Genomic DNA, 72089 nt, shown 5'->3' on the forward strand with positions numbered 1-72089 from the left:
GGTTCCGGGGGTTACTGTTGTCTCCCCCGATGCTGACGATCGTCGGCATCGAGGTTTGAAGGTGGGATCTGGGGGCAGTGCTGCCGTCCGGCATCATGATGCCCGACGGAGCACTGATCCCCAGTATACGGTACTTACCCGCTCCCGGTCCAGTGGCGTTCCTCCTGTCTGTATTGATGGGGGCGCGGCTGGACGGGTCCGGAGGCGGAGTTCTGGGAGAACTGTGATGATGCGTCCAAGGGGCGGAGCTTGTAAGGGCGCCAAGTTTAAAAACCCAGGAACTGCTTCATTCTGTACCCTGTTGTGGTCTGAGTATCCAGAGCTGCTGCTGCTGCTGCTGTTATTATTGCTTTCGTTTTTGACCCTTGCCTGCCTGACGATTCTTTTACCTGACGATTCTGTACCTTATCCTGCTTATCCTGGTTACCAGTTTTTTGGCTCGTCTGATTACCCGCTTTGTTACCGACCTGGCTCGTCTGATTACCCGCTTTGTTACCCACCTGGCTCGTCTGATTACCCGCTTTGTTACCAACCTGGCTCGTCTGATTACCCGCTCTGTTATCGACCTGGCTCGTCTGATTACCTGCTCTGTTACCGTTCCTGCCATCCTGTGCACGTTACCGGAATTAACCCCGGCTCAGCTCCTATTGCCTCCCAGCTCCGGCTGTCGGGGCTTTTGCACCTTGCACACCAACTCGAACCTTAATTTATCCACCTGCATCAGGCCTCCTCACTGTTGGAATCATCCCAGCCTCCACTCCCTGTCTCTAAGGGTCTCCCTTGGTGAGGGGTTTTGGAGCAGAAGTACTTCTGCGGTGAGTGCCTTGGTGTTCGTGGTCGTGACACACAGTATAACCCCAAAAGAGTGACATGGTGTGACATCAGGTGTCCATAGCGACACGCTCTTAATTGTCGGCAAGTATCTCTGCTGTTCCTAGCTGCCGTACAGTTCCATGAATTTGCAGCTAGGTCCCGGTCAGGCGCAGGGTACAGGGAATGGTGATCTAGCGGATTGGTATATACTCTTTGTCAGGTGGGCATTGCTGGCCATAAAACTGTGATGGAGACATTTACTCAGACTGAGTAGCTCTGCCATAGAGATCTTCCTTGCCGCTGAAAGCTTAATTGCTCATGGGTTTAACCCTTCATGACCCCCAAGCACTAGCCAAGACTTAGTGTAGGGGTAAAACAGAACTTAGTTTATTGAAGACAGCACAGATATTTATACACACATACATGATAGGATTAGGTGTTTAATCCCATCAACTACCAGACAGCCCGGCGCCTCCATGCAGTTCTATAGCCAGCAATGCCCACCCGACAAAGAGTCATTATTTCAGGGTGATCCCAAGGGAGAAGCGTCAATCCTGGAGTACCAATGGAGAGCTCAGAGTCTGAAGATATTATGATCCAAAAAGCAACACGATCCGATGTCAGGACCCTGAACGATAGCGTCAGAAACTTCCCTGGAAATAGTCTGTGCGGAAGCCTGGCCAGCGTTCCATAGCTACGGCTGGGTAAACCCTGGTCCTGAAGATTGGTAATCAAACCAGAGTTCCCTCTCTGTAACCACCACAAGCTTAATGCAACCTCAAAAGATCAACATGGTGGGACAAAGTGTGTCTGTAGCGATGCTGCAATGGTTGGCGGGCATCGCTGCGGTTCTTAGACGCCACATAGTTCCATGAATTTGCGGCTAGGTCCTGGTCAGGCGCATCGAGTGTTTCCTGGCCTGTAGAGCCAACCATAGCCGGCTAGTTTATGGGAATCTGGTTCCGGCAGACCAGATGGGGTTTCCCGGTCATCCCGTTGGAAGAAGTTTCTGATGCTATCGTTCAGGGTCCCGATGTCGCTTTGAGCACAGGATTACTTAGACATAAAGGGCTGGGCAGGCAGGTAAGGCGTTTCTCCAAAAAACTACCAGTGCCCCATCCCAAACTCAAACATGAGTCCTCAGCCTTAAAGGGTTACCATGACTATGCAGTATATCTGTAACTTTTTCCTCACAAGCAGCAAACCACTGACTACAAAAAAGCACCTAACCATGTGACATAGCTACCATAGTTATATAGGCTGAAAAAATACATGTGCCCATAAAATTCTGTAAATTGCAACAAACTAGGGAAAAAAATCCTTCTTGACCCCACAATGGCAGTCAGATTTCACCTTGGATCAAAAAGCCCTAATTTCCCCTAATTTAAAAATGATATCCTTGAAAATTATTCAGGGATATAATTGCTGTTTAAATGTCTGTACAGACGCTGATAAAACTACCTCGGCATGCAGATAATTCCACATCCTTAGTGTCCTTAGACTAACTTTTCTTTCTTCCAGTCTAAATACGTGACCACGTGTCCCATGCATAGTCCTGTTTACGAATAGGTTTCCAGACAATGGTTTGTATTGGCCCTGAATATATTTATATAATGCTATTCTATCCCCTCTGAGGTGCTGTTTTTTTAAATTAGTTAAACTTTCTTCTTAACTAAAGTGTTCCATTCCTTTCACTAATTTTGTAGCCCCCTCTGCACCTTTTCCAGTGCTATAATATCCTTCTTCTTTAGAATAGGTGCCCCAAATTGCACAGCATATTCAAGGTCCGGTCTTACCATTGATTTATAAATTATATTTTTATCATGCCCCTTTTTTATACATGACAATACCTTACTGGCCTGAGCAACTGCTAACTGACATTGCACATTGTTTCCTAGTGTGTTGTCTATAACAATTCCCAAATCATTCTCATTTGTTGGGTGTAAGTTGCTTGTGCACTTCTTACCCAGAAGTACATAACTTTGCATTTATCTACATTTAATTTCATCTGCCATTTGTTTTCCCACTGGGGGAGTCTATCTAAATCCCTCTGCAGTCATTTCCTGCTCACATTGTATTACTTTACAGAGTTTAGTGTCATCTGCAAACACAGAAACGTGACTTTCAATGTCTATTAAAAGATCATTTATAAATATGATGAATAAAATTGGTCACCGAGGGACACCACTTACCACTTTTGTCCAGCTTGAAAATGTACCATTTATGACAACTCTATCACTAAGCCAATGTTCTACGCAAGAACACGAATTTGCATCTAGACCAATTTCTTTCAGTTTGAAACTGTGTGGAACCGTGTCAAATACCTTGGCAAAATCCAAGTAGATTACATCCACTGCAACACCTTTATCTACACTTCTACTAACTTCTTCATAGAATGCAATTACGTTAGTTTGACATGACCTATGCTTCATAAAACCATGCTGATTTTTGCTAATAACACTGTTCTTCCCAACGAATTTCTGAATATTATCTCTTAATAACCCTTCAAATACTTTCCCAGCCACAGAAGTTAAGCTCACAGATCTATAGTTTCCAGACAAAGAGTTTGAATTTTTTTTTAATATAGGAACCACATCTGCCTTCCTCCAATCCTCTGGTACAATTCCTGAAAGAAAAGAATCCCAGAAGATTAAAAATAAAGGTTCACTTATTTTTTAACTCCTTAAGTACTCATGGGTGGATACCCTCAGGCCCCGGAGCTTTGTTGTCATTAACTTTATTTAGTTGCTGCAGCATCTTGTCCTGATCACAATTTGTTTGCAAGTTTTTTGCAGTAGTTATTTGCATATCCATTGCCATAGGTTCCTCCTTAATGTACTGAGGAAATATAGTTATTGTTTCTGCTTTTCCCTGGTCCTCGTTAACTAACACACCTATCTCTGTTTTTTTTTTTATTTATGTATTTAAAGATTTTTGGGGGGTTGGTTTTTCTCTCTTTGGCTATAACTTTCTCATTTTCTAGTTTAGCCTATCTGATCACCTTTTTGTTTGCATTATTGGCTCCCTTATATCTTATATAGGATGCCTCTGATTTTTCTGATTTAAATGCTTTAAAAGCCATTTTCTTATTTTTAATTTCTTGGTTTACTTCCCCACGAAGCCACATTGGTTTTAATCTGCTTCTTTTGTATTTATTACCCAATGGTACATACTGAGAAGTGTATCTTTCTAATATTTGTTTTAAGATATTCAATATTTCAAGTTTATGCCAGTTAATATGTTGTAAAGCTGCCCTTATCTTACTGAAATTGGTCTTTTTAAAATTATATGTTTTAGTATTCCCCATGTGAAATTTATTTGAGTCTTTTTCAAAAGACACCATATTGTGATCACTATTACCCAAGTGCTCCCCCAATTGAACGTTCGACAAAAGATCAACATTGTTTATTATAACGAGATCCAGACAAGAATTCTTTCTAGTTTGTGCTTGTACCGTTTATGACATAAAGGTGTCATTTAACAGGTTCAAAAACCTGAATCCCCTTGCAGAACATGGTTTCTTGGCTAGAGCATGGTTTCTTGGCTAGAAACTCACTCAGAACCTTGGGCCTCACTTCTGTCCCAATTTATGTCCAGGTAATTAAAATCAGTAGGAAGCTGATAGGGTGCAGGAAGTGGACTCTGCCATCACTGTAGTCTGCGTATGTCTCTGCAACTTCCCCTGCTGCAAGAGAGGGCCTTATGCACCAAGTGGGTCCTTACATCATCCACAAGGAATAATGTATTCATAATCTACACCCCTTATATCGGCTACTACTGTCTTTACACACTTGATGAAGTTTTTGAGAAACAATAGTAGATCTTGTAATCTGTATAAATTTTACTTAATGCTCTAAATAGCTTTCTATCGACAGAGGTGGCCCAAGCAATGGCTTCAAAGGGCCATTTCAACATTGTATTTACTTTGTTGCCTAGAGTACTTACAAGTACAAATGAGATTTATAAGACATCTGTATATGCTGCACAACTTTGTTGTAGTGAAGGTGGAAAGTTGGAAGTTGACTAGAATGATGGCAACAAAATGTGAACTGGATGCTTCAGTGAGGTGCTAACTGCCATTGGATAAAGACACAGCCGCATCTTCAGATCTCCATTATATTTTGCTCATAACGGTGCTATTTCTGAATATGTTTGAATGTCACCTATAAAACTAGAGGTCTTGCTGACCCAGAGTGCTGTAAATGGCGGCTTCTCTACAAAATCTATGATTTTTACACCAGTGAGGCCCAAGGTTCTGAGTGAGTTTCTAGCCAAGAAACCATGCTCAGACTTGGCAGTACATTGGAGACTAGACTTGTACATTTGTGTTCATACAAACTTTATTTTTAGCGAAAATTGTATGTTTCGTGCATTTGTTCAAATCAAGGGCGATCTCCAGACTAAGCTAACGGACACGAATTACATATGAAATGAAAATTTGTTTGGATTTGTTAGATTCGTTGCCACATGTACCTGCCATTACAAGCCATTTTGGCTTGTATAATGCTTGTATGTTATACCTCTATTGACTTAAAGTTATAACGCATTCTTTTAATGAATAATAATAAAATGAATCTCATATTTAGGACTTCCTATAACACATTGTAAGAGCTTATGTAAACCTCATAGCGGTGTTGTGGAAAATGAAACCTGGCTCTCATGATACATATTTGTCAGGTCGGTGAGCTGACATTTTGTAACCACTAAATATGGATACCTGTGCAGGTCGACATTAGGTAAGACAGCTGAGCTAAGACAGCTCAAGTTCGCTTCATCAGCTTTAATTGGTTGTAGTGTATAACAACCCTTACGAAAAAATTACTGCAGTTTTTCTGAAGTAATACTGCAGTTTTTTGGACATGAAAAAACTGCAATACTGCACTTTTACTGCAGTATTACTGCACATTTACTGCAGTATTAGGCTAGGTTTCCATTTGGTTTTTTTTTTGCTAAAAACGCCTATAAAAACGCCAAAAGCGCCACCTGGCGTTTTTTTAGTGGAAAAACGCAGCAGCCAGATGTTAGCTGTTCTTCAATAGGAAATCGCAAAATGCCATTTCCACTTGGCGTTTTCCTGTCTGGCGTTTTTTCAGTCCTCTTTGGCGTTTTTCTGCTTTTTTGGGCTCTGTGGCAGTTTTTCAAAATCGCAGCATGTTGACACTCTGGCGTTTTTTGCAAGAAATCTTGGCTTTTTTTCTCCAATAGAAGTCTATGGGAGAGAAAAAACGCCATGAAAAAGCCATGTGGGTTTATTGCCTTGGCGTTTTTTATGGCGTTTTTTCCACAGTTACAATGCAGAGGATGGACCCAGTATCTGTGTGTCCTACGAGAAATAGGCTGAAAACAAACAGTTTCACACAAAACAAAGTCCTGGACTGGTTCATATTGAATTTTACACCATTTGGAACAAACATGCCGTTACAAACAAACATACGCGACGCATCAACTGGATTCTGCCTGCCAAAAGCAACAGCAAACAATTTGCACCATCATTTGGGGCCAATCTTCCCAGAGGAGCAGACATTCGAAATAAAGCATGCCTTACAAACCACAGAAAAGAGACAAAAGGGTCTACCAAGTAAATGACATCAGGAGAGGGCAGATACTCGCCATTTATCCTAATCCCTTTTAGCTGGGTGAAACTTCTAACTTGTAAAGGCTGGAAAAACTGCCTAAGGTCAAAAAAAGCAATTTCCACAGAAAGGCTAAAACGCCAGAAAAAACTGCAGAAAAACGCCAAAACGCAGGTAAATGCAGTGGCAGTTTTCTTGGCAGTTTTCCTGGCGTTTTTCATCAAGAAAAAAACGCCGGACAAAAACCCAAGTGGAAACCTAGCCTTACTGCATTTGTACTTCACTGTACTGCAGTTATTTTTGTACGGAAGTACAAATGCAATAAAGCTGCAGTACATTGAAGTACAACTGTACGTTTGCAGTATAAAAAAAAAAGTGCACTAAATGTGCAGTAATACTGCAGTACAACTGCAGTTCAGTGAAGTACAAATGCAGTAAAACTGCAGTAAATGTGCAGTACTACTGCAGTAAAAGCGCAGTATTGCAGTTTTTTCATGTCCAAAAAACTGCAGTATTACTTCAGAAAAACTGCAGTAATTTTTTGTAAGGGAAGTGCTAAATAATGGAACAATGTTCAATTGTTTGAAATGGAGACTGCACCACTCTTACCGCTTTGCTTCAAACCTGTTCTTTATAAACCCTATTGTTATCTGCAAGGGATGTTAATTGATGTCAGTACTACAGTATTAGCGTTAATTGGATGCAAGTATAAAGACTCTTTAGATTATGTTGCAATATTCCGAGACTTGATAAATAAATAATATATATGATTTTAATTCTCATATTCCTCCCCTTGCTTTCAGACCCTCACCATTTTTGTGCCATGGATTTCAACCTGCTGACTAATTCTGAGGCTCGTAGTCCAACCCTGTCTCTCTCTGACTCTGCAACACCCCAACATGACCACAGCTGCAAAGGGCAAGAACACAGCGGTGGGTGAACATTAGGGCAGTGTTACTGATCCTTGCACAGATTGCTGGATGTAATTACAGTAGTCATGTAATACATGTTCCCTTTTCTTTGTGTGGGAGTTCAAGTGAAGCTTTCCTGTCCCCCCTACTTTGTTACCAAGATTCATTTCAACAGGTTATCTCCCTTATTATTTTCATGCAGTTTAGAATATCTAATAATAATATTCCCCGCATCGGTGCGGGGAACTCTGACCTCTGACAGTCGGGGAAGGTCTGCGCGATGGACGCAGACAACCCCCGCTGCTAGCCACACCTCCTTCCGGCTACGCGGATCGCGTAGACGTCAACCTGCTGCCCCGGTATACAGCAGGAAATTGGAAGCACCAGTAAGTAAGTGTGTGTGTGTGTGTGTGTGTGTGTGTGTGTGTGTGTGTGTGTGTGTGTGTGTGTGTGTGTGTGTGTGTGTGTGTGTGTGTGTGTGTGTGTGTGTGTGTGTGTGTGTGTGTGTGTGTGTGTGTGTGTGTGTGTGGGGTGGAGTGTTAAATGGGGGGGGAGACAGAAGGATCCAGGTCCCCTGCAGCGTTGCGGGGGATCTGGATCTTAGTCTCATAGTCAGACCTCTATTTGAGGTGTGATTATAAGACGACCCCGATTAGAAGACGAGGGGTATTTTTCAGAGCATTTGCTCTGAAAAAAACCTCGTCTTATAATCAAGCAAATACGGTAATACTGCAGTTTTTTGGACATGAAAAAACGTCAATACTGCACTTTTACTGCAGTATTACTGCACATTTACTGCAGTTTTACTGTATTTGTACTTCACTGTACTGCAGTTTTACTGCAGTTACTTTTGTACGGAAGTATAAATGCAAAAAAAGTTGCAGAAGTACAACTGTAGGTTTGCAATATAAAAAAAAGTGCAGTAAATGTGCAGTAATACTGCAGTAAAAGTGCAGTATTGCAGTTTTTTCATGTCCAAAAAACTGCAGTATTACTTCAGAAAAACTGCAGTACAGTGAAGTACAAATGCAGTAAATGTGCAGTAAACGTGCAGTAAAAAATAGTTTTTTCATGTCCAAAAAATTGCAGTATTACTTTAGAAAAACTGCAGTAATTTTTTCGTAAGGGAAAGATTTGAATGATTCATATGATTCATATGATTCAATGATTCAAATGATTCGAATCTGACAGGGATCTGGATCTTACAGGGATTCGAATCTTACAGGGATTCGAATCATTCAGAGAATATAACTGATACCATACTTTTATAAATGTAAACTTAAAAGGGGTAGGATAAAAGCGCTAAAAGCAACAACAACCAAAAAAGGTCCTTTTTAAAACAAAGTTATTGTAGATGATGTAGCAGCAGAACCACTTGCCAAGGTTTCCTCTTCTTGGCTTAGACAGGTAGAGTAGTTCACAAGGGGGTTAGTGGCTGTGCTCTCACGGATATATATGAAATATATAAAAGAAAGAAAAATACAATAGTGCAATATGTCTCAAAGCTTATTTTTGTTTGAAATGAAGGCCACAAAGGGCTACTCACATTTGGTGGGGGCTTCTTCAGTTAGCCCCAAAGTATACGCTTGGGCGATATAATCCTCGCCTTAAAGATTTAAATTATTAATTGTGTATTATTTTATATTAACCCTTTGTTGGTTTTTATTGTTTTTTATTACCAAAAGTTTAAAATAAATAAGTTTTTTTTAAAACTTTTTTATCTTGCTCCTGGACCTTTTTTAATTTATAAGACAAAATACCTTGTCAACCACCACTATATCCTTGGTGGGGATTTTACCACCTATGCGCTGAGGAGTAAACAATTCTATCATTGCTCACCAAAAAGGAACTGTGGACACTCCAGACTGCTTCAAAGGCTGAGGCTAAAGATATTCCAAGGCAAGGACTATACCACCTAAATGCACATCTTGAGGCTAACTGAAGAAGCCCATATTACATAGTGCTGCCAAAGAAATCTTTAAAGCGTATACTTTGGGGCTAACTGAAGAAGCCCCCACCAAATGTGAGTAGCCCTTTGTGGCCTTCATTTCAAACAAAAATAAGCTTTGAGACATATTGCGCTACTGTATTTTTCTCTTTTATATATTTCATATACTTTTATAAATATATACATTAATAATCTTCACTGCCCCCAGGATTTAGATTCCCCTTAGTTTGCCCCCCTTTACCTCTAACTCCACCTTCAGTTAACTTTATTAAATTAATTAAATTAACCCTCAGTCATCAGCATTAAATTAACCCTTAACACCCCATGAACCACAACTGCCCCTAAATTAACCCTAAACACCCCATCAACCATAACTGCCCCTAAATTAACCCTAAACACCCCATTAACCATAACGGCCCCTGAAATTAACCCTAAACACCCCATCAACCATAACTGCCCATAAAATTAACCCTAAAGACCCCATCAACCATAACTGCCCCTAAATTAACCCTAAATACCCCATTAACCATAACAGCCCCTGAAATTAACCCTAAAGACCCCATTAACCACAACTGCCCCTAAATTAACCCTAAAGACCCCATCAACCATAACTGCCTCTAAATGAATTGCATGTACTCCAGATAAATTACCTAATAAATTGGTATGGTTAATGGGGTGTTTAGGGTTAATTTAGGGGCAGTTAAGCTTAATGGGGTCTTTAGGGTTAATTTTAGGGGCAGTTATGGTTGATGGGGTGTTAAGGGTTAATTTAATGCTGAGGGTTAATTTAATTAATTTAATAAAGTTAACTTAAGGTGCAGTTAGAGGTAAAGGAGGAGTCTAAATCCTGGGGGCAGTGATTATTAATGTATTTATTTATAAAAGTATGGTGATATTCTCTGAATGATCTGGATCCCTGTAAGATCCGAATCTTTTGAACGATTCTTTGCCTTCAGTGACATCACTAGAGTAGGCAGGCGGGAGGGTTCATTGACTAATCAAAGGGGCGGGGCCAATCGTTAGTGTGCCTGCACGGAGGGACTGGGAAACAGTAACTCCTGTGAGTCACACTGAGTAATCCGAAGATTCGGATCTCCCATCACTAGTGAAAAACCCCTCCTGTAGACGTCGGCACATATGACGCGTTTCGCTTCCAGGCTTCATCCGATACGTGTAGCTGACGTTCTCTCGAGTTCCTTATAATGGGGTCTGGGTGACGGGGTTCATTATACATTGTCCATATGTGCATTAATTACGATGTATTTAAATGTCTTTAAGTTTATATCGTTATTATTAAGTCCCAATAAATAAATATATAAAAGTACATTTCCGATGTCCGTTAATAGAGACATGATTAAATAAATATATAAATCCTTTAATACAAAATCATGATCATAGTTAAAACCTAAATGGAAAAAATATACATAAGAAATTTCCTGAATAGTTAATAATCTTCAGGTAATGTCAGGTTCCTCAGTAAAGACCCCCAACGAAGCGACTCACCTGAGTACCCACCAATGGGAGGCACCAGCTCCCACGCCGCTGCCGTTCTCACTGCTGCGCCGTCTGTGTATCTTTGTGGATTACTGAATGGAGAAGGTGGGGAACGTGCATCAATGACATTACGCACGGAGGCGGGGCGACCCCTGGTGGTAGCTTTAAAAACCAGCACTGAGTATCACTCAGTGCTCAGTTATTGTGGTTAACAGAGCTCTATTGTGTTGCTGCATATCCCTATTGATTCCTGTTGCTGAACCTTGGCTTTTGTATACCGTTTATGCTTATTTCTCTGATCCTGACCCCTTGGCTTTTGTATACCGTTCATGCTGATTTCTCCGTTCTTGAACCCTTGGCTATTAAATACCGTTTACGCTGTTTTCTCCAATCCTGAGTTTTGGCTATTTATTTCTGGACTTGCTGTGTTACCATCTGCCCTCACCGCTGTGAGGTATCCTGCATACCGGGTTCCACACCCCGAATCCAGACAGGTAAGTAGACAGTTATTATTTAATTTTTTATAAATAAATATCTGTATATACAATTATAAAAAACCAAAGAAAAAAATGTTTCCTCCCCTGTATATGTTGCGATTTGTTATAGACATAATGAATTTTATATTTATTTTCATAATTGTATATACAGATATTTATTTATGGAAATTTAATTATAAGTGTATACTTACCTGAAGATTATTAACTATTCAGGAAATTTCTTATGTATATTTATTCCATTTTGATTTTAAATATGATCATGATTTTGTATTAAAGGATTTATATATTTATTTAATCATGTCTCTAACAAACTCGGAAATTTACTTTTATATATTTATTCATTGGGACTTAAAAACAAAATAAACTTAAAGACAATTAAATATCTTGTAACGTCACCCAGACCCCTTTATAAGGAACTCGAGAGAACGTCAGCTACACATATCAGATGAAGCCTTGAAGCGAAACGCGTCATACGTGTTGACGTCTACAGGAGGAAGGAGGGGTTTTTCACTACCCCGAACACACAGCCGTAAATCCAACGGCAGCAGAACGTGGGATGCCGCAAATTTCAATTTAGAAGACTGCGGCACGACTGATTCTTATCCTCACTTTTAGCTATTGGATTTAATTTGGGATTGTTGGAAGAAGTCAAATTAAACATATTTTCTACACCCTCCAACCTTCATTATTATCCGTTGACCTCGAAGGGTTAATTTCGGAAAGGCTAAAGTGTCCTGGTTCTGAGATATGCACATACATATGGGCTTGGGTAAGCCCCACCGAATGTAAAAGTCCATCTTTTTCTTATTTTATATAATTTTGTTATTACATATTACACTATTTTTTCCTTTTTCTTGTGCTTCTCATGTGAGATCCAGATATATCTTTCTGAAGTTTTGCAAAACGTTGCTCCACATACTACAATTATAGATGGTATCTATTTACTTTGTATGTTGACACTGATTGGGTGTGAAAAAGAGCAGTCACATGGTGTTTATTGTATGTTTTGTTTATAGTGAAACAGTGGGGTTTTGTTTCATTGGTTGACTTGCAGCACAGAATTGGTTTTATTATCATTTATTTATCACTTTTTTATTTTTTTATATATAGTATATATAGTTTAGAATATCTACTTTGTTAAACTTTCCACTTTAAAACTATCTTCATGTGGTCATGAGGCCCAGTGTGACACAACTTTTCAATTTAACTGCATATTTATTGCTTCCTCCTTGTCCTAGTTGGACTGTGCTATCTATAACAGAGGTGCCAAATGTCAGAGGCTCACCTCTGACATTCTCTCACCATACCCTGACACACTCGCTTGGTAACACCACACACTAACAAACACATATGCTGACACCAGATGCTAATATACATTTGTGCTAACACCATGCACTAACTTACACATACTCTAACACCATGTTCTGACATATCTACACGAACAGGGGCGTAAGTTGGAACCACAGGGCCCCTAACTTCAACAGCTGGTCTGTGTCATCATTGCCCCCAAACAACTTGTCTGTGACTTCTTTGCCCCTTGCACTCTTCCAACATACACTCTGGCACATATATGTAAACACACTTACACAAATTACACACACTTACTCATACTCACTAACACTCACATATGCATTCATTTTTTGTAACACACACTCCATCTTACCCCACTTACACATACATGCTTACACACACAATTACAGCGGGCCCCTGTGAGCGGCACAGATAAATCTGCAGTTCAGGTAAGGGGGTGGAGGAGGGTGTATAAATGAGTATGTGTGAATGAGTATATCTGAATGAGTATCTGTGGACAAGGGAATGAATGAGTATCTGTGAATGACTGAATTAATATTAATGAATGAATATGTGTGTGAAAGCATGGATATGTAAGTGGGGGGGCATGTCACAGGGAGGCTGTTTGAGGCAATAATGGCAAAGGGAGGCTGTCCTGTGCTTCCAGTCTATGTGCTGGCTCCGTGGCATTAATTCACAAGAGGGGGGGTGCTGGTATAAATATACAATGTGGATCTGAATGGGGGCAATACACAAGGGTGTGAGGGGCAATGGCATTACATAAATCCGTACTAAAGGGAGGGCTATCAGGTGGCATAAATTCATAACGTGGGGCTGTCTGATGGGTATAAAATGGGGAGCTAACCCCTTAATGAAAATTGATAGTCCAGGCACATCACCCAAAAACGAAGGGTTAATGACAATATCTACGTTCGCTTTCTGCACACAAACGGTGTTACTGTAATGCCTGGACGTCAAGGCATTCAGCAACATGGCGATAGGCATCAGGGCCGTGTCTGGCCCCTCCCCGGGGCATCAGCGTTGGACACCCGTTTTAAAAGTGTTTAGGAGGCGATCAACTTCGATGTTGTTGCTGAAATGCTTCGATCACGAAACACTCACCCCAGGACGCGATGTGACCGCTCCGGTGACTGCAAGTGATTTCGCTTACGCAAGATGGCGGCCGCCTGTAAAAAAAAAAAGTTGGAAAAGTTCGCCAGAGGGTCTCCAGATCACGTGATCACGTCACTCTTTGGGCCAGATGTTCCTGGACCCCGAGCGCCCCCTCGGCACCCCCAAGATTGCCGCTGCTCCTTCTGGATCACCCCGAGAATGATGACCAAAGTATAAGGACATTACGGGGCTCGGTGGCCTAAGGGTGGCGCTGGACTGTCTGGGCAGGGCGGGAAGATGTGTCCTGATTTATGACCTTTTTATCATCTAACCTGTATATAAGCCTGTGTGTTTCCCAATAAAGTGTGTTACTTCCCTGGACATTAGTCTTGTCTAATGCTTCAGGGGTTTGCTGGATCACTCACTGTCCTTCTCAGGACAGTAACTGCACCTACGGTGCTATTTCATCAAAGCATCCAAGCCAGATTGCTGGTTCCCTCCCTGCTAGTATAGTCTAGCGCTGGAAGTGGTTAACCCTTGTGGTTCCGGGAGGAAGCAACAAAGAATCAACGGGTGTACCCAGCCGGGATACCCGAGGCCCGTCACATAGCCCAAACAGCTAGGCAAACCCATTCATGTGAGCTATCGCTGTACTCAGGAGATGTTGCTGAACACATATTGGGTTTTTGTTTTTTTTGACAGTGACATATACCAGGACCTGTTAATTCATACTTGAAGTAACGTGTGTGAAAAAAAATGACTACCACAAAGTTTGACAAAGACTGGTGGTAGAATTAGTGCATGGAAAGAGCCACCATTTGAAATACCCTCGGGTGTCTAGTTTTCAAAAATATATGGTTTTATTGGGCACACTGAAATGTACCAAATACACCAAATGCCAAAGTTCAACATTGAAAAATGCGCATGCCCCAAGTGTGGCCCTTTTGCCCCAAAACAGCCAGGCAAACCCATTCATATGGGGTATTGCTGTACTCAGGAGATGTTGCTGAACACATATTGGGGTTTTTTTGACAGTGACATATACCAGGACCTGATAATTCATACCTGAAGTAAAACGTGTGTGGAAAAAAAAATGCACAAAAATTACTACCACAAAGACTGGTAGCTCTTTAGTACTAGCATTTAAAATACCCTTGGGTGTATAGTTTTCAAAAATATATGATTTGATGGCGTAAATTGCATTGGCCGGCTTCAAAGATACCCGAAATGGCACATGGGAGTTTTGAAATAGCAAAACGCTACCTGTACTTATTGCCCCATAACATGCAGAAAAAAGCAAAAACAACATAAAAACATTGGGTATTTCTAAACTCACGACGAATAGTAGAATCTATTTAGCAGGTTTTTTCATTACCTTTTATAGATGAGTAAAAGATTTTTCAATTAAAAGTTAGAAAAAGTAATTTTTTCTAAACGTTTCACCATATTTTATACTTTTTTAACCCCTTCGTGACAATTGCCGGTCCGGGCACGTCACTGAAAATCGTGACGATTATGACAATTGACGTGCCAGGACCGGCACGTCTTTAAACGGGTGAAAAAATCGATCCGTGATCGATTTTTTCACTCAAACGGTGTTGCTCTAATGCCTCGACATCGAGGCATTGAGCAACACCAAAAAAAACATTCCCGCCCCCGCCCCGATCGCTCCTAGGAGCACAAAAAAAACATGTTTGAAAGACTGCACGTCTTTCAAACATGGCGGCGCCCGCCGACGAAAAACGGGTTTAGGAAGCGATCGCGAGTCGCTTCCTTTGCTTAGCTGGTGTTGCTAAGATGCCTCAGTATCGAGGCATCTTTGCAACACCTGTTTAGCAAAGGAAGCGACTCGCGATCGCTTCCTAAATGCTCAACTTACCTTCCCGGTGCCGGTGTCTTCGAAACACACGCAGTGTTTCAAGATGGCGGCGCCCATCAAGCCGGGGGCGGAGCCTGCTGACATCATCGAGGGGGTGTTGCTGGATGTCATGGACATCCAGTGAATAACACCCCTAGTGGTCAGATCACTCATAAGAGTGATCATGATTTGATAAATCAAAGGCAATGTTTTCTAAACATTGCCTTTGATCAGTATTGGATCTGCCCCCCTCCTTCACTTGCTTCTAGTGAGGGAGAGAGACAGATCGGTGTGTTGTCTGGTATTTCAGGTATTCCCTAATAAAAATATATATATATTGATCCAAAGGCTCTTATAAGAGCCACCCATATAATATTAACCCCTTCATTGCCATTGATCACTGCATAAACAGTGATCTTGCATAGTGGCAATTGTTTTTGGGGTTTTTTTTTTTTACATGTTTTTTTACTTTTTTTTACTTTTTTTTTTATTTTTTATTATAGCCATTAACCCTTTCCTTCCCCACTATTTTTGCTGCAATTCTTACCATGCAGCGGTATACGGCTGAGGAGGCGTATGCCTTTTTGGCCACAGATTCTGAGGCCACTGATACAGCGTCAGATTTTGACGTTGGTCAGTTCACAGATACATCTAGTGATGTATCTGTGGCTGTTAGAACGCCTGCCACACATAGTCGTGGCAGTGCACCAGAGGCATGGGTAGCGCCTAATAGGTACAAGCCAGCTATCCCTCCTTTTTCTGGAATTCCTGGCATCAATATTGATGTTACAGGATTCACTCCACTGCAATTTGTGCAGGTTTTTTTGGGAGACGATGTCTTGGGAGACATTGTCACACAAACAAACATTTATGCCCAGCAGCACCGTGCTGCTAGCCCTAATTCTTTTTGGGCAAAACAGCCATGGACTCCCATTGACGTGCCAGAATTTCTTAAATTCTGGGCACTCACAATGTTAATGGGCATTATAAAAAAGCCCTCCATCCGCTCCTACTGGAGCACCAGCCCCATCTTTAGTACCCCCATTTTTGCCCAAACTATAACTAGGCAAAGGTATGAAATGATTCTTCGTTTCATGCATTTTAGCGACAACAGCCTGTGCCCCCCTAAGGAGGACCCCCAGTTTGATAGGCTGTACAAAATCCGCCCCCTGATTACCCATCTCGCTGCCAGGTTTCCAGAGGTTTATACACCTGGAAAGAATATCTGCGTGGATGAATCCCTAATGAAATATAAAGGAAGGTTGGGATTCAAGCAGTATATTCCTTCCAAGCGCTCCAGGTATGGAGTGAAGGTGTATAAGCTCTGCGAGAGCGAGACAGGATATACTCATGCCTTCCGGGTATACGAGGGTAAGGATAGCTACCTTGACCCTCCAGGTTGCCCAGATCATCTGGGCACCAGTGCCAAGATTGTTTGGGACCTAATATTCCCCCTTATGAACAAAGGCTACCACTTGTATGTAGATAACTTCTATACAAGCGTCCCTTTGTTCAAGCTGCTGTATTGTTTCGATACGGTAGCTTGCGGTACTATAAAAAAGAACCGCTTGGGTTTCCCACAACGCCTGGTACGAACCCGGCTAGGAAAGGGGGAGACCTCAGCTCTACGCCAAGAGGAGCTTTTGGCATTGAAGTTCAAGGACAGAAAAGAGGTGTGCATGCTGAGCACCATCCACGATGAAAAAAACGTGGAGGTTTCTGTCCGTGGCAGAGCTGGGGTCACTAGAAAGCCAGTGTGCATCAGGGCCTATAACAAGCACATGGGTGGAGTTGATCTGTCAGATCAACTCCTACAGCCCTACCTCATTATGAGGAAGACAAAGGCCTGGTACAAGAAGGTTGCAATTTATCTAATGCAAATTGCAACCTATAACGCTTTTTTGCTGCACAAAAAAGCAGACACTGGGCTGAAGCTGTCTTTTGTGCAGTTTCAGCTCGAAGTAATTTCAGGTATCTTGTACCGTGATGCACCTGGTCCCCAAGTAGTGATGGGAACCAACAGAATTGGGGCTACCCATTTTATTTTTAAAATCCCCCCAGAGCAAAGAAGCAGAATCCCCAAAAGAGATGCAGGGTATGCTACAGCAGGGGGCAAAGAAAGGACACCACATTTTACTGTCCAGATTGCCCTGGAAAACCTGCACTCTGTGTCGGTGACTGCTTCAAGCTGTATCACACAGTTTCCCATTTTTAATTTTTTTTTTGTTCCTGCTCCATTTTTGTATTTTTTTTTAATTTTTTGTTACATTTACTGTTTTTTAGCTTTTATTTGCTCCACCATTTTTAAGCGTTTTTATTTGCACTGTCAAGTGACCTCTGTGTCCATTCCGTGGCATGAGGGACCACTTAAGGTGCTAGATCAAATCCCTTCTTGGAGATAGGCCAGGCTTTCTTGTAACCTGTCCCTACTGATAGTTGGGTACAAGCATTTTTCTTTACCCAGATGTAAAATTCCTACTGAATTTGAATTGCTCATGTTCCAAATGTGCCCCCAAACAATCTGACAAACCCATGCATGTGGGGTATCAATGTACTCAGGAGATGTTGCTGGACACATATCTGGGTGTTGTGTGACAGCAACATATACCAGGAGCTGTAATTTCACACCTGAAGTACAAAGTATGTGAAAAAAACACCAAAAACAATTACTATCCCAAACTTTGACAAGGGTTGGTGGTAGGATTAGTGCATGGAAAGGGTTAAACTATCAGCATCTAAAATACCCTGGGGTGTCTAGTTTTCAAAAATATATGGTTTGGTGGGGTAAATTTAATTTGCTGGCTTCAAAGATGCCCCAAATACCACATAGAGACAGAATTACCAGATTCAGAGAAAAATGGCTTTGAAATAGCAAAACGCTACTTGTACTTATTGCCCCATAACGTGTAGAAGAAAGCAAAAAAACATAAAAACATTGGGTATTTCTAAACTCGGGACAAATAGTAGAATCTATTTAGCAGGTTTTTTCAGTAGTTTTTTATGATGAATAAAAGATTTTTCAAATAAAAGTGAGAAAATGTGTTTTTTTTTCAATTTTCCGTCATATTTTATTATTTTTATTATAGGAAATTACATCATATGAAAAAAATTTTGGTGTCTGAAGAAAGCCCTTCTTGTCCTAAAAAAAACAATATATAACTTTACACTAAAATTACAGCTAAACACAAACACCGCAGAAACGATAAAACAGCCATTGTCACGAAGGGTACAAAAAGTAAAATCAGCCTTTGTCACGAAGGGGTTAATAGTAATGATACAATCAAAACAATGTCATCTAAAGAAAGCCCTTCTTGTCCTGAAAAAAAAACCAATACATAACTTGTGTGGGTTCAGTAAACGGGAAAGAAGAAAATTACAGCTAAACACAAGCAGCGCAGAAATGTTAAAACGGGTACAAAAAATAAAATCAGCCTTTGTCCTGAAGGGGTTAAGTTAATAATTTTGTATAACCCGTGAATATCCAAATTGCCCTTGGCAGAAAAAGGTTCCCTACCCTTGCTCCTGATGGTGGCACCCATTCGAAATAAGAGCGTTCCCAGACCCTATTAAGAACTCTGAGCTCCGCCTGTGAGTTGTCTACAGGTACTGCAGCACACCTTGCAGGTCGATGGTTCAACAATCACCATGTAATCAATAAAATTAACTAAATATAAAAACTGAAAAATAGTTAAAAAAATAAAATTAAAATTAAAAAAATGAAAGACACCAGTGATGTCACAACAGGAATAGGACATGGGAGAGAATGGCCAGATGAAAAACTGAAATGCTCATGTCCCAAATGTGACATTTTAGCCCCCAAATGACTCAACAAACCTATGCATGGATGGCATCACTGTACTCAGTAGTGATGAATAGAGTTTATTAACCCCTTCAGTCCCAGGGGTTTTTGGTACCTCAAAGCCTGGAGCAATTTTGCCATTTTTGCCGTATGTCGGTTCAGCGATTATTCTCCTTTCCTGCGAATAGTGTACCTGTGTAAACTATATATTGTTTTTTCAAAGAGAGATAGAGCTTTCCTTTGATACCATAGTTAGATGATTAGCTGAAAATGTAAGATGAGAAATTTAGTAACAACTAGCAAAAATTAGAAAACAAACCTTTTTTTTATCTATTTTCTGCTCTGAATCCTCACAAAATTAGGTAAAGTGATGGAAAATCCCCTCCAAGTTTATCAATTCAGGTGTCCTGATTTCAGAAATACCAAATTTTTTATAGAATTTCCATACTTTCTCAGCACTTATAGGTACCATACTATAAGGTGTACATTATTCGTAGCATTTATACATTAGGTATGATGGGATTGAAACTCTAATTTTAAACAAATAAACCAAAAATACCCACAAAAGTATATATTTCTGTAAAGCAGACAGCTCCGACTATCGCATCAGGGGTATTTGGGCACTCTTCACGCAGCTATTTGGCCACCAATCACTGTCACAGGTGGCCGCATAAATTATTTCTTGCACTTTTTTCTCCAACACTTCTGTGTAGCTTAGAGCCAAAATTGTTTCGTGCATCTCCATATCCATCCCTTATATATAGTACCCTATAGGGTAGTATTTTTTATACTTATGGCTTAATGGGTTTGGAGGTTGTGAATGGGGACAGGACGGTTATACTTCTTAGATGGTTGCGACTAGTTCCTATCCGGTAGAAGGACCATGTCCTTTACAGGTATAGGAAATAGCTTGCTCAGTGTGTGTGAGCTATTTTCTATCCAGCAAAATTACCTTTTGCCCCCTAGTGGTCAGGTCCTGTACAGGGATAGGAACTATCCATCTCATGTAAAGAGAGCTAGTTTCTATCCCTGTAAAGGACCTTTTGCTCCATCGTGGCCAGGTCCTGTTAACGGATAGGAACTAGATGGTTCATGGTGAGAAATGTAGTTACCATCCAGCTTAAGGACCCTTATCACTCCAGCTCACACAGGTCCCTTACAGGAATAGGAAGTAGACGGTTCATAGTGAGAAATCTAGTTTCCATCCACCTAAAGGACTTTTATACCATCAAGTAACAATGGTCCTTTACAAGGATAACAATCCCTAGTTCTTATACTGCAAAGGCACTCATATCTCCAGCTCACGCAGGTCCCTTACAGGGATAGGAACTAGACGGTTCATAGTGAGAAATCTAGTTTCCATCCAGCTAAAGGACTTTTATACCTTCAGCTAACAATGGTCCTTTACAAGGATACAATATCTAGTTCTTATACTGCAAAGGGACTCATATCTCCAGCTCACACAGGTCCCTTACAGAGATAGGAACTAGACGGTTCATAGTGAGAAATCTAGTTTCCATCCACCTAAAGGACTTTTATACCATCAAGTAACAATGGTCCTTTACAAGGATAACAATCCCTAGTTCTCATACTGCAAAGGGACTCATATCTCTAGCTCACGCAGGTCCCTTACAGGGATAGGAACTAGAAGCTTCATAGTGAAAAATCTAGTTTCTATCCAGCTAAAGGACTTTCATACCTCCAGATCACACAGGTCCCTTACAGGAATAGGAACTAGACAGTTCATAGTGAGAAATCTTGTTTCCATGGTCTTGGCATGGTCAAAAAGGCAAGAAACAAAAAGGCAGAAACATTGTCTATTAGATTTTATTTAATCTAACGCGGTTTCATAACATACCCATAGATATTCCTAATAATAATTGTTGTGTTAGTGGGTACCGACGTGTCCTTTTTATGACTCCAATTGTCTTCCATCTGTCCTGGATTCACACCTTAACCCTGTGTGGTCCCTAATCACCTGAGCAGGAGAAAGACACAACCAATGGAGCCTTTCTTGGATATTCTCCCTTGTGTATGGCAGTCCGACACACACAGCTGAGCTGTTCCCACTACCTTTGCACTTGTCCGCTGCACAATACTCCGTGGGCAACAGCTTATGCCTGGCTCCTATTCCAAAAAGCTGCCACCATGAGGACGTAATCTATTAATCTACCCATGTCACTAAAAAGTTAATGTTTTGTGAGTGGTTGAGATAGACTGTAGAAGAAGAAAACAGTATAAACATCTAGTTAAAGAAAAAAAAACAAAAAAAACCCCAAAAAACTGATTTTTATTGCAATTCCAGATATCTTACATGCGTTATGTTCATTTAATTATTCGTGAACATATATTATTATTATTACTATTATTTTGAAACTTATACAGCTGTTGCTTTATTTTATCACATTCTCATATACATTGTGAAGGTCTCAATTACAGACATGGCATTTAGTCTATAACAAATGAGTCTATTCACTAAAAAATGATGTGCAGGAGAGTTGAGCGGAGGCGCAAGAGACGCACTTACTGGAACAGAGAGCGACAAAGCGAGACACACTCACTGGCACAGAGAGAGACAGCGAGACACACTCACTGGCACAGAGAGAGAGAGAGAGACTCACTGGCACAGAGAGAGAGAGAGACTCACTGGCACAGAGAGAGAGAGACACTCACTGGCACAGAGACACACACACTGACACAGAGAGAGAGACACACACACACGCTGACACAGAGACACACACGCTGACACAGAGAGACACACACGCTGACACGCTGCACTCACTGACACAGAGAGAGAGACACACACTGGCACAGAGAGAGAGACACACACATTCACTGGCACAGAGGCAGACAGAGACATTCACTGGCACAGAGAGAGAGTGACACTCACTGACACAGAGAGAGAGACACACAACCACTGGCACAGAGAGAGACACAATCACTGGCACAGAGAGAGACACACAATCACTGCCACAGAGAGAGACACAAACACTGGCACAGAGACAGAGACACAATCACTGGCACAGAGAGAGACACAATCACTGGCACAGAGAGAGACACACAATCACTGGCACAGAGAGAGACACACAAACACTGGCACAGAGAGAGACACAAACACTGGCACAGAGACAGAGACACAATCACTGGCACAGAGAGAGACACAATCACTGGCACAGAGAGAGACACACAATCACTGGCACAGAGAGAGACACACAATCACTGGCAGAGAGAGACACACAATCACTGGCACAGAGAGACACACTCATTGGCACAGAGACAGAGACACAATCACAGGCACAGAGACAGAGACACAATCACAGGCACAGAGACAGAGACACAACCACTGGCACAGAGAGAGACACAATCACTGGCACAGACAGAGAGACACAACCACTGGCACAGAGACAGAGAGAGAAAGAGAGAGAGGCTCACTGTGAATTATTTCACAGATTCAAGTTTTCTTTTGCCTCCATAATATTCTGTATTTTCAGGAGTTCTGTTAAAGCTTCATCCTCACATCCCATGTTACTGAAAAAGAAACAGCAGCCCAGCACAGCCCATTTGCACGTCCCGCGTTGCTGCTTCTTCTTTTTCCTGTAGTTCTTTGTACCATGTGACCAAACAGTCACATGGCCTGCTGACATCACCAGAGTCCTTCTATTGGGTAGGAACTAGCCGCTACCCTTCTTAGATGTGTTAGGGCAATGGGATGTAAGGGTTTTTTCTTTTTTATTATTATTATTATTTTTATATATTTTTTTATTTTTTGCATTTATTTTTTTTTTAAATGCGCTGTTATCAGTGCAGTATGGTTAGAGGTCCTCTTAGGAACATTTTGAACATGTTATTAATGCCAGTGATGTCAGAATTTTGACTTTGTTTTTTTACTATTATTATTATTTATTGTATTATTTTAGTGATTTTTTTTCTTTTCATTTATTTTTATCACTAAATATTATTTTTTTGCTGATTAGTTTTTCAGCATGGGAGAAGAGTGAGAAACATGGCGATCCCCCTGCACTAGTGATGTCCGGATCATGAACGAATCGTTCATTTGATCCGGTTCTTTTTAGTGATCCGGATGAATCGGTTCACTAGACTGAACGATTCATTTGTAGCGGTTCAGTCTGTGAATCATGCAGCTGTAACCTGATCCTAGAGCTGCGAGTCATCTGCAGAGCACTCAGACACAGACTCTGGGGTCAGGTTACAGCTCATTAATTCACACAGGAACGATGACTCATAGAGTCAGAGAGTCGTTCAAAGAGTCGAATGATCCGAAGAGTCGAATGATCCGAAGAGTCGAATGATTCGAATCTTACAGGGATCCGGATCTTACAAGGATCCGAATCTTACAGAGATTCGAATCATTCAGAGAATATTACTGATACCATACTTTTATAAATAAATACATTAATAATGTTCACACTGTCCCCAGGATTTAGATTCCCCTGAGTTTGCCCCCCTTTACCTATAACTGCACCTACAGTTAACTTTATTAAATTAATTAAATTAACCCTCAGTCAACAGCATAAAATTAACCCTTATACCCCATCAACCATAACTGCCCCTGAAATTAACCGTAAAGATCCCATTAACCATAACGGCCCCTGAAATTAACCCTAAAGACCCCATTAACCATAACGGCCCCTGAAATTAACCCTAAATACTCCATTAACCATAACTGCCCCTAAATTAATTGCATGTACTCCAGATAAATTACCTAATAAATTGGTATGGTTGATGGGGTCTTTAGTGTTAATTTAGGGGAAGTTATGCTTAATGGGGTGTTTAGGGATAATTTAGGGGCAGTTATGCTTAATGGGGTCTTTAGTGTTAATTTAGGGGCAGTTATGCTTAATGAGGTGTTTAGGGTTAATTTGGGGGCAGTTATGCTTAATGGGGTCTTTAGTGTTAATTTAGGGGCATTTATGCTTAATGAGGTGTTTAGGGTTAATTTGGGCCAGTTATGCTTAATGGGGTGTTTAGGGTTAATTTGGGGGCAGTTATGCTTAATGGGGTGTTTGGGGTTAATTTGGGGGCAGTTATGGTTAATGGGGTGTTAGGGGTTAATTTTAGGGGCAGTCATGGTTGATGGGGTGTTAAGGGTTAATTTTGGGGGCAGTCATGGTTGATGGGGTGTTTAGGGTTAATTTAATGGTGAGGGTTAATTTAATTAATTTAATAAAGTTAGCTTAAGGTGCAGTTGCAGGTAAAGGGGAATGTAAATCCTGGGGGCAGTGATTATTAATGTAAGATTCGGATCCCTGTAAGATCCGAATCTTTGAACGACTCTCTGCCTTTATTGACATCACTGGAGGCAGGGGGGAGGATTCATAATGAAAGGGGCGGGGCCAATCGTTAGTGTGCCTGCACGGAGTTACTGGAAAACAGTAACTCCGTGCAGGCACACTGAGTGATCCGAAGATCCGGATTCACTTTAATGATCCGAACTTCCATCACTACCCTGCACCTATCACACTGTGATCTCTATGCAAGTCCCCACAGACTTGTGATCTGTGTCTCATCGGAGCGATCAGATATCCCAACAGGGTCTGGACAGACCCTGCAGGGGATATCCTGTCCTCCTAAGACCTTTCCGGGTGGCGTCAGCAGTGATGCGACCCTGAAGGAAATGCCTAATCGCGCAATCGGGCATTTAAAAATGTAACAGTTTTCCTGCGTTCGCGCCGCAACCTGTTACATGAGATCGGGCAGCAGAAAGCCAACAATGCTGGCTTCTGCTGACAGGGGGGAGTCCAGGCTGTGTCCCTGCTGCTGCAAGAAGGTCAGGACGTACCTGTAGGTCCATGGGGGTTTCTTTAGATGTGTTTTATGGACGTACTGGTATGTCTATATGGGACTAAAGGGGATAGTTCAACATTTACACTACCAGCAAAACCCCTAGTTTTTGGACAACACAAACATAGAAAATGACGCAGATAATGAGAATTGGGCCCATCCTTTCTGCCCAAAATAATCATTACATTGATTGATGAATATTGGTGACAAAAATTAAAAATTTGACTGTGCTTTTGCACAGAGTTTGAGTTGTTGAAAATACTGTTCCTGAGTAGAGTGTTTTAAGACAGTTGCATATTTATGCTACCAGCAAAACAATTATTTTCACTGAAATACTGGTGACAAAATTAGGCATTGAGTTCTAGGATTATACAGATTTTTTCCCTTACAAAGAATTTGGAAATGCAGAACTGGCAGCAGGCATGTATTAAAAATAATCAGGTGACCCCTGGTATACCAGCCCCAAGTATGTTGAAGCCTTCTTGCTCAGAGTCAGAACAAACATGAGCCGCATGCAGCAGCAGTTCCAAACTGAAAACAACTATGAGTGCCTTCACAATTACCACTGGTGTTACCACTACTTCAAGCAATGCCAGCACTCCTCAAAGCAAATATGGCAACCATCACTAATACTATCATGATGAAAGAAGGACACTATTACCCCTGCTGCCTAGCCAGGTGGGAAACGCTGTAGTAAAACATGGGAGATAGTCACACTGCAAGGTGCATGTTGTATCATAAAGTAGTAACCCAGATTAAGATGTTAGGACATTGTGACAGAGCTCCACCGTAGAAATAGTTCTTGCAGTTAATGCTCAGTTGCTGAAGGGTTAACCCTCTGTAAACATTCCCCCAAGCACTAGTCGAGACTTAGTGTACTGGTAAAACAGAACTCACGTTATTGAAAACAATACAAGTATTTATTTACAACCACAATCAGATAAGGAGTATAATCTTGTAAATTTCCAGACTGCCCGGCGCCTCCATACAGTTCTTTTTTTTTTTTGTTTTGTTATTATGTATAAATACATACAAAATTACATAAATACATAAATAAGACATACATAGTGTACAATACATAAAACTTAGTACATTATGTTTATAAAAGTTTCCTTATTTTAGCTATATGCTCCTTATAACCTGATTCCTATTATGATTTTAATCAATATGGAATTTAACTTACCGTATTTTCCGGCGTATAAGACGACTTTTTAACCCATGAAAATCTTCTCAAAAGTCGGGGGTCGTCTTATACGCCGGGTACTGAAATTTACCGAGCCGGAGAATCACGATTCCTCACGAAGCCACGTATCTCTAGGGGAGGAGCGAGCGGGGAAGCCGCCTCCCCTGGGCCGGTCTTCAGGGCCCCGCCGAGTTAGGTGCAAGATCGTGATCTCCCCAACTAGCCCTGATCAGTGGGCGCCCGATGAGCAGGTCTGGTTGGGGAGATCACAACCTCCCTCTAACTAGCCCAACATTAGGGAGCTCGAGGTCTGGCACTTCAGACCCTGGCTTCCGTGCTCCCTAAGCTACGCGCCGGCTATTGATGCCGAGCACGGGGATGACATAATATTGCCGACGCTTAGTGATGAGGGAGCAGTAAAGCAGAGGTCTGAAATGACAGACCTCACGCTCCCAAAACTGGATGGAAGATAGAAGATGAAAAAGGTAAGAGATGGGGAGAAAGGGGTGTAAGTGCAGTGTATGTGTATATATGTGTATAAGGTCAGTGTAGGTATTTGTGTGTTTGTAAGCTGGTGTGTGTGTGTGTAAAGGCAGTGGTGTGTGGTGAGGGCAGTGTATAAATGTGTATGTATGGACAGGCGTATGTTAGTATGTGTAGATATATATATATATATGTGTGTGTGTGTGTGTGTGTGTGTACTTTATTAAACTTAGAAAGCCCCATATGAAAGATAAATATTTGAGGTGATCAAGTTTACATTTCAGTATATCATTAATAACTTTATTAATAAAAGAGTGGCTATTATTTTCCCTACCTCGTCACACTCCCACCACATGTGGTAAATAGTACTTTCTTCCTTTTCACATCTCCAGCAGTGACTAGATACATTTTTGTTGTATTTTGAAATCTGGTGTTCTGTACCATCTATGTGTAATTTTATAGTGTAGTTCATGCAAACCCAGACAATGTGAATACCGTATTTGCTCGATTATAAGACGAGGTTGTTTTCAGAGCAAATGCTCTGAAAAATACCCCTCGTCTTCTAATCGGGGTCGTCTTCTAATCAGACTTCAAATAGAGGTCTGATTATGAGACTAAGATCCAGATCCCCCGCACCGCTGCAGGGGAACTGGATCCTCCTGTCTCCCCCCCCCCCCCCACACACACACACACTTACCGGTGCTTCCTGCTGTATTGCCGGGGCAGCGGGTTGAGGTCTACGCGATCCGCGTAGACAACGTCCGCTGCAGCCGGAAGGAGGTGTGGCTAGCAGCGGGGGTTGTCTGCGTCCGTCGCGAATACCTTCCCCGACTGTCAGAGATCAGAGTTCCCCGCACCGGTGCACCATAATATGCATTTTAACCCCCTAAATGCCAGAATGGGATATAGGGGTATAAGGCATTTCTGGAGGCAGAGTGGCACATAGGGGGTCAAAAGGCATACCATGGGGCACAGTGGCATATAGAGGGTTAAAAGGCATATCATGGGCCACAGTGCCATATTGGTGTGGCAAGCCTGGGGGCAGATGTGCGTAACTTGGGGACAGGTATGAAAATACAAGGAAATAAAAACAAAAAAATATTTTTCTCAATCATAGCTTTTATTTAAAAAAAATAGTTTACATGAATTAACATTTACTGGTAAAACTTTTTTCCTTTAGGGTCGTCTTATATTCAGGCTTTTTCTTTTTTTCCTAAATTAATATTCAGATTTTGGGGGGTCGTCTTATAATTAGGGTTGTCTTATAATCGAGCAAATACGGTAATTCTTCATTTCATTCTATGCCTGTAACCATTCTTCCTTTGGATAGCTTACTCCAGTATCTTTTTCCCATTGTTCTTTATTCGGTAGAGGTTCTTCTATTATCAAACTATCTTTCAATACTTTTATTTTATGGATTAATCTTGATTTATAGTGTTTATTAAGAAATTCCTCCACTCTTTGGGATCTCATAACTCCCACCAATTGTAAGAAGTGTTTTATTCTTATAAAATTATATATTTCAGAACTAGGTAAGTCCCATTTCTCTTTTAGAAGAGACCAAATTAAAAATGTTCCTGTATCATGCAGGTCTGATATATATATTATATTTGAAAATCTCCATTTACATAATCTAAATCTTTTATATAGTTAGTCAATAGTAGAGGGTACACTTTTATCAGGGTCAATAATGCAATTAAAATCCCCTCCCATATAAAGTATACCTTTTTTTAACTGTTGTACTCTATTATAAAGTTTTTTCGTATATCTGGAAGGATTAATATTAGGTGCATAGATGTTAACTAATGTATATATTATATCGTTAATTTTACAGATCAAGATTTGTGATCTGCCCTGAAGATCATCTTCGTGTAAAATAAATTCAAATTTTACTTTATTGGAGATTATAATTGCAACCCCTCTTTTTTTAGTAGTCCCATCTAGATTTGAATAAAATATTCCTGGGAAAGTTCTATATTTCCATATTCTGTGTGGATTTATTATCCAGTGAGTTTCTTGAATTAAAGCAATATCCACTTTTTTTGGAGAAGCATATCTTTCAAATAATTTCTTTTCTGCTGAGTATTTAGCCCTTTCACATTCATTGACACTAATTTTAAGGAAGTACCCATATTTGTATATTCCCTGAGATCCCTAACGATACCATTTTCTTATTTTAAAAAACATTCATTCTACATAAAAAAAACCCACACATATAGCGATTCTAAGATTCTCTTGATTCGTATTGATTAATTATTAATATCATAACGGTTCTGTCTATACATTAGGGTTATGCTCAAATGTGCACAGTTATCAATCTGTCCCAAGGTAGTTAGTATTTACTCTTATATAGTATCAAAGTTCAGCATGTAAATATTCACAGTTATGTATAAATATACAATTTCCACAACGAGATGGAATCAACCGAGATCCTAATTTAACTACTCAGCTCAGATCTCAATATGTTACACCTGATTTTCTTTAACAAAAAAAAAGAAGTAATCAATAGTTATCATAGTTGTCAATTTATCCAAAGGTAAGTAGTATTTACTCTTATATAGTATCATGTTTCAGCCCATAAATTCCCACTCCTAAGGGAGTGGTGGGGATCTCGGAGTATCAATGGAGAGCTCAAGGACCCAGGATGTTATGATTCAAAAAGTGACTTGAAAGGTCCCCAGGAATAGTCTGCAAAATAATCAGGCTCAGGTTCCAGAGCTGTGACTGGGAGTTCCCAGTCCTGAAGATGTGTATTAAAATCAGGTTTCCCTTTTCAGCTCCTGCTCCAGAACCACCTCTGATTGTGCCTTATCAAGCGCAATATAGCTGCAAAATAGCGGCGTGATAGGGTAATGGGTGTCCACATCCAAAGTTCGCCAGCCATTGCCCAGTCAGGCGCCAGGCAGGTAACAAGGGGTTTCTGTAACCTCAAGGGTTAAACATAGTCTGGCAACAATCCCACTTGGGAAAAGTTACTGATTATACTCATAAGACTGAAATGGAAAAAACACAGAAACGGAACATAATGTAAATAACAAACTAACAGAGCAGATGGGACATCTCACCTATTCTGGTATGAACCAACACCTACATACAGAGTGGAACTGGCAGCATTGGTGCCAATAGCAAACACACAACAGCCACCAACAGCAGCAGAAGCTGCGGTTCTGTCATTCAATTGTGACAGAACCGTTCGTCACTGGGGCTTTTGCAGGGGACTGACGGATAGCCTGCTGACAATGGGCCCTGACATTAGAAGGGGTTCTGTTCTTGGGGAAGTGGGTACAGGGACCCCCTTTCTATTGATATTCCCCTGTTACGTGTTTTACCACATTTTCCACTCAGAGACTCAGAACTGTAAATGCCACCTGGACATCTTGGTGTAAGAAGTAGGCTGATTATGTGTGTTGTGAAGAAATGTGTATTAATGTGCTAGGTGTTGGTTATTTCCTGCCATTCACTGTCTTTTGTAATATCAGGATATATGTGTATTTGATTAACTTGTACCCCCTACTGCTGTGTATATAATTACCAAATCCTGTTAGCCCCTGTTAGCTCTGTGTCCTAGCCATTGTCTATTTCAATTCAATTATATGTCTATCATCATTCTATGTCTACATCCCCAATTAATGTAATTATTTATGTCTCATGTTATTCTGTCCTTTACCGGATATTGTGTTGCAGCATGTAGTCTAATTACTTCCTTCCTGACATGGTATTTAGATCCTATGATATCTGTCTTGCCCCTTTTCTTACTTGTATATATAATTCTGTATTTGGTTCAAATAAAGCAGTTCCTGTTTTACCTCAATACGAGTTCTTTCTCCTGTAAACCTCTGTGCTGTCCTTTTCAGGACAGTAAAACACTATATTTCTATGTTACAGTGCCACTGAGGTTCCTGAGAGGCTGCATTTCCTGCAGTCGTCAACGCTATTTCCACCTGATGATCCAAGTGTTGTATTCCTGGTGACTATGGGCAGAAGGAAGCAATATCTGGCAGGTGCACCCTGTCGGGGTACAGGTCATTCCCGTCACAGGCATGTCAAAGCAGCAGTCAAATAGACTGACACAACTGCCTGGTCAGGTTATCATTCTCGGGGTGTTTACTTCACCCTGATTGAGGAGGAGCACTTCAGTCTCCTGCAAGAGGCCCTCGATCCCCACTACTGCCTCCCCTGTCTTGTGTCTCATTAGAGGATGAGCTGTCCAAGGCAGCTAAACAAACCACCCACTTCCCCTCTGACATGTGGAGCGCCACTACTGCACAGCATGTCTTTCTTTAAATGACGGCACACTGATGGCTGCCCAAATACCATAAAAGCCCATTCATAGTCTGCGCTTAGGGGTGCAGCCTATAATCAGGGTTTAGCGCAGGGATGCACAATTCGTACCGCCCAACACCCGGGACATGCCATTTCGGCTGTTTAACCTTGCTACGAGCGAGCAGTAGGTTTAGGATACAGATCCCCGCAGTGCTGCAGGGGACCAGGATCCTTCTCTCTGGCAGCCGGTGAATGCTGGCGGCACTTCTGCCGGGGCTTCTATAACGGAGCACCGGCATGACATGACCTTCCAGTGCTCCAACATAGAAGCCCCAGCACCGTCCCGGCCAGCAACAGCCGAGGTTGATGTTCACCGGCTGCCAGAGATGAGCATCCCGCAGCGCTGCAAGGGACCTGTATCCTTCTCTCTGGCAGCTGGTGAACGTCTGTGCAATACGCACAGACAAACTCTGCTTTTGCCAGAACTGCTGCCGGGGTTTCTATGATGGAGCGCTGGCATAGAAGCCCCGGCGGAAGTGGTGAGCGGCAGCAGAGGTTGTCTATGCGCATTGTGCAGATGTCCACCAGCTGCCCCTGCTAGACACTAGGGAGTCTGGGGATGCATTGGCAAGTTGGGGGGGAGAGCAGAGTGGCATATCTGGGGGAGCCGAGTGACATATCTGGGGGGGCAGAGTGGCATGTATTCCTGTTTATTAAAATATTAGACCATTCCGTTTTTCTTTAAAAATATTTTTTTTCTTTAAAATAGCACCAAACTTTAAGGGTGCGGCCTATAATCAGATGCACCCTATAATCAAGCCAATACGGTATTTGGGACAGTATCACTGTAGGTGCTGTAGGTGGAACTGGGGCAGAATTGTATCAGGGCTATATATCTTTTTTGCTCCATGCTGATGTTATAGATAAGCAGCACAAACACATCATCTCGCATTTTGGCAGTAAAAATGGCAATGGTGGTGACTGACTGGGCAGCAAACATTGTGAAAGTAGTTAAAGATGGGGCCTTTGTGGGTTTGCATTGCACGGCACATATATCACTCCTGGTGGTAAGGGCAGCCATTCCACCTGACAGGTGACAAACTGACAATGCAAGCCAGCAGCTGAGGGAGCTTCTACTCCACCACCATCGCTGGATGGCTTTCTTGAAACCTACCCAGCACTTAATATTCAAATTGAGTGAGATTTCAGTGATTTTTCTCTATCTCCTTTCTTACTCTTGGGGATCAATTCATTTGTTTTTCCAAATATTGAGGAAATTCATTCGTGTACCAAGGGGCTGCATGTGTCTATCATTTGCCAGTGCCTCACAACTTCCTAGCGCTGCAGCCCCTCTATCATGCTGGTCATGGTAACCCCCTGAGACTGAGGACACAGTGCTGTGCTTATTGGGGGGCACAGAGTGAACGGGAAACCCTATCTGGTCTGTCCTAACCAGACTAATCCATGAACTAGTCGGCTATGGGGGCTCTACACCCCATTGCTACACCCTTTGTTCCACCACGTTGTTCTTTTGAGGTTACATTAAGCTCTTGGTGGGCGACATTCAGTGGTGATTTCAGATTTCATTTGGGAACCCTGGTTTTATTAAAAATCTTTAGGACCAGGGTTTACCCAGCAGCAGATCTCTGACCTGGCTACCGTGGGGACTATTCCACGGAAAGTTTCAGATGCTGAGCTCTCCATTGGTACTCCAGGATTGATGCCGCTCCCTCGGGATCACCCCAAAATAGTGACTCTTTTTCAGCTGGGCATTGTCATAGAACTGTATGGCGGCGCTGTGCTGTCTGCTGGTTGATGAGATTATACCCCTAATCCTATCAGGTCTTGTGTATAAATATCTGTGCTATCTTCAATCAACGCAGTCGTGTTTTACCCCTACACTAAGTCACAACTAGTGCTTGAGGGGGAGAATTACGAAGGAGCAACTGAGTATTCATGGCAAGAAAGAAAGACAGTGGAGCTACTCAGTCCGAGTATGGGTCTCTGTCACAATGTCTTACTCTGGGGAATTCATTATTTAACCCCTTTCAAGAGCAATGACGTAGTCACGTGGGCATGTCACGCAAAAACGACCACGTCACGCAGTTAAAGACCAATGACATGCCTGGAAAGGCATGGCATTAAATAAGCTTATAAAGCAATCTAAGATCGCTTTCTTCGCTTAAACGTTGTTGCTGTAATGTCTTGATGTTGAGGCTTTCAGCAACACCAGGGGCCCTGTGTGGAATATGAAGCAGGACGCCCAATTGAAAAAAGCTGATGATCGCCTCCTAGGCTTCAATGGTGTCACTAAAATGCCTCGATAGTTAGGTACTCAGTGACACTGAAAAACACCCTAGGACGCACTGTGACCACTCCGGAGGCCCCACTGTGAGAGATTTTGCCTTGCACGAGATGGCAGCACCCTTTAAAAAAATAAACAAGTTTCCAAGAGGGTCTCTACAGTATTCGTACACGGAAAGGGTTAAAATACCAGCATTTTAAATGGGTGTCTAGTTTTCAAAAATATATGGTTTGATGGAAGTAAATTGAACTGACTAGCTTCAAAGGTAGCACATGGGGCAGGATGACCAGGAAAAATACTTTTAAAATATCAAAACACTATTTGTACTTATAACTGTACTGTACTGTTATTGCTCTATAACTTTTTTTTGAAAAAACGTTTTTTTTCATTAGCTTTTATAGATGAGTAAACAATTTTTCCAATAAAAGTGAGAAAAAGGGCTTTTTAAAAAAATTTTTTTTAGGAAATAAGATATGATAAAAAATTGCATCCTTCTTGTTCTGGAAAAAACAATATATATATACCTCGTGTGCAATTTAATCCTGTGCCTAATATCTGGATGTTTCTGTCTGCCCATACATAGAAAATTAAAAACAGAAAATGTGTCGGCAGAACCATTGAGACCATCAAGTCTGCCTAATTTCTGAATACTTTCCTTAGTCCCTGGCCTTTTTTTATATGTAGGATAGCCTTATACCTATCCAGTGCATGCTAAACCCCTTCAGGACCGGGATTTTGATACTAAGGTGGCGCTAAAAGACCGGAGCCGTTTTTGTGTTTTTGCTATGTCTTTCTTCAACTGTAATTTCTCTCTTATCAATTAGTGCACCCACACAAATCATATATTGTTTTTTTTCAGCACAAGTAGGACCATATTAAGCTGGGTAGTAAACTGTTTTGTTTGAAATAAACGTGAAAAGGTGGGGAAAAAATGAAAAACATATTTTTTAACAGTTTTGTATACATACAAATTGTACACACATTGAACCAATGGGAAAAAAAATCCAAAATATATTCATTAACTTGTCCTGATTTGGAAACCACCCAATAAAGCCAGGATTTTCATCTATTTTGACCAGTATAGGGCAAATATTGCAAGGCATGCATCACGTTTTTAAAATGTAATTTTTTTCAAATTTGGCATGGTAGGCAAATAACTGCAATAGTTGTCACAGATACTGATTATCCTCCAAAAATTATATGTTTATGAACAGTAGATAAGCCAAGGTGTACAACTAGGGTAAATTTGACACTTTTCAAACAGGGATTTGATCACCAATTGCTGCCAAATTTTGAGGTATTTTTATATTTTTGTGGGGGTTTTTTTGCATATATTGCAATGTTGCTTTAGATTTCATATTATATTTTGTATAAAATATGTGCAACTGCAGAAAAAAACACCAAATTGTGTTCACCAACACGGTTCCAACAAGGCCTCACATGCATGGTTCATGCATTTTTGGAGGTAGCTATGAGGGCAAGACTGGAACATGCGCATTTTAGTTTTCAAATTTGGAATTTTCAGAAATTGGTTTACTGAGCCCATATCCCATTTGGGACATTTTTACAAAAGATTATTGCATTTGTTAGATCAGGTTTGATCAACTGTTTTTTTTTATTATCTACTCTAAAATAGGCAATATTAACAATCTTTTTCAGGGGAGGCTAACCCGTAGCCAGCCCCCCCTCAACAAAAATTTCAACAAAATGTTACTGATCATGATAGCTCAGCGTTAGATCAGGTTTGATCAGACCGTATTTTTTGTTAGATCTAGTCTAATTACTGAGATATTGCATATTTAATGAGGGGGGGCTGCCCCCCTCAACTGAAATTTCAGTTGGGGGGGCCAACCCGTATGTATTCTCATCCCCCGCACACAAAATAGGATTGTGAATACCGCCTCCAGCGTGATAGATCTAATGAAAAAAACAGTTGATCTAACCGGATCTAACGAATATCTACCAAAATCCATTAAAAAAAATAAAAAATTTCAGTTGAGGGGGGGCCAGCCCGTATGTATACCCACCCCGCACACAAAATAGGATTGTGAATACCGCCTCCTGCGTGATAGATCTAATGAAAAAAAACAGTTGATCTTACCGGATCTAACGAGTATCTACCAAAATCCTTTAAAAAAATTCAAAATTTCAGTTGAGGGGGGACCAGTAATTAGACTAGATCTAACATTTTTGTTGAGGGGGGCTGGCTACGGGTTACTCTGCCTATTTTAGAGTAGATCTAACGAAAAAAACAGTTGATCAAACCTCACTTATCTCACTTTAACCCTTTGACCACCAGATGGTTTTTGAACATTTCGTTGATGCTATGGTTTAATGTTGGTTATTTATTTTATTGGTTTCAAAAAGTTTGGCTGTGTTCATTTTCAAGATTTAAGTGGAAATATTATATAGGATTTTTATCTTTGCTTACTATAATAGATGGCACTAACATAGTTTACAAGGTTTGAAGTTTAACATATTAAATTATAAGGTGAAAATATAAAAGAATAAAAGAATATAATTCTTCTTGCTCATTCATTATACATTCTAAAAGGCACATACGTAACTTGGTGAGACCAGAAACCAGATTTGAGAATCTAAGACGCAGATTATTATCTTTAATTAGGGCAAACATTGTCTGTTACTTCACTACCTATGTGTGATTTAGTGATGTCACATTCAGCTTCAGGTAGCAACTATAGAACAATCATATATAACAATCAATACATTAAATAGTAGATTGGGTCATACTAAAGTACTCAGTGACTTTAAACATTGCATGCCACCTTTGACACAAGTTAGTTTGCAAAGATTCTGCCCTGCTAGATGTGTTACAGTGCACTGTAAGTTCGATTCTTTTTTCAAGTATAGGCATCTACAGCAGGAGTAAGAACAGCTCAACCATGAAGTTGCACACCATGCAGAGAGTGGGGTCACCAAGTGCTGAAGTATGTAACACATAAAAATCACCTGTCCTCTGTAGCATTACTCACTACAGAGTTGAAGGAAGTAACATCAACTCATACACTAAGAATTGTGAATTACATAACATAGGTTTTCATTGCCAAGCAGCTGCACTCAAGCCAAAGATCATTATGTGCAGGGTCAGCTGGAATGGTGTAAAGCTCACAGCCACTGGACTCTGGAGCAGAGGAAATATGTTTTCTGATGTATCACACACACTTATCTGGAAGTCTCACAGATGAATATGGGCTTGGTGGATACCAGGGGAATACTACTCATTGTAATGCATAGTGCCTGTAAAGTGGAGGAGGGATAATAGTAATTTTTTCATGCTTTGAGCTAGACCTCTTAGTTCCAGCGAAGGGTTATGTCAATGTTAGGTTTGATAATCGGAGATCCACATACTTTTCGTCATATAGTGTATGGATATATATATATATATATATATATATTATATACGCATACTATAAGAGTTTGGGTGTCATTTTGTTGGCATGGAAAACAAGGACATGTAACAGAATTGCAAAATGGTCTTCTAATGATTAATTAGCATTATAAGCATAATTGTGGATTAGCACACAACATGCCTTTGGAACTCGGGGATGTGATGGTTGCTGATGATAAAAGGCCTTTGTATACCTATGAAGATATTATGTTAAAATTCCAGATTTTCTTAGTCTGGACATCAGAAAATATAGACAAACAGCAGCAAAGGTAATATACAAGTTAGAGAAAAAAATGAACAGGTAGGTGTAACCAAACATGCTATATGCATAGATAGTCCATTAGCCAATCAGGTCTGGTAGACCGGTATAGTGGTAGTTGAACCTTACAGCTCCTCCTCTTTCTTGATGCGAGAGGACATGTCTTAGTAGAATAACCAATGAGAAGAAACAATTCCTGAAGAGAAAACTGGAGAACTTGTAACGATGAAGTAGTATTTGTCCGTCTCAATAGTCGCCTACTGTCTTTAATAAAATCTATATTTTCTGACGTCCAGACTAGGAAAATCTGGAATTTTATGGCAGACAGGAGGCTCCTATTATGCTGGTTTAAAGCATAAGTATAACTATAAAACAACACTAGAGACATGAGGTTGAGGACGGTAATAAAACAATTTAAATGTAGAAGCCGATGACCAATCGGCTGCTTTAAGGATGTCATTTAAGGAGCCTCCTGCTTGTAAGATTTTGGTAGACATAGCACCTCTAGTGGAGTGTGCTCCGAATTTAGAGATGTCAATACCAGCCATGGACTTAACCCCTTAAGGACAATAGGGGTTATTACTCGTAGTATATTGCGGGACAATGGCTCTTAACGTTTTTCAGTGTTACTGTTTAGCTGTGATTTTCTTCTTTCTCATTTCGTGCTCCCATACATATCATATATTGGGTTTTTTTCAGGACAAACAGGGCTTTCTTTAGATACCATTTTATCATATCATCTAATTTACTATAAAAAAAATGATAAAATATGTGGATTTTTTGTTAAAAAATTACTTTTTCTCACTTTTTAAACAAAAAACTTTTACTCATCTGCAAAAACGAATGAAAAAACCTGCTAAATAGATTCTACTATTTGTCCTGAGTTTAGAAATATCCAATGTTTTTATGTTTTTTTGCTTTTTTCTGCAAGTTATGGGGCAATAAGTACAGGTAGCGTTTTGCTATTTCAAAACCTTTTTTTCCAAATCTTGTAATTCTTCCCCCCATGTGCCATTTCGGGTATCTTTGAAGCCAGCCAATGCAATTTACCCCATCAAATCATATATTTTTAAAAACTAGACACCCCAAGGTATTTGAAATGCTGGTATTTTAACCTTTTCCATGCACTAATTTTACCACCAGCCTTTGTGAAACTTTATGGTAGTACATTTTTTTTGTATTTTTTTTCACACATGTTGTAGTTCAGGTATAAATGTATCGCTCCTGGTATATGTCTGTGTCAAACAACACCCCAATATGTGTTCAGCAACATCTCCTGAGGGCAGTGATACCCCATGCATGGGTTTGTTGGTTATTTGGGAGGTAAAAGGCCGCCTTTGTGAGGTGTGTATTTTTATGCCATTTAGACATCTGGTCCTACTGCCCCCATGTCCCATATTTGGGACATCTTTGAACCCGGCCAATTCAATTTACCCCTTCCACTCATCCATTTTTTAATACGAGACACCCTATGGGCATTTGTAATGCCAATATTTTAACTCTTTCCATGCTGGAATTTTTGTAAAGATAAAGAATTTTAGGACTTGCTTATTAATTTTTTTTTTTTTTTTGGTGACAGTGGGGCTTTTTACATGTTACCATATTTTTTTAAAAAACATTTTTGAACAATAATTTTTTTTTTTTTTTTTTACTCTCATTAGTGAGCTGGGCTCCATTGACCTTGCATGGTTGGATGCAGTACCTACATTCAACCTGCAGGAGGAGCTTGAGAGTTCTCAAGAGAGTCTGGATAGACCCTCTGTGAACTCATATCTATTGTTAATGCCATCCTGTGAATGACGGCAAAGTCATTTATAGGATGGCACTTGTGGTTGCTCTTCGGAGCAATCACAAGGCGATCGGGGTAGGGGGGTTGTGTTGCTGACATGCCTCGATATTGAGGCATGTCGGCAACACAGTTTATGCTTAGGAAGCGATTCCGATCGCTTCCTAAGCTGTTTTACCCGGGTGCCGCCGCAATCTTTGACGAAAATGCCGCGATCTCGGAGATGCAGCTATTTAACGGCAGCCCGTACATGTACGGGCATTGTCGTTATCTCGTTGCACGGCAACCCCGTACATGTACGTGGATTGTCGTTAAGGGGATAATAAGTCTGACCCACCTTGCTAGGGTGGCAGAAGTAACTGGTACGTAGGGTTTACAATAGGAGATTAGTAGCTGTTGGGAAGACAAACTTCTAAGTGTATGAAAGCGAAGTTCATATGTTTGCAAACATCGAACGACACAATTTAGGATGGTCAGGAAAACAGGGATAAAATACCTTTTTAAGGTTAGTTTTGGTACGTCTGGTTATAATAAAGTAAACACCGTCAGGGGAAAAAGTTCTGTTAGATATATCTAGAGCTTTAACATCCGACACTCTTTTAAAAGAAATTAAACATAGTAAAACAGTTAATTTACAAGATAACAATTTAAGAGAGAGTGAATCATTATCATTCCATGAATTAAATAAATCTAGAATAAGATTAACATGTGTATTTTGGACGTGGAGGCCTCTGAAATCCGATACCTTTTAAAAGTTTACAAACCAAAGGGTGTTCGCCTATAGGAAAAGAGTTAATATGGGAATGGTAGGCAGAAATGTCAGAACGGTAGAGATTCAGGGTCCGGTAAGCTTTACCGGAGTAAAATTCTAAAGAAAGGAAATTTAGGACTTGAGAGATAGATGTTTGAACGGGATCCAGATCCCGTTGCATGCACCAACGAACCCAAAGTTTCCAGGCTGATCTGTAATTAGATCTGGTACCTGGGGCCCATGCTTCTGACAGTAGTCTTTGAGTAGAAGCTGAAAATTCTGGATTCGGTTCGAATGGCCTGAGATCAGCCATGCTATCAGTGTCAACTGTTTGTCTAGAACAAGAGGGTATGGGTTCCCTGATGGGTCTAATAATATCGATTGGAAGGTCGGGAGGATCCGTGGGAAGTCTATGGCCATGTTCAGTATCTGGGGAAACCATGGTTGAGCTGGCCACCATGGGGTGATCAGGATTAGGTGAGATTTTTGCATGGATACATGAACAAGAACTCTGGATATTAGAGTGAATGGGGGAAATGCATAGTTGGTTCCCGATGGCCAATCCTGAAGGAAGGCGCCAACTGAAGAAATGTGGGAGATGTCGATTGAGGCGAGATGCAAACAGGTCTGTTTGACATGGTCCCCAAAGGCAATTGAGTTGATAAAAGATTTGGGGATCGAGTCGCCAATCGCTGTAGTCTACTAGGAAGCGGGAGTTCCAGTCTGCTATTGTGTTGGATAGACCTGGAAGATATTCTGCTTTGAGGGAGATATTCCTCTCTAGGCAGAAGTGCCAGAATTATTTTGCTAGATCGGCTAGAGGTTTTGATCTAGTATCCCCTTGTTTGTTGATGTATTGGACTGCGGTAATGTTGTCCATCTTGAGTATGACACAACAATTTGTTTTGTTTTTGATGAAACTCTTGAGGGCAAAGGATCCCGCTAGAAGTTCTAGATAACTGATATGCATGTGGGATTCTGAATGTGACCATTTCCCTCCTGTGGAATTTGCATCACAGCGAGCTCCCCAGCCTATACGGCTGGCGTCTGACTCTATTGTTATATCCGGGAAGGAACTGAAAATAGTTTTCCCATTCCATGATTGAACATGATTCAGCCACCAGAAGTTCCTCTTTGGCCTCCATATCTAATGAGATCTCGTCTGAGTATCCCAAGCCCTCTCTCAGATGTCTCGCCTTGAGACGTTGAAGGGCGCGATAATGGAGGGGAGCTGGAAATATGGCTTGGATTGATGCAGAGAGTAGACCCACAATCCTTGCCACAGATTTTAGGGAGATTATCTCCTTGTTGAGAATAGATCTGATTTCTTTCCGAATGGTTTTTAATTTCTTTGAGGGTAGACTCAGATTTCTGAGAATTGATGATGAACCCTAAGAATTCTACTTCCCTTGAAGGGGTCAAAATGGATTTCTTCTCGTTTATGAGGAAACCCAGGTTTGTCAGTAATGAGATTGTCCAATTCATATGGAGATGAATGGTATGAAGGTCTTGAGACATGAGAAGGATATCATCTAGATAGATGATAAGTCTCACTCCTCGACTTCTTAGGAGGGCTATGACAGGTTTCAAGATTTTTGTAAAGCACCATGGTGCTGAAGAAATGCCGAAGGGAAGGCAATTGAATTGCCATTTTTGACCTTCCCATATGAATTGAAGAAAATGTTGATGTGAAGGATGAATTGGAACAGTCAAATAGGCATCCTTCAGGTCTATTTTTATCATCCAATCGTTTTGGATTAATAGATCTCATAAGAAATGAATTCCCTCCATTTTGAAATGGTGGTACCGAACAAAATTGTTCAGTTGTTTGAGATTGATGACGGGACGATAGCCGCCATCTTTCTTTTTCACAAGAAAAAGGTTGCTCAGAAAACCTGTGGAAGAAAGGGGAACCTGAGTGATGGCCTGTTTCTGAATTAGGTCGAGAATCATCAAACAAATGAGATTTTCGTCCGCTAGGGAGAATTTTAGAGAAAAGGGTAGAGACATCTGGATCAATGCCTGATCCGCGTTGTCCTCTTGGCTTCCATGATCTTCCCCTTGAGGGGAAGAAAGGGGAGGTATGGTAGGAATCAGAATGTGGGTGGAATTCTTCTTGAGAAGGGCCTTTAGAGAAGTATTTCGAGTTGGATGATCGGCTGGGAAAGCGGCCCCTGCCTTTCCCAGCCCTTCCAAAAACCTTAGGGTTAAACACCTTCTTAAGGTTAGATCAGACTTTGTCTAACTCAGAGAAAACCTTTACGTATTTATTGATTTCTTTAAGAAAGGCTTCTCCGAAGAGGTAACCATCGGCTGATGGCCCTGGTTCTTTATGAGCTATGTTAGTTAGTTGAGGGTCCATTTTCATTAATAAGGACCTGTGTCTTTCACTGGCCAGCGCAGTGTTAACATTTCCAAATAGGCATACAGCCCTTTGTGACCAGCCTCTCAATATCTCTGTATTGACTGGGGTTCCAGAATTTGCGTATTCTTCCGCTAGCTCGCAAATTTTTGACAAAGGACCCAAGAGGTCAAGAACTTTATCCTGGCATGATCTCATGGATCTGTCCAGGCCTTTTTTTAGGGTTATTCCCTGTTTTGCATAGATATTGGACTATAGTGCGATCTATGTCAGGGGTCAAAGCAACTTTTTTAGGTAAGTTAGGTCTTGGGCATTCCGCCCGTAATTTTTTGCGAACAGCCTTATCAAGAGGCTTTCTGAGCCATATCTCTAGGTATTTAGCCAGATGAGATGATGGCACCCATTCTGATGAACAAGGGTGTTTAATATTAATAGGATCAAAATAGGGTTTGCCTTTAGCGTCTAAGGCTATGTCATCGTTAGACTCACCAATTGGTGTAAGGTCAGCCTCATCAGAAAAGGAGTTTGAGGATATTTTCTCTATAGAGGCATCCGACTCTGAGTTGGAATCCGAACTTTCATCAGAAGAGGTTCTGTATGAGTCTGGTTTGGTGCGTGATCCTTTTTTATTTTGTTTTTCCTCCTCACGGATGGAGGGTTTTTTGTGTGATTTAGGCACACTTTTTGTATTGCTGTGGTGTGACAGCGATTCGTGATTTGTATCTTGATCTCTATCCTTGTTTTGGCATTTAGTGCGTCTTGTGTGATGGATAGGATTGTCAGAGCAGTGTTTCCTCTTTTCTGAGGCTTTGCCAGGTTTCTTAAAACCTTTAGCCAGGTCTTTGGATGACTCCTCTGCAGACCAGAAAAATTCTGGGGTAGTAGGAGTGTGAAATGACCTTTCCCTAAGAAGGGACACAGATATGGCATCTGCCATAGATTTTGATAGTGTTTCCTGCATGGAGGACATGGCCGTAATAACAGCAGAGGAAACAGATTTATTAAGTTACTCAGACACTGTCAATAGAATGAACAGTGTCACTAGAGGTCTTTTTGCTGATTTCCTTATTGGCCATAATGCTGATAAGGAGCCAAAAAGAAACAGTATATAATAATAATTGTAAAGTATAGGTAGGTTGTAGAGAAAGCTAGGTAAATAGAAACAAATTGCTAGTATTTGAAGAAAATTGGTACAAGTTAGCCTGTTTGTCTTGCTGAGGTACTGTGAGGAAGATGGGCGGGGACGCAAGGCAGCTGATCACCAGCTGAGTGTAAATTAAGGGCGGGAAAACAAAAAGGGGGGATGGTGCGAGCAATATGGTGTTTGCGAGCAGCAGAAATATCCAAATGGACGCTTCTACTGCACTTGTATATTACCTTTGCTGCTGTTGAAAGTAAAGAAAGATATAAGCACAATAGGAGCCTCCTGTCTGCCATAAAATTGCCTACTTCCAGCTACAATAGTCATCGACAACATTAACAATGTCTACACTGTATTTGATCTGCTCCTCTTTCTGCAGATACAGAAAAATCACAACAGAACCAAACAGATGACTCTAATCCTGAAGATGGTTCCTTAAAAAAGAAACAGCGGAGACAAAGGACACATTTCACAAGCCAGCAGCTGCAAGAACTTGAAGCAACTTTCCAGAGAAACCGGTACCCAGACATGAGCACAAGAGAGGAGATTGCTGTGTGGACCAACCTTACAGAAGCCAGAGTGAGGGTAAGGGCTAATCCTAGTATGGATTTCTTAGTAAATAAATATTCTATTGCACTAACCAGTAGGTTGCGAGTTTTAACCCTTGGAAGGCCAACAAAACGAAGCAAACCTTCTAATCTTAAAACATATCTATTGGTAATATACATGAGATTTTTTTTTAAACATTTTTTTGCATATCAAACATGAAGCTTTCCACAAAGGCATTTAGTAACAAAAATGTTTAAATGACTACTATATCTGATACATTTACTAAGGGGACTTTTCATTAAAAAAAATATTTACTTTTCATTACTCTGTTTACCTGGTTGGAACGCCGCTTCACACTCAGGGGACCACAGGACATGCCAGGGAAGATGCTTCCGGGTCAAGTCAGTCAGTCAGGGGCTTAGCTATGGTACTGTAATTTACCTGCAGTGTCTAAAAATGCTAGCACCTAGGTCTTAGTGTGGGGCATTGGCCAGTTCCCTACTGCTTCTACTTTAGCGGGTTCAGGTCTCTGTCTTCCGCACCCCATCTGGTGCCCCAGATACTGCACATTTGACATCACCATATGGCACTTGTCTGGCTTTACAGTCAGTCCTGCCTCCCTAATCCTTTCAAGGACTACGCCCAAGTGGGGTAGGTGTTCCTCCGAGGTGGTACTATAGATGGCTATATCGTCCAAATAAGTGCAAGCTTAGTCCTGCAGCATACAGTAGGGCAAAAAAGTATTTAGTCAGCCACCAATTGTGCAAGTTCTCCCACTTACAAAGATGAGAGAGGCCTGTAATTTTCACCATAGGTACACTTCCACTATGAGAGACAGAATGAGACAACAAAGTCCATAAATCACTTTGTCTGATTTTTAAGGAATTTATTTGCAAATTATGGTGGAAAATAAGTATTTGGTCAATAACAAAAGTTCATATCAATACTTTGTTATATACCCTTTGTTGGCAATGACAGAGGTCAAACGTTTTCTGTAAGTCTTCACAAGGTTTTCACACACTGTTGCTGGTATTTTGGACCATTCCTCCATGCAGATCTCATCTAGAGCAGTGATGTTTTGGGGCTGTCGCTGGGCAACACGGACTTTCAACTCCCTTGAGATCTGGAGACTGTCTAGGCCACTCCAGGGCCTTGAAATGTTCCTTACGAAGCCACTCCTTCGTTGCCCGGGCGGTGTGTTTGGGATCATTGTCATGCTGAAAGACCCAGCCATCTTCAATGCCCTTGCTGATGGAAGGAGGTTTTCACTCAAAATCTCACGATACATGGCCCCAATCATTCTTTCCTTTACACGGATCAGTCGTCCTGGTCCCTTTGCAGAAAAACAGCCCCAAAGCTCATACCGTAGGTATGGTGTTCTTTGGATGCAACTCAGCATTCTTTCTCCTCCAAACACGAGTTGAGTTTCTACCGAAAAGTTCTACCTTGGTTTCATCTGACCATATGACATTCGCCCAATCCTCTTCTGGATCATCCAAATGCTCTCTAGCAAACTTCAGACAGCCCCGGACATGTACTGGCTTAAGCAGGGGGACACGTCTGGCGCTGCATGATTTGAGTCTCTGGCGGCGTAGTGTGTTACTGATGGTAGCCTTTGTTACTTTGGTCCCAGCTCTCTGCAGGTCATTCACTAGGTCCCCCCGTGTGGTTCTGGGATTTTTGCTCACCGTTCTTGTGATCATTTTGACACCACGGGGTGAGATCTTGCGTGGAGCCCCAGATCGAGGGAGATTATCAGTGGTCCTGTATGTCTTCCATTTTCGAATAATTGCTCCCACAGTTGATTTCTTCACACCAAGCTGCTTGCCTATTGCAGATTCAGTCTTCCCAGCCTGGTGCAGGTCTACAATTTTGTTTCTGGTGTCCTTCGACAGCCCTTTGGTCTTGGCCATAGTGGGGTTTGGAGTGTGACTGTTTGAGGTTGTGGACAGGTGTCTTTTATACTGATAACAAGTAATGAGTGGAGGACAGAGGAGACTCTTATGGTGGTCTGTGAGAGCCAGATATCTTGATTGTTTGTAGGTGACCAAATACTTATTTTACTGAGGAATTTACCAATGAATTCATTAGAAATCCTACAATGTGATTTCCTGTATTCTTTCCCTCCATCCTGTCTCTCATAGTTGAAGTTTACCTATGGTGAAAATTACAGGCCTCTCTGGATACAGAGAGTTGGATACAGAGAAGTTCTCCCACTTTTTAAGTGGGAGAACTTGCACAATTGGTGGCTGACTAAACACTTTTTTGCCACACTGTATCCAGAAGCCGATCTATGCTAAAAAGTGGCCGGGGTATTCTTCATCCCAAATGGCATAACCCGAAACGGATACAGGCCAAACTGATACAGCTGAACCCATCTTGAAAAATATAGCTTTCCATAGGCAAAGTGCAAGGTATTCTGACTAGAATTAAAAACAGTCCATGTCCAAGTGAAATAAATCTGTATATTTTTGTTCATTCTTACTTCTAGGTTTGGTTCAAGAATCGAAGGGCAAAATGGAGGAAAAGAGAGCGGAACCAGCAGGCAGAACTCTGCAAAAATAGTTTTGGGGTCCAGTTTAATGGACTAATGCAGCCATATGATGATATGTATTCTGGATACTCATATAACAACTGGGCTACCAAGGGTCTTGCTACTAGCCCACTGTCTGCCAAGAGCTTTCCATTTTTTAACTCAATGAATGTAAGTCCTCTGTCATCTCAACCTATGTTCTCCCCACCAAACTCCATTGCCACCATGACCATGCCTTCCTCTATGGTTTCTTCCGCAGTGACTGGAGTCCCAGGCTCTAGCCTTAACAACTTGGGAAATATTAACAACCTCAACAGCCCCAGCCTCAACTCTACTGTTTCAGCTAGCGCATGTCCCTATGCCTCCACGGCCAGCCCATATATGTACAGGGATACCTGCAATTCCAGCCTGGCAAGTCTGAGGCTGAAAGCTAAACAACATGCTAACTTCACATACCCAGCGGTACAGACTCCGGCTTCCAACCTAAGCCCATGTCAGTATGCTGTGGACCGGCCAGTATGAAGGACCACATACCAAAGACTTGACTGTAGCCATATAACAGAAGACCTATTTTCCCTGCAGTTTATGTTTTTCTTTAGGCAAAATGGGCATTCAACGACCTCTGATAAAATATTTCCATTTTTAACATGGGAATGCAAAATTTTGGGGGGGTTTTAAAGGACATACTGTATGATGTACAACGTGAATACAGTGTCCCAGTCCAAAGACATGGGGATGCTCTGGTTTGAATCTAGATAAGCTTCCATTCCTATTCAAATGGAATTGGTACAATTTACTAAACTAGAAAATTAAGTATATGTATAGGTTATTTTAAACTGAGAAAAAAATCTCCAATTCTAACTTATCCGATGTACCAAATAAGTACATTGCAAGCTAATAACATGACCAACATAATTTAACCCGTGTGGAATCAGAGTTGTAACGTATGGAAAAAGGATGTGTGTGTATATATTATATATAAAATCTAAAGAAAATCTTTTTTCCTTATTATGTATGTGGAATACACCAGAAAGCAGAATTTAAATTAGTCATAATGTGTCCTTATTTGTGCAGATTTCAATACCACAGACATTTTCTTTGTTTCTTGTTTTTTTTGCTTTAATAATTATCAAGACTGCTTACAATTCCTTTGAAAGTGTAAGTTTTAACAATGAGTATTTCTGTAACAGAAACCCATACACACTGAAAGAGAAGACCATCTTCACATCTATCTATTCTGCATATAACAACAAACATTAATGTTGTATCTTTGGATTTCTTTTCACCATCTTTTTGGAATTAAAATAAAAAGGACCCAGTTGTCTAACTAAAAAATGTGTTTTGAGAAACTTTTTGAACTCAGATAATGGAGAAATTAACTGTAAACCATATTGCAAATTATCATGAGGGACTCTTTTTGTTATTATAAAACTAGTGTCTGGTTTCATATTGTATTTAAATTTCAATGGGGAGTGTCCATTGGAAATGTAGCAAATCAAATTATAAAGGTTCACCAAGTGTGGAAATGAACAAAATATACCAACGTTATCTCATCAAAGAGATACATCTTCAGAACCCCACCTTACTAACTGGTGATACAGAATGCACTCCCAGCTTGCACAATTTGGATTTGCGCTGAGTACCAATTAAGGGTGATGAGAGTCACCTAGGGGGGACTGTTGAAAGATGTTTGCTGTTCACAGTTACCTTAAGACTAAGAGAATATGCACCAAGATTTGGAAGTCCTGTGATTTATGCATGCATTGGGTGCTTATTGAAACATCTGTACTTTAAATTGGATGATGTTTTTATAACAGATAATCTCTATAATCTTTATGTCAAATGAATCTTGAAGAGTTTTGTATTTATTTACCATGGATTGGGGGTTCTCTAGAGAAGGACTGCAAACAGGCTAGAAGTTCTATATTTCTATGAAAACAAGTTTCTTTTTTTTTTAAATTGAGATACTTGTGCTTAAATTGGGATGTATGCAGTTCCTGAGTATTGGAGTTGTACAGACCTGCTCTAGAAAAATATACTTGTGGCAGTTATATTCATGTTTTTACCATTAGATGTTGGTGGTACATATGGTTTAGATTATGATGTCTTAAAGTATTATGTGACAACCGGATCTTTGTGCTTGGGGTAGTCAATAATTCTATAGATGCCCCACCACCCACAGTAAATCATTTTTATACATTTTAACTTTTAATACGGTTTGCTTACTCAACCCAGAAAAAGGCACAGCTATCCCTTCAAGGATGGTAAGCATCATGGAAGTTGTAGATCTTTCTTCTGAATATCTGGAAATCAAGTTATAGTTGGAATAGATCAGATGTTTTCAGTTAATTTGAATTTGCTACACTATGTGAACTTCCCAGATAATTCAAAATAACAATAAAGCATAATGTAAGGACCAATCAGAGTGCACATGCTCTTATTTTTGGTTCCTGTCCCACCCAGACTTTCAATTGCCACAGTGATAAGCGATTTCCATGTATGGGAAGGAGATAAGAAAAATGGATAGAGAAAAGATCGAGAGTTAAGAGACAAGAAATGAATTTGCCACATTAAAAAAATCTCAAGCAATCATCTAAAAAGCACCAGTGCATACTTTTAATTACCATTAATTAACTCTGTCCCCACTTTCCCATAGGCATCTTGGTCACTAAATAGCTTCCCATAGTCCCATGTTTAGTGACAAAGATGCCTATGGGACACTGGGGACAGAATTTGCCTTTGCCCCCAGTTTCCCATAGGCATCTTTGTCACTAAACATGGCAATATGGGAAGCTATTTAGTGACAAAGATGCCTATAGGAAATTGGGGACAGAGTTTGCCTTTGCCCCCAGTCTCCCATAGCCATGTTTATCCCATCCTCCCGCTGCCAAGCATGCCCCAAGTTATTTCAACTTACCTGACCAAAGACCCCGATGTGCACTCTGTTGGATTCCCGCTGCTGCTGCCGGCAGCTCCACCCACCCTCCTCGCTGAACGGGGCTGGCACTGCCCACAAAGGTCATTGAGCAGCGCTGGTGCCGCCCACATAAGTTGGGCTGACTCACTTCTATTTCGAATCGACAGGGGTGGCATTTTAAGAAGCCATCCCCGTTGAACCAGTAAGAACCGGCTGAATCCCACCACTGTATATATATATATATATATATATATATATATATATATATATATATATATACCGAATTTACTCGATTATAAGACAAGGTTTTTTTCTAGAGCAAATGTCTTATAATCGAGGTCGTCTTATAGTCAAACCTTCTAATAGAGGTCTGACTATGAGACTAAGATCCAGTTTCTCCGCAAAGCTGCAGGGGACCTGGATCCTCCTGTCTGGTAACCTCCGCTGCTGCCAACACTTCCACCGGGGCTCCTATCACCGAGCGCCGGCGAAAGTGCTGGCAGCTGCGCAGACCTTCCCTGGCTGCCTCTCTGTGATCTGGGGATTATGGGACCAGTTAGGGAGATCAGAGATTTTGCATCTTAGATGTTAGCCACAGCTCCACATGGTCACCTCGTCACGTATTGAAGCAGAGCACTGCAACATGACTGCCTATCTCTGCAGGCAATGCCCCTGATCCTGCATTTGGCCCACCCCTAACCTCCCTAAAGTAGGTGTCCAATTTTAGGTACAGTATATGAACTGTTGGGCGTTATGCACTCTATTTGTTACAACAAATGATACATTTGATATTGCCTTTTGGTCCAGTGAGTCAGGGGGCCACCATTTATTTTGTACCCTCCATTGTCAAGGGCTCTAGAAATGTACAGATTAGCTGAAGGCAACTGGCAGTCTTGGCATCAGTTTACAATGGTTTAAAGTTGATCTGTTAACTTTCAGTATTGAATTTTAATCTCTTGCACAGTTATTTGTATTTTTTACTTAATCATAAAAGAAAAAATTACTTGGTTCTGTTACTGAAATATAATGAATGCTGACATTATGCCTTGCTGATTATGATCACTGTTCAAAAGATGCATCTATAAATACATCACACTAACAAGAATTGGTACTGCAACATGAAAACCCTCACTGGCTGCTTGTATCATTCAAGAAAAAGTCCAACTACAACAAGACATAGAAACAGACACAAAGAATTTGAAAGCAGATGAGAACCATTTGGCCCATCTAGTCTGCCCATTTTTCCTGATGTAAGAGATTTAAACTCTTAACCAGTCTTTGATCAGGTCCTATAGTGAGGGAAGCTTTATGGTCCCATACAGTGTTACTCTCCACCACTCCTATTGGCAGAATGTTTGATTTATCTACTACCCCCTGAGTAAAGTAGAACTTCCTTACGTTACTCTATAACTCTCTAGTTTTAGACCATGACCTCTTGTTCTAACATTGCTCCTCCTTTCAAATAAGCTTGCCTCCTGTATTTTGTTAAATCCTATGAGGGGCCATTAGGGACATTATTTTAGTTTTTTATTTCACTATATCATACAGTGAAACCCATATATCACATAGTGAAACGCATACAACATATAGTGAAACGCATATATCATATAGTGAAAAAAAAATGAAACGCATATATCATATAGTGAAACGGATGTATCACACACTGAAACGCATATATCATATATTGAAATGCATATACATACCTGGGAACTCTCCGGGTTTGACCCAGAGATTGCCGGGTGAGCGCTGCTCCTCCGGTTCTTCGGGTCAAGACCCGAATCCTCCGTGTCGCGGGGTCCTGACACGCCCGCTCCCCTCCCATTTTTTCTATTAAATGGGGGTGTTTCCCACTGCCGCCAGCGGGAACACCCCCGACGTCAGCAGGAACAGGCCTACGTGACCGCCCACTGACGTCATTGTGCTGTCCTGGCCGCGTCCTGCCGGAGCCGAGAAGTTCCCGGATATGCGCGTATATCATATAGTGAAACGTATATATCATATACTGAAATTGTTCATTTATCATATAGTGAAACACATATGTCATATAGTGAAATTATTCATATATGACATAGTGAAACAGATGGAGTGAAATTTGTATGTATATATATATATATATATATATGTATATGTATATATATATATACATACATACATACACACACACTGAACAAAACTCTTATATCATATAGTAAAACAGATGGAGTGAAATTTGTATGTATATAGACTGAAAAAACACTTATATCAAATAGTGAAACAGATGGAGTGAAATTTGTATATGTATATATATATATAGACTGAAAAACACTTATATCATATAGTGAAACAGATATATATATATATATATATATATATATATATATGTACACACACTGAAACTGGTCATCAGTCACATGATCATGACCCTGACAGGTTGACTCCGCCTCCTAAAGCTCACTTTGAACTTGCTGGTAAGCAATCTGTAAATATCTAGTGAAATAGTTTTACTGTCGTGCAATTAGTTTCATTGCTAATGCTTGTTCAAGATGGCATGATGCTATCATGTGAGTTTTTGGATGGGGTTTCTGGGGTGAGATGGGGCTTGCTTGTTTTGATCTTTTTTGGGCATGTGGAGTTAATGTTGGAAGTAGTGTGATGATTTTTGGGGTTTGTGGGGTGTTTGTTTTTATTACTTCAGGGTTTTTTATGAATTTTGCCATTTCATTATGTTTATCTTTTCATTAAAAAGAGATGTGTAATGTGGGTTTGAGGGGGGGTTTAACCCCTTAATGACAATTGACGGTCCGGGCACGTCATCCGAAAACGAAGGGTTAACGACAATTGACGTGCCAGGACCGTCAGGACTTTAAACAGGTGCAGAAAGCGATCTATGTTCGCTTTCTGCACCCAAATGGTGTTGCTGTAATGCCTTGACCTTGAGGCACTCAGCAACACCACGATTGGCACTAGGGGCTGTGTCTGGCCCCTCCCAGGTGCGTCAACGTCCGCCATACATTGTATGGCAGCAGACGCCCGTTTTAAAAGTGTGTAGGAGGCGATCAACGATCACCTCCTAAACTTCAATGGTGTTGCTGAAATGCCTCGATCAGGAGGCATTCAGCGACACCAAACACTTACCCCAGGACGGGCTGTGACTGCTCCGGAGAGTGATTTTCGCCAACCGCAAGAGGTCGGCCGCCCTGTAACAAAAAAAAAAATCAAGTTGATAAAGTATGCTAGATGGTCTCCAGACCCTCTAAAGAACTCTGGCTCCACTTGCAGGTTGAATACAGGTACTGCATTCAACCATGCAAGTCAATGGAGCCCAGCTTTCTAATCACAGTGTGATTAGTAAAAATAAATTAAAAATAATAATAAGAAAAAAATCGTTAAAAAAAAACAGTAAAACGTAAAAATAATTTCCCACTGATGTCACCGTATATATATATATATATAAAAATATATTTTCATGAGCAAGTCCGAAAATTAGCACATTAGTTTAAAACAATTCTCGCATGGAAAGAGTTCAAATACTGGCATATTAAATGCCCATGGGGTGTCTACTTTTAAAAAAATGTATGATTTGATGGGGTAAATTGAATTGGCCCGGTTCAACAATGTCCCAATTAACACGGGGGACATTGTTTTCTAATTTTCCAATTAGAAAAATGCACATGTCCCAAATGTGGCCTTTTAGTTCTACTCAGGAGATGTTGCTGAACACATATTGGGGTGTCGTGTGACAGCGACATATACCAGGAGGTGTAAATTCATACATAAAGTAGGTGTGTGGGGAAAAATACACACAAAAAATACTACTGCAAACTTGGCATGCACACATTTTACCACCAGCATTTTTTCAAAGTTTGCAGTAGTATTTTTTGTGTGTATTTTTGTATGTGGTATATACCACACATGAATGATTTTGCCTAGCTGTTTGGGGGGAAAAGGGCCACATTTGGGGCATGCACATTTTTCAATGTTGAACTTTGGCATTTGGAGATCGACTGCCCATGCCCTATTTGGTACATCTTTGAGCCAGGCCATTAAATTCTGGTATTTTAACTATTTGCATGCACGCATTTTACTATCAGCATTTTTTCAAATAGTTAAAATTTAATGGCCCAGCTCAAAGATGTACCAAATACGGCATGGGCAGTGGATCTCCAAATGCCAAAGTTCAACATTGAAAAATGTGCATGCCCCAAAGGTATCGCTGTACTCAGGAGATGTTGCTGAACACATATTGGGGTGTTTTATGATAGTGACATATACCAGAACCTGTTAATTCACACCTGAAGTAAAATGTGTGTGGAAAAAAAAAATGACTACCACAAAGTTTGGCAAAGACTGGTGGTAGAATTAGTGCATGGAAAGAGTTACAATACCAGCATTTGAAATACCCTGGGGTGTCTAGTTTTCAAAAATATATGGTTTTATTTGGCACATTGAAATGGCCGGGCTCAAAAATGTACCAAATAGGGCATGGGGCCCTTTTGCCCCCAAACAGCCAGGCAAAATCATTCATGTGAGGTATTGCTGTACTTAGTAGATGTTGCTGAACACGTATTGGGGTGTATTATTAACCTGTTAATTCATACCTGAAGTAAAATGTGTGTGGAAAAAAAATGACTACCACAAAGTTTGACAAAGACTGGAGGTAGATATAGTGCATGGAAAGAGTTAAAATAGCATTTGAAATACCCTGGTGTGTCTAGTTTTAAAAAATATATGATTTGATGGGGTAAATTGCATTGGCCGGCTTCAAAGATACCCGAAATGGCACATGGGGGGAAGAATTACCAGATTTGGAAAAAATGGCTTTGAAATCGCAAAACGCTACCTGTTCTTATTGCCCCATAAGGTGCAGAAAAAAAGCATAAAAACATTGGGTATTGCTAAACTCAGGACGAATAGTAGAATCTATTTAACAGATATTTCATTACCTTTTATAGATGAGTAAAAGATTTTTCAACTAAAAGTTAGAAAAAGTATATTTTTTTCAAAATTTTTCACCATATTTTACACTTTTTTTAATAATAATAATAAATAATATGATACAATCAAAACAATATCATCTAAAGAAAGCCCTTCTTGCCCTGAAAAAAAACAATATATAACTTGTGCAGGTTCAGTAAACGGGGGAAGAAGAAAATTACAGCTAAACACAAGCAGCACAGAAATGTTAAAACAGCCATTGTCACGAAGGGTACAAAAAATAAAATCAGCCTTTGTCACGAAGGGGTTAAACTAATTGGATTCGTTGGCAAATGTTGTCATTGTTGGAAATTTGCTGTTGAGACCTTCTTGTTGTGTTGGGTTTTTACATTTTTCTTTTCTTTTTCAGGCTCTGTGTAGGACTTGTTTTTGCAGATTTCTGTAACATTTAATAAATTCTTCCAGACACATTATTATTACTATTATTATCTTTTATTTATATAGCGCCAACAGTTTACACAGCGCTTAATACAATACATAAATTCAAGGGATATGACAAGACAATATTTAAGATTATTTCTAAAAGGTATGTGGTGCATTAACCATTCCTTAAATGTACAGAACACATGTGGCGTCGCTACAGGGGTCAAGGGGGGGTTATTCATTGCCCCCCCTGTTGTCCCCCCACCAAATTTGGAACCACATGTCCCGGATTCAATCCGGGACAGTGCACCTCACTGTAAGGGGCTGGCATCACCCACGAAGGTTATTGAGCCGGGCTGGCCAGCTGACTCAATTCTATTTCGGATCGACTGGGGTGGATTCTAAAAATGCCGCCCCCGTCGATTTGAAATTGAATTGAGTCAGCCGGCGCCGCTCAATAACATTTGTGGGTGGCATCAGCACGGCTCAATTACCTTTGTGGGGCGGTGCCAGCCCTGTTCAGTGAAGTGGGTGGAGAAAGTTGGCAGCGGGAACTCAGCAGAGTGCACTGTTAGGGCCTTATGTCCAGCTGAGCTTTCTGTGTGTAATTGTTTTGTTGTGTTTTATTGTGTGAGCTCTAAATACCAAGTGGGGGTTTATCTATACCTTTAATGCTGTGTTTTTATGTGAATTCCAATTGATCTATACCCACAAAGCTGTGTTTTTGTGTTATTCTATAGATCCATATCTGCTATGCTATGTTTCCATACATTATTTATGTATACCTGCAAATACAGGGTTTGTATGTCATATTTAGTTAATCATTACCTGCAGTGCTGTTTCAATGTATTTATTTGATCTATACCCTCAGTGCTGAGTTTACATGTGATTTGCAGTTGATCTATACCTGCAATGCTATGTTTCCATACATTATAATTGTATACCTGCAGGATTTATATGTCTGATTCTGTTTATTTGATTTATACCCTCAAGTGAATTTCAATTGATCTATACATGCAAAGCTGGGTTTGTATGTTAATGTGTTGATCTATACCTGCTATAGGCAGCAGGGTCTAATATATATATATATATATATTGGCGGCAGGGGCTAATATTAATATATATAATAAATAATATATTAAAGAAACTGCCAGTTCAGCTGTTATTTTGAAATCATATTTCAATTTCAAGTGATAAGTACTTATTATGATAGTTAAAAATGCATGTCTAACGCATATATGTGATGGGGCCATCACATAAATCAATAATAAGGGGAGGGGCTCGCTGGGGGCATTAATACAAATAGTGCTGGCTGGAGGAGATCATACATGGGTGTGGGGGCACCACATTAATCTATACTAAAAAGGGTGCTGGCTGAGGCATCAATACACAAGGGGCAAAAACACTAAGAGGGGTATCAACAACAATGCAGTGTGGAAATTTCATCCTGGTGTAGATGTGTCCTGCTGTTTGCATATTTTGGTTATAAGTGTAGCAAAGCCTGTCCTGGTGTGTGTGTATGGGTGTTCGTGTGGCAGAGCCTGTCCTGGTGTGTGTGTTTGGGTGTTCGTGTGGCAGAGCCAGTCCTGGTGTGTGTGTGTTTGGGTGTCGGTGTGGCAGAGCCTGTCCTGGTATGTGTGTGTGTATGTGTGTGTTTGGGTGTCAGTGTGGCAGAGCCTGTCCTGGTGTGTGTGTCTGGGTGTTGGTGTGGTAGAGTCTGTCCTGGTGTGTGTTTGGGTGTCGGTGTGGCAGAGCCTGTCCTGGGGTGTGTGTTTGGGTGTCAGTGTGGCAGAGCCTGTCCTGGTTTGGGTGGTGTCGGTGTGACAGAGCCTGTCCTGGTGTGTGTGTGTCTGGATGTTGGTGTGGCAGAGCCTTTTCTGGTGCATGTGTCTGGATGTTGGTGTGGCCGAACCTGTCCTGGTGTGTGTGTTTGTTAGTTAGTGTGGCAGAGCCTGTCCTGGTGTTTGTGTCTAGGTGGCGGTATGGCAGAGCCTGTCCTGGTGTGTGTTTGGTCATCTGTTTCCTAGCACTTGATTTACAGTAGGAACTATTTAATTTTTACTTATCCAGAGATAAACGCCCTCCTGAATTTGTAGTGACTTCAGGGGACAAAACTTTCAAGGAAATCATTTAGTGGAAAAGTTAAGGTATTGTGTTATTTATTTCAAGGATTAGTGACACTAAATTGTGGCTTCAGGCTTCCCATGTTAAAGTATTATGTTTGTCCAATAACAAAAGTATCATTCCATAGCACATTACTTTTGGGAATATTATATATATATATATATATATATATATGTGTGTGTGTGTTTCAGGGGTATGATTTAATGGTGGAAATTATTAATGCCCCCCAGTTTTGACTGTGGTATCTTATGTGCCCCCCCTATATATTGTTTCTAGAGTCGCCACCATATAGGGGGCACATGCACATAGTGAAATACAGTGGTACACTATAAATATAGGGACACATAGGGCGGTACATAAACAAAAATAAGGACATGGGGGGGCATAAACATAGGGGCCCACAGATGAACAAAATAAAAACATAGGTACATAGAGTCACACATATATACAGTTAGAGACAAAGATACACTCATAGGGACACAGAGGGACCAATACAAACACGAACACACAGGGTTACACTTGAAAAGTAGTTCATTTGCATATCAAAATACAGGTAATGTCATAGACAATTTCCTAATTCATGCATTTACTTGCATATCTGTTAATACAATGTATAGATTATTCTTCATCATTGTTTACTCTCTGTATTTACAGTATAAGCAATGAAGAGGTTGACTCACTCCCTTTTGATAACTTTATATTTATATCTTGGACGTCCCCGCCTGCCAGTCACTACCAAGCGAGGAACTGAGAAATGTTGGTCTCCAATAGGCGTCCTCCAATAGGATTTGAGCCTGTAAAAAAGTAAATGATTGATAAGTTAAATTATACAATTTATCTAGTATAGAACATAGTTCAGATATCTGAATTATCATAGAGTGCAAACAAACAATAATGCACGTAAAAATCTTAACTCATCTTCTAATTTCCTATTTAGATTTTCAATAATGTTGCAATCATTTGAGAAAGCATGTATTTGTACTGCAGACAAGCCTTGAATTCTAAAATATCATCTTCGGGGGGGGTGGCGCAATGACGTAACACGCTAGCGTGTCACGCTCACGGCGATGGAGTCAAGGGCGCGAAAGGCCCAGCAAAACCGGCGGTGTACTGTGGAGCAGCCACAACCGTAGCCGCAGCCGCAGCCGCAAAGAGTAAGACCTGTGGCAAGGGTCCGGGGGAGACTGTGAGGCGGATCCGAGGAGAGACCGGGGTCCGGATCGGACGAGTGGAGGAGCAGCTGCATGGTGATTGAGCTGGAGCTTGATGTCTGAGCTGGCTGATGCGGTGGAGGTAACGAATTCTTTGGCTGAGAACTGAACTAAATTAAACTGAACTGAACTGAACTGAAATGAATTGAACTAAATTGAATTAATCTGAACTGAACTGAATTGAACTGAACCGAATTGAACCGAACCAAATTCAACCGAACCGAATTGAACTGAATCGAATTGAACTAAACTGAATTGATCTGACCCGTTTTGAACTTCATTTGAAAGAAATTAGAACAAAACAGCATTAAAACAGAACTAAACCTGGACATATACAACCTGAGCTGAAGTCAGAGGGAACTTCTCTCAGCTGCAGGAGTTGTCAGACTGCCGGGGATCGCCGCCAAACCGCCAGGGAAGCCTGCCAGGGACCGTTGGACTGCCGGGGAAACCACCACCGCACCGCCGGAGAAAAGCGCCGCCAAACCACCTGAGGACAAAAACGTAAGTGGACCCACGAAGTGCCAGAAGTAACCGTTACTTCTGTACAGCGTCTTCAATGTTAGGCGCAGTAACATAGCTGTGGGAGGGAAATGTGTTAAATAACCTTAGCCCCTCCCACAACTACAGGCTAATATACATTAGCCTTCACATGTATCATATATTCATCAGCTTGGACCTGAAGATTTCCATTGAAAAAGAGTACAACGTTTCATCGATGCAGCTCCCTGAAGTAAAGCCTGGTACCAGATGCATCTTGAAAGAACGCAAAAACGTGTTCAAGAAATTTTGGAGCAAGCCAGAAAGCTGTTTATTTCAAGTTCCATTACAAAGAGTAATTGAGCTAAAAGACTTATTGTCGCATGAATTGCTGCCTTGGTGCGTACAGCCATAGGTGCAGTTGTTGCAACCAATATGTCTGCCGCAAATTCTGTTTCTGTTCAGACTTTGGAAAACGAAATGTGTGGATTAAAAAGGGAAATCAATTAATTATCGGGAAATGGAAAGACAGAGATAGTATCTAGTAGACTTAATGGTTATGGTGAATGATACCATTCTGATCACAAATATGCACTCTAAATTAATCTCTCACTCCATAAATCTGCACCAAAGTCACAAACAATTCAAACGTGAACTTTTGTTTATGCACGACCCGATAACATTCCACACACTTTTATTTTTGGATGAAGTGCAATCTGGAATGACTGATTTGACCGAAGGACACATTCCTTTATATTTTGAGTCAGATTACATAATTCGTACCATGATTAAAAAAGTAGATGGGGACAAAGTAAAACCTATATAACTGAGTCTTACCTATGAAATGGGAAGTGCTCTTCCTCTTTACATCAAGCCAGAGCATATGGAAATATGTTTCGTATTGTCAATTCCCTATGTGACACCACAGAATATTTTTCAGTTGAAAACTATATATAATGGAAGGACGATATCCATGTAAAAATCCAAACTCCGGATATTTTGGCTTTTCTTTTGAGCACCATACCATATTCCATAACCATTTTGACAGATTGTGTCAAGTTCAAAGACAATAACTTTCAGTGTGATGGGAATCTTTTTATATATGATTCTACCAATGCTTTATGCGAAATTAAGTACACTAAACATGGTTCTGAAAAATGTTAAGTAACTATGGCAAAAACTGGTGACAATGCCCCAGTAGATGCCATTTGGTGTCAATGGTTGGCCAGTACTCTGTATAAAAATATGAGTGTATTCCAGAAAGATCAAGCGACCAATAAGATTACCTTACCGTCTTCAGTGTCACTGATCAAGGTACCTCAAGACTCACGTATCACCATAGGTGATGTTACTTTGTTAAACGTGAGTACCAACGTATGGGAAAGGGAAGTTCAAATGGTTGATGCATTAATCCAGATCACAAATATCTACTTGACCATAGGCCTAACCATACTATACAGATGTCTATAAAAAAATAGTATTCCTGTTGACACAGCATCATAAACGTTATTGATTGATTTTCCTATAGTGGAATAATTTTTGGTTCACAGATTGTAAAAATTGTAATCTAGTTACTCATTCTTAGCGTAAAGTTTTCATTGATGACTTCTCTTACAGGAGCAAGAGTGTTCCAATTGACGTGTGACGCCCCTGCAAGTCCAATTACGGAAATAGCGATTTGAAATCATTAATACGCCATCTGACATTTGTTTAGATCATTCCAAACCAAAGTGGATTTTGCTTTGATTATGTCAGATAATTTAGGCTGAAAAGTAAGTGTAGTATATTTTAGTATATTACACTCACACAAACACAAAATGAAGTCTTGTTTGCTTTACAGTATCTCACATTTTTGTAAATATTTTATTATATCTTTTCATGTGAAAACATTGAAGAAATGACACTCTGCTACAATGTAAAATAGTGAGTGTACAGGCATTACAACAGTGTAAATTTGGTTTTCCCATCAAAATAACTCAACACACAGCCATTAATGTCTAAACCTTGGCAACAAAAGTGAATACACCCCTAATTGGAAATGTCCAAATTGGGCCCAATTCACCATTTCCCCTGCCCGGTGTCATGTGGCTTGTTACTGTTACAAGGTCTCAGGTGTGAACGGGGAGCAGGTGTGTTAAATTTGGTGTTATCGCTCTCACACTCTCTCATACTGGTCACTGGAAGTTCAACATGGCACCTCATGGCAAAGAACTCTCTGAGGATCTGGTCCCTGGTCGAGAAAGTGGCACAGTTCCCCTCACCAAACCCCTAGCTATGCCCGTAGAAGCCAGTACCCCAGACTGTCCCCTGATTTCCTGAGTGTCCTGGGAGAAGCCCTCTGAAGTCCCCGTTGACCTGGTAGAGGCACCGTTCCCGACAAAGCGAGGACGCCAGAGGGGCTGCCGAGTTCCCTGGGTACTCTCATTAACCTGTCGCCAGCCCTGGCTTCTATCCCTGTTTTCTCCTCTGAATTGTCCTCTGAGTCCCTGAGTATCCTGGGAGAAACGCAGGTCCCTGTTCCTATGTTCCTTGTACCTATGTTCCTTGTCTCCCCAAGATTCCCGCAGACACAAAGAAGAGAAGAGAGTGGCAGTAAAATGTAGACGAAGGCAAAGACACACACCATGAAGATCTTCGTGATTGTCTTCGTCTTCTAATCTCCCTGATCCCTTCCCCATCTAGCCTACCTTATCTTCGCGGCATCGCAGGAATTGACGGAAGCGGAAGGTTCGCCGTCAGGGGTTACAGGGCCGTGCGAGTGAGCCTATTGGTCGCCTGTAGGGACCTCCTCTGGCATTAACCAATTGGTTGATGCCAGAGGAAGACCCTACAGGTGACCAATAGGCTCACTCGCACGGCCTTTTTAACTCCTGACAGCAAACCTACGGATTTTCGCTCCCGTTAACCTCTACGATGCTGCGTTAAATAGCAGGAGCAGAAATCGGTAGGTTAAAGGGCCGTGCAAGCGACCAAAAGGCTCACTCGCACAGCCCCTTACCACTGGTTGCAGAAATAAATAAATAAAACAACCTGGGACCCTGCTGCAACAGTTAAATGTCCGACAAACTTTTTTTTTCTATTTATTTTGGGGGGTTTGCATTAAACTGTTAGACGAAAGTATCACGGGAATACATTTTATTTGAATAAATGCAAATGAGCACACTGCCGCATATGGCTAATATATCTTCGGGCAGAATGCTGCCATCTATTGGTAAGATACATTGAGTAGCATAAAAACGTTGGATTTCAAGCATATGGAACAATGCTACTCAATGTATCTTACCAATAGATGGCAGCATTCTGCCCGAAGATATATTAGCCATATGGTAGTGTGCTCATTTGCATTTATTAATTATTCAAATAAAATATATTCCCATGATCCTTTCGTCTAACAGTTTGCAAGTTCGACAGAATTAATGTCAGCGAGTGCGGACATTTAACTGTTGCAGCGGGGAGACCAGCGGATCATGGGAATATATTTTATTTGAATAATTAATAAATGAAAATGAGCACACTACCATATATGGCTTATATATCTTCGGGCAGAATGCTGCCATGTATTGGTAAGATATATTGAGTAGCATAATAACTTTGGATTTCAAGCATATGGAACAATGCTACTCAATGTATCTTACCAATAGATGGCAGCATTCTGCCCGAAGATATATTAGCCATATATGGTAGTGTGCTCATTGGTTGCCAGCAGGGCGCCCCTGTTGAGTTGCTCATACGGACATTTAAACTCCTGGCGCCAGAGCTGCTGCGGTATGCGTTAACCCCATATTAACCCCGTATTAACCCCTTAACTGGAAAAAAACGAAGAAAAAACAAACACGAAGAATGCCCACGAATATTCGCCCGACGAGAAGACAGGAACGGGCGAATATTCGCGGAATACGAAGATTTTTTTTTGCTGAAGACGAGCACGAAGAGGAAGAGCCCCCTGGAGCCCAAGTCTATTAACAAGCAATTGAACAGTTGTACCTAATAAAGTGGCCAGTGAGTGTATAGCTTTTATAGGTGAAACTGAAAATGTTTCCTTTTTTCTAATTTTATTTTCCATATTTTTAGGGTAAATCAAATTTTATTGTATTTTCGAACAGTAGAGGGAGGGATAGAGAAAGGAAAAAAGGGAGGGGGGGGAACATAGGTAGCATCACAGTAGATTACAGGAGTGGTTCCCAGCATGCCGCCGAGTAACAAAAGACGGGCCATGATGAAATGCAAGAACAATATCACACGGAATGACATATGCAATACCAACGGAACAAGGGACCAGGCACATGTCCCTCAAAAAGAGGATACAGCATGGAGGAATCCAAAAGCACACAGGTGAATATTAACACAGGTTCCAGAACAGCAGAGCAGGTGGACACCATGTAGTAGTGTAACGTGTGTGAGGCAGATGGGCGAAATTAGGAAAATGAAGGCAGCATCCGCAGGATAGCAGAAACAGCACAAGTGGACCATGAGACAAGGTCCAGGACCAGCGGGTCAAGCGTGTGAGAAAGAAGGAGCCCAGTAGCACATAGGAAAGGGCTCATAAGAGGATAGCAATTGTCGTGGCACTGCGAGACCAGGAAACCTGACCACGGAGCAACAGTGACACAGAGGGGAGGGGTAGGAAGGATAAGGAGTGGGAAGGAGAGGGAAAGGAGAGAAAAAAATTAAAAAAAAGGGGAGTAAGAAAGGGAAGAGAAAGAAAGAAGAAAGAAAAGGAGGGGGAATCCAGGAGAACTGGCGAGACAACAAAAGTAGCGGATTTAGGTAAGCAGAGAGCGAACCAGGGGACCAGACAAAGTCTAACCAATAGTACCACATTTTCTGATATCTCTCAGCAGACCCTGTGGCCGAAAGGCCACCTGTATCTGTTCCACCCGAAGGATCCACTCCTTGGTAGTAGGGGGGAGCAGGATCACCCCAGTGCAGGGGGACCAACGCTTTAGCTGCCGTGAGGAGGTGACGTACAACCGACTTCCGGAACCAGGACGCCGAGTACGGGATGTGATGAAGAAGAAAAAATTCTGGTGTAAATGGGATATCTCTATCAGTAAAATGAGCTAGCTGGCGATGAATAGATTCCCAGAAAGGAACGATGCAGGGACAGTGCCACCACAAGTGCAGAACAGAGCCCGGGGCAGCATCACACCTCCAGCATTTGTTCGGAATGTCAGGGTGATATACGGACGTAACAGAGGGGGGCCGGTACCAACGTGCAAGCAATTTATATGCCATCTCTTGATCTCTGTTACTCCTGGAGCAGTGGCGGGTGAGGGCACAGATCTTCCCCCATTGCTCTGAAGAGAGAACAATCTGAAGCTCAGACTCCCACTGCCCCATAAACGGGGGGTGTTCAGGGTTGGAGGCCTCAAGGAGCAGGCCATAGAGACACGAGATACCGTGAGCAGGGAGTGAGGGCGCTGCGCAGAGGTCCTCAAACCGTGTGAGGGCACGCAACACATTGTGCTGAGGAGTCAAGGAGCGAAAGAAGCTGTGCAGCTGAGCATAGTGGAATACATCAGTGAAAGAAGGAGGCGAACGGGTAGCAAGCCGACCCAACGGCTTAAGACCCTCTGTAGTCACAAAAAAGCGTATGTCAGACCTCTCCGCAGGAGGAGACGAGGGGAAGAGGGTGGCACCCACCCCAGGTGGAAAGTCAGGATTATCCCGAACAGGAGTCAAAGGGGAGGGGATAGAAGACAACCGGGACTTCAATAGAATGGAGAGCCACTCTTTGAAGGTAGCATGAATAAAAGGGTGGGGCAGCGCCGCACATCGAGCCGTCGGAATGGAAAGCCAGGGCAGTACCCTCGCAGGAAAACCCAGCAGGGTGGACTCAACCTCAACCCATTGCTTATGGCCCGGGAGATGATACCACTCCAACAGTCGGAGCAGGTGGCAGGCCCTATAATAAGAGCGTGGACAAGGCAAGGCCAGCCCACCTGGGGGCTTAGGCAAAATCAGAGTGGTGAAGCGGATCCGGGGGGTCCGCGAGTTCCACACAAATCGCATGAAAGCCGCCCGGAGGGAGGCGAAGAAGGAAGCAATAGGGAGGGTCTGAAAGAGACATAATACACGGGGCATGATATTCATTTTAATCGTATTTATCCTGCCAACCCAGGAGATTGTTAACCGCGTTCACGATCGAAGATCAGCTTGAATGACAGCCAGTAGAGGCGCGAAGTTATACAAAAAGAGCTGGGTGAAGTCGGGAGACAGCCACACACCCAGGTATTTAAGCTTGGAGCAACAGTGAAGGGAAAGTGAAGGGAAACGAGGATTTCAAAGGAGAAGCAACGGCAGGGGGTCAAATTTACGTTGAGGATCTCTGATTTGGAGGCGTTGATTTTGAAGTTGGTAAGCTTACCATAGATTGGGGAGGGTAATGGTGGGCCGGGTGACAACAAACAAAAGGTCGTCAGCGTAGCCCAGAACCTTATGATGAGTCCTCCCAACCTGAAGCCCGTTGATATCCGGGTTCATCCTAACGGCCTGAAGGAACGGCTCTGAAGCGAGCACGAAGAGAAGCGGGCAGCCGTGTCGAGTCCCATTCCGGATATAGAAGGGATCGGAGAGGGAACCATTGACACGGACGCGAGCCGAGGGAGTGGTATACAAAGAGCCTATCCAGGCGAGAAGGCCAGGGCCAAAACCCATATGGGACAGGGTGGACAGCAAGAAGGACCAGTCCACCCTATCGAAGGCCTCTTCCGCGTCGGTGGATAACAGCAGAGTCGGAGCGGAGGTATGCTTTGCATAGTGCATAAGGCTCAAGGCCCTGATAGTGCTGTCCCGAGCTTCCCGGCCAGGCACAAAGCCAGTTTGATCGGGATGGACCAAAGAAGTCATGAAGGGCTTCATCCGATTGGCCAGAATCTTCGTGAAGAGCTTCAGGTCCACGTTCAGCAAAGAAATGGGACGATAGCTGCCACACAGCTCAGGATCCTTACCCTCCTTGGGCACCAGGGCGATCAAGGCCGCCAGAGTGTGATCGTGGATGCGACCACCATGCAAGATGGAGTTGAAAGCCTCTACAAAGTGGGGACCCAAAGGCTCACGGAACACCGAGTAGTATCTCAAGGAGAGCCCATCGGGGCCGGGACATTTCGCAGACTTTAACAGAGGATTTAAGGGCCAGGACAACCTCCGGTAAAGAGATTGAAGAGTCAAGAAGGGCAGCCTCTTCTACTGTCAGTTTCTTACCGATCGTCCTATCCAGGTATGAATGAAGTTCTGTCGAGACCCCTGGTGGGTGCTGGGAGGGCACGGCAGAGCGAAGGTTGTACAATCCCTTATAGTAATCCCGAAAGCATTTGGTGATATCCGAGGGTAGAGAGTGGGACAGGCCATCAGGAGAGCGGAGTTTGGAGACATACGTGGATCTCCGACCCGCACGAAGCGCACGGGTCAAGTATTTACCTGTCTTATTGGCATGTTCATAGAACAAGGCCCTGGATTTCAGAAAGGAGCGCTGCATTTCAGAGTTAAGAAGAGTGGTCAGTTCGCCGCGTAGGGATAAAAGGAGCTGAAGATCATTACTAGACAGAGAGGTTTTGTGAGCCTGTTCAGCCAGAACTATTTGCTGGTAGAGTTCCTCTACCCTCTCCGCCTCGCGGCGCCACCGCAGAGAGCAGGCACTAATAAAGTGTCCCCTGACCACACATTTGTGAGCCTCCCAGACAGTCAACTTGGGGGTCTCGGGAATCAGGTTGTCCTTAAAGAAATTCTCAAGGACCTGAGAAGTGTCAGTGCAAAACGCCGCATCAGAGAGAATGGACTCGTTAAAGCGCCAGGAACGCACGGAAGGACGGGTCAGAGGAGAAGCCAATGAGATGGAGAGGGGAGCGTGATCGGACCAAGTAGAGATCCCGATAGTGGACCGGCGCAAAAGTGGTGCGAAGTGAAAGGGGAGGAAAAAGTAATCAATACGGGAGTAGGAGCGATGGGGCGTGGAGAAAAAGGTATAATCCCGGTCAGCAGGGTGAAGAGCCCTCCAACAGTCAACTAGTTTGCAATCTGTGAGAAGAGAGACAATTCTCTTAGTGACATGACAAGGAGTCCACGTACTGCCCGCGGAGGTGTCAAATGCAGGGTGCAAAGCCACATTAAAGTCTCCTCCAAGGATCAGCAACCCCTCCTGAAAGCTATCAAGCTCGCGAAGAACGGCATGCAGGGCGAGATGCTGCCCCCAATTAGGCAGGTAAACGTTGGCAAAGGTGTAGACCTGTTGCAAAATCGTACCTTTCACTAGCAAAAATCGCCCCTCTGGATCTACCCGAGAATCCAGTTCCTGGAAAGGAACTCGACTGGAAAAAAGCACCTCCACCCCTTTAGTTTTAGCGAGAGGGTTGTTACTCAGAAACACGGTAGGATAGAGCCGGTTGTGAAGCCTGCACAAACGTGATATCAACTCGTTGCTTTTTGAGCTCCCGAAAAAGGGTGGAACGTTTCTCAGGGGTGTTCAGACCACGGGCGTTGATAGAGAGAAGAGTCAGCTCACCAGGCGCCGGAGTCGACTTTGCAAAGAGGAGCAAAGCAAGAAAAAGAAGTACAAAAAAATAAATAAATAAAAAAAAATTTAAAAAAAAAAGGAGAAAGAAGGAAGAGAGAAAGGCGGAAGGGAGAGAAGATAAAAAAAAAAAAAAAAAAAAAAAAAAGGGGGGGGAGAGGAGGAGGGACTAAAAAAAAGGGAGAGGGAGAAGGGGGAGGGAACGGTAACGAGGGGGAAAGGGAGAGGAAGGGGACAAAGTAGACACAAACTACGCCTGCCAGGGACCACTGCCTGGCAACCAATGGCGTCACTGTGTAGGGGAAGGGTCTACCACAACCGATTGGGTAGAGCCGCAATCAAGGACAAACAAGAACTGTAAAAATAAACATAAATGGAGACTCAGACGCCACAAAAAAAAGAAAAAAGAAAAACCCTAAAGACGTATACCAGGGAATCACAGAACGCATACCAGCGAAACATCATAGAACGCCATGCCGTCACGAAACCCAGCAAAACAAATTACATAATTGAGAGCATACATATAACCATCAAGCAAACCATCCGTAACGACCAACATCGATCGGCAGTCCAGGGAAGAGTAGTTACGCAGGGGAGAGAAGTAGCAGAACAACTGGAAGGACGTGCGTCATCGCCAAGGAGAGGACCCCGGCAGGTAAACGTGACGACAGCAGCGGATCCGTCCGGAACACTTGTATATGCGGTGTGATGTATGAGGTCGCAGCGTCACAAATAAACAGAGTTACTCACGACCACCTATTCCTCTATGGTGCCTAGGCGGCAAGAGATGGGAATGGGAGTGGGAGCACCGCAAGGGGAATTCCGTCGCGTGGGGTGAGGGCGAGGAGGCCGTTGAGGTCGCGGTCGGGGGAGCAAGGTTGCACCGAGGGCCGCATCCATGTCGACCCAGTCCGAGATCTGCAGATCCGGCAAGCCAAGGTGTTGTAGAACATTAGGGACGTCGTGATGGTGTCTGATGGTGAGGGACCGGTTGTCAAACCTGATCACCAGGGCAAAGGGATGACCCCAACGGTACGGGATCTGGAGCCTCCGCAATTCGGACGTCAACGGTGCTAGGGCTCGCCGTGCCTGCAGGGTGAGGTCCGACAGGTCCTGAAAGAAGGATATCTGGTGACCTTGCAGCGCCCAGGTTCCAAGTTCCCGGGCTTTAGCCATTATGGCTTCCTTCAGGCGAAAGTCAGACAGATGGCAGATGATATCCCTCGGTAGTGCTCCCAGTCCGCCCCTAGGACAAAGAGCATGGTGCGCTCTGTCTATCGGGGTATCAGGTGACCGTCTCAGGAGGCCGTTGAAAGGCTCGGTAAGTATCGCCAGGACGTCTTCAGGGGTGTCCAACTCAGGCACCCCGCGGACACGTATATTCTGCTGGCGGCCCCGGTTGTCTATGTCTTCTATACGACGACGAAGCTCTCTCAGGTAAGCTGTGTGGCGGTCACTCGCCTGTTAAGCATGTGTCGTGGCGCGGAGATGGCGGGAAGAGGAGTCCTCTAGGACCAGGACCCTCTGTTCCAGCGAAGACAAGTCTGCGCGAAGAGCCGAAACTTCATCACGCACCACTTGTTTTAGTTCCGTGATGAGCAAGGAGAAGTCAGACTTCCAGGGTGCGGAGGAGAAGAGCTGCAGAACCTCCGGAGGATGAGATGAGGAGAGCGGTCGTGCCGCAGAGGCGGAACTGGCAGGCGATGCAGCCTCATGGTCATCAGGGGCCTGCGAGGCCAAGTCCGCAGAAGTCCGGAAATATTCCCTCAAGGATGCCGAGGACGACCGAGAACGCTCACCCGGGGTGGAGGAGTCCGTGGCTACCTTCCGTGAGCGGCCCATGGCAGATTTGGAGCAAGAAGGCAAGAAAAATGTGCGAGCGGCGGCGGAGCAGTCAAATCATGTGGCCATCTTCCTCGGCGGTCAGACACGCCCCCTTTTAGATATTTTTAATACTAAAGGATGGTTTATATATATAATTATTACTTCAAAGGAAATAAGCCCTACTTGTGCTGAAAAATATATGGGGGGTGCACTAAGTGAGTTAGTGGGTAATCAGAGTTGAATAAAGACATAGCAAAAGCACAAAAACTGCTCTGGTCATTTAGTGCAAATAAGGTAAAAAATTTATTTTCTTATCATAAACCGGTCAAATATATTACTAGGCATATGTAACCATAATATTTCACCCATAATCCACATCTAGAACATTGTTTATACCCATATTCTTATCAGAGACATGCTACTTAACATGTATAACCAGGGGCGGGCTGGGCCGGGGGGCCAGCCAGCAGACGAACATTCAAAGCAGCCGCAAAGTTCAAAACTAAGAGCTGAACTGGCGGCCGTGCCGGTAGCGTACCTGGTGGGGGCGGTCCGCCCCGGGTGCCGCTCATCTGAGGGGTGCCGGCACACCACCAGAAACGATGCGCGCAGCATGATGTCAAATCCCGGCACACAACACTGAAGCCACGCCCACCGTCTTCCGCGCTCAGTGAACGGAAGGAACACAGAAGAAGAGGAAGAATGAAGAGGAGGAGGAAAAGTGACAGTGACAGAAGAAAAGGTAGGAAAATATTCAGGGAGAGTGGATTAGTAAGTGTGTGAGAGTGATGGGTGTTATGCTGTAGTTTATGCTGAATGTTTGTGAATGAGGGTTTCAGATAGTATGGATGTGTAAGTGTGGGGGGATAGCATGGCATAGGGAGGCTGTAATCACATTCCTATCATAGTGTAGTTCATCAAAATAATTGTGTATATATATATATATATATCTAAACTACAGCATAACACCCATTACTCTCACACACTTACTAATCCACTCTCGCTGAATGTTTTCCTACCTTTTCTCTGTCACTGTCTTCGTTCTTCCTCTTGGCTCTTCTTGATATGACATCAAATCCCGATGAACAGCATCAGTTGCCGCGTGCGTAGCAGGATCGAAGTTCTGCATTAACAGACCTCCCGTTACCTTGATTGACTTTAAACCGGGTAGAGGGAGATCCTTGATCTCCCCAACCGTGCCTGCTCCTCCTGCTGCGGACATTTCTGTCAGTATCTGGAGGGGTGCCGGCATAGTTGCACCCCCCCTGAATAGCGGCACCCAGTGCGGACCGCCCCCACTACATACACTAATGCATCTTGTCCACAAAAAAGATGCCAGCTCCTGCTAGTGATATAGACGGTCTCATGAAACCTTTTTTAAGGTTGTCTACAATGTAGTCATTTAGGACATTCAGTTTCGAGTCAGAAAAACTGTCTATTCGCCAAAAAGGTATGTAGGCTCCTGGTAAAAGGATTATTGGACAGTATGGATGATGAGGGTATAAGGTATCTGCCCCTTTTTTTTCAAACACATCCAGGTAAGGTGTATACACTTGTGATAACATTGGGGATTTAAAATTGGTGTACTCATTTGCAGGAACAGAAAAGGAAGTACTGATATTCTAACTCTGCAAAATTCAGTTCAATATGAGGAAGTAGGTTTGAGGGTTCATAAATTCCAATTGATAAATGGATTATGGAGCCTGAGCCAAGGGAAAAAGAGGAGAATCAACCACTTTAAAGTGTAGGTCTTCTTGAGGATTGTGTCCCAGTGAAACGGTCAGCGTTATAGTCTCAGAGTTAATTGGACCAGACTTTAGAGAACTCTTTTCAACCAATTGAACGTGAAGGTGTAAGGTTTTTTTTTTGTAGGGATATTGTGTTGGTCTACCAGAGCACAGTCTACAATATAACTTCTCGCCCCGCAATCAATTATGGTGGTTATACAGATTATTTTATCAAATTGTAAATTAAGGGAAACAGTAAGTTGTTGTAGACCTTGGATAGAGTATTGGATAACATAGTGATATCCTTAACCACTGAGAATTTTGGCTTGGCCTTGCAATCCTTCATGAACATGACCCCTTCACCGCAGTAAAAATATCATGTTCTATTTAGCAGGTTTTTTCATGACCCTGGGGCACCTGGGTTGCGCATCACGAGTTTAACCACACATCTAGCTGGTTAACACTTGCACCATGCCAGCCCATTAAACAACCACCACAGCCAGAGGATGTGACCCCCTTTTCATCTCACTGGCCCTTTCAAGACCGGTTTGGACATCCAGCAGCCAGATGTCCAGATTGACATCCAATAAGCGAGTACCATCCTGCCCAAACAGACCCAAACGACCACCTTCCAACTCCCCGTGCTTCACAACAATCCCACCACGAAAAGCCATGAAACAAGAAATGGTCTTATTGACTTGCATCCTCGCCAGAGTGGGAAATGGCATCCTGCCACCGATCCAGAGGAACAATCTCTGACCAGACAGACGGATAGGCTGCGCAAAATTGCTGCAAATCGGCTTTAATATTAGCGACCAACGACCTAAGGGGAACCTGCCTAAATTGTTACCCCCAACATGAAGCACCCCGTGTACCCTGACATGCCTGGCCATCTCCCGGGACACCCTGTCCCACCTCACACGTCGGAAAGTCAGCACACCTCCACCCAGGCCCGGACTGGGACAAAAAATAGACCGGGGCATTTAAGCCTGAGCAGCCCATTTTTATTTATTTATTGTTAAAGCCCACCCTTTATGTACCATCTTTGCATTTACTCACTCATTCACACAAATCATTAACACATTCATTAATGCAGTCTCACAAATCATTCAAGCAATTCATCCACACATGAATTCATTAATTGTCATACGCATTCACACTACCCCCTCTCGCTGTAATGGCCGGGAATGGTCAGGATCAGTAACTGAGGATCCACAGTGCAGAACCCAGACACAAACCAGAACAGGCGTCTGGGACACGGGTATAGCAGTCCACAAACGAAGCTGAGGTCAAGGATTGGAGAAGTCAGGATAGCCGTGAGATGTAGCCGAGGTCAAGGATTGGTGACGTCAGGATAGCCGTGAGACGTAGCCGAGGTCAGAACCAGAACAAACAGGATAACTGAGAAGCACAAGCAGAGCCCAGAGAACAAGCAATGAATCTCTTTGACAGGCAGCCAGTGGACAGCTAAGGAGCCCTAAAATAGGCCCCAGGCAGATAACCCCGCCCCAAGCCAAGTGCACAAATAGATGGAGAAATGGCCTGCACATGTGTATACTGCCACAGGAGTAAATGGTCGGCTATCATTGGAGTGGCCTGCGCATGCGCAGGGTCCGACAGCATCTGCGGGAGGTTGCTGCAGCCGTAGCCATCGGTAAGGTGGTTACACTCCCTGTCTTATCTGCCCCTTCTCACTATGTTCCCCCTTTTCACTATGTACCTGTGACGGATCGTCCTGTGCCCCAGACTGGACACATCCGCCCGTCGGCTCCTTCCCTCTCCCAGTAAGCGGACATGCTGTGGCTGTCCGAAGAAAGCAGTCACAGACCAGCACTTCC

At 42.1% G+C, this 72089-nt stretch overlaps 1 protein-coding gene and 1 non-coding gene across 3 annotated transcripts; both read left to right on the plus strand.

The window, feature by feature from the left end:
- The first annotated feature begins 7209 nt into the window (after nucleotides 1-7209).
- On the plus strand, nucleotides 7210-46644 carry LOC149280583 (pituitary homeobox 3). Of its 2 annotated transcripts, none has more exons than XM_089500371.1 (3): nucleotides 7210-7318; nucleotides 43420-43625; nucleotides 46081-46644. In XM_089500371.1, exons 1-3 carry the CDS (start codon nucleotides 7210-7212, stop codon nucleotides 46642-46644), a joined length of 879 nt encoding a protein of 292 aa, XP_089356497.1. The 2 variants fall into 2 exon arrangements, with proteins under 2 accessions (XP_089356497.1, XP_089356498.1); XM_089500372.1 differs by having other exon boundaries at nucleotides 7210-7315.
- On the plus strand, nucleotides 17816-17945 carry LOC149280584 (small nucleolar RNA SNORA35). The gene has a single exon (XR_016278144.1). It is a non-coding gene; the product is annotated as a small nucleolar RNA SNORA35 (small nucleolar RNA).
- Nucleotides 46645-72089: the final 25445 nt, after the last annotated feature.

The sequence above is a fragment of the Sceloporus occidentalis genome, unplaced genomic scaffold (genome assembly GCF_023333645.1).
Source record: "Sceloporus occidentalis isolate IW3139 unplaced genomic scaffold, rSceOcc1.0.p SCAF_152, whole genome shotgun sequence".
NCBI classification, from domain to species: domain Eukaryota; kingdom Metazoa; phylum Chordata; class Lepidosauria; order Squamata; family Phrynosomatidae; genus Sceloporus; species Sceloporus occidentalis.

What these genes read in the sequence shown, in the direction of transcription:
- LOC149280583 (XM_089500371.1), top strand. Translation starts at nt 7,210, where the DNA reads ATGGATTTCAACCTGCTGACTAATTCTGAGGCTCGTAGTCCAACCCTG. An exon ending in CAAAGGGCAAGAACACAGCG is followed by an intron (nt 7,319 to 43,419) that starts GTGGGTGAACAT and finishes CTCTTTCTGCAG; the next exon opens with ATACAGAAAAATCACAACAG. An exon ending in TTACAGAAGCCAGAGTGAGG is followed by an intron (nt 43,626 to 46,080) that starts GTAAGGGCTAAT and finishes TCTTACTTCTAG; the next exon opens with GTTTGGTTCAAGAATCGAAG.